The 72,089-nt window shown below is 35.3% G+C and overlaps 1 long non-coding RNA gene across 1 annotated transcript; it reads left to right on the top strand.

Annotated features, from left to right (window-relative positions):
• The first annotated feature begins 34,557 nt into the window (after positions 1-34,557).
• Positions 34,558-68,685, top strand: LOC129031927 (uncharacterized). The gene is made up of 3 exons (XR_008501151.1): positions 34,558-34,837; positions 61,108-61,294; positions 66,437-68,685. It is a non-coding gene; the product is annotated as an uncharacterized LOC129031927 (long non-coding RNA).
• Positions 68,686-72,089: the final 3,404 nt, after the last annotated feature.

Here is a 72,089-nt window from a genome sequence, read left to right as displayed (position 1 = left end):
TCCAGCAGAATACGCATTTTTGTTTTGCTTTTTAAATGTATTTCCTTCCCTAGTCCTAGAATCAGGCATTTACTTACAGATCTTTGGTTCTTTTTATTGGAGAATGATACCAGAAGCCAAGATCTGAGAACTAGGTGTGTTTGTCGTTACAGAGGAATCATTGCTTCCAGTCCCTCCCTGCTGACAGAACAAAGATGTATACGTGTGTATCCTAACTCATGAAATTACACATAGCTATACATATTTTTACATATAAATATCTTTATCTAAATTATGCAAAACGTGTCCATATTGATGTTTCTAACATGAATCCATTACAATATATTTCATTCTAGCCTCTGCCCCTTACTTACGTGTAACCTCCAACTCCAACAGTGAGACAACTGACTCCCTCCACCCCGCCCCGTCCATTTACCTGATTGTTCCATTCCAGTACACATGTGTAGTGGTATTACTTTATAGCAAGTGACTTCATCAACTACTACAGTACAGTAGCTATGTATGTTTTTCTTTTTCTTTTCTTTCTTTTTTTTTTCCCCCTTAGGCTTACAGGCTCTATTCACTTCCAAAGTTACTCAAATCACCACTTCCTCAGTGAAATTCCATTACACATTTGTAATATCGTTAGATTGTTTTGTCACATTTTGCATTTCATCATGGAATCCTCTGACTTTTAAAATATTGCTTACATTAATTTTTACTCATTGTACTGTAAGTTTCTCTGGGTTTTGAAAAATGCTTAACCAATGGACAATTACAAGATTATACAGGATAGTTTCACCATCCATACAGAATAGTCTCACCAAAATTACCACCGAAGTATTTTATGAGCTACCCACTATTCTATAGCTGTAGCAGCTTCTGCTGCAGATCAGTTGGCCTCTGCTGTGACTGTCTGGATTTCCCTGCCATTCCAGATTCCAGGATGGCAGTTTGTCCTGAAACTTCACTTTTCTCATTTTTCCAAGAAAAATTACTGGTTTGGGGTTTGTGCAGCTTTATCTTTTTGTAAGGAGGGAATGAAGATGAATAAGCTCGTTACATGTTGAAACAAAAACCAGAATTTTTCAGGGAGTTTTTAGATATTTAAGTATAAATATTCAGAGTTAGTAAAATATATGTTTGGATTTGGAACTTTATAAAGCTAGCTGGGTGACTGGTATGTTTGTGTGTCCTTTGTACACGGTAATTAAAACTAATGTCATGGATGAGATTGCCTTGGTTACGACTGTAGTCTATGAAAGGAATAGAAACTAGAATCAAGCCTGACAAGTCAGCCTTTAACAGCCACGTAGAAGATGAACCAGCAAAGTTGCTGGGGCATCAAGAGCATTAGAAGGAAATACAGACACTTTGATAACACCAAGAGTGTTTTCAGGAAGAAGCATTCAATACCATTGAAGATTTCTGTGACGAAAATCAGATGAGGACTAAAGGATATATTTATTTGATTAGTAGCATAGTACTGTTTGTAGCAATAGTAGAGACATGGCAGTAATGTCCGGAGCTAGGTAGTTTTAAATGGTTAATAAAACAGTGAGAAACTGAAAGCAATGAAATTGTTAAAATAGATAATATTTGAAAGATTCAAGACACTTTGTATATTTAAATTTGTTTAAAAGATGTAGTTTGGAAATAAAAGTATGATAATATGAAAGAAGAAGATTGTCAAAAATGTAAGTGCTGGGAAAACTATTTGTGAAATTAGGCCTTTGAAATTACAAATGATCGTGGAGAAATATTTATCTGAAAATAAACAAAAGTATTAACAGATATTATTTCTGGTTGGTGAAATTATCTGAATTTTTTTCTTGTTACTCTTTCATCCAAACTGGCACTCATTATATTCCAGTTTGTAGCTAGAAGGGAAAAAATAATAAAAACACCAACAGCAACAAAAAGAATATTTAACAGTGAACACTCATCTCTTGCTTTTCTCTGGTTTAAGATGACATGAGTAAGAGTCCCAGTCCCAACCTTAATGTACTTTATATATTAGAAGAGGAAAAGGTAAAATGCCTAGAGAATCTCAGTAAACGGGGATAAACACTAAGGGAGGTTTACATATGAGGCTTTGAAAACACTATAATTCAAATAAAATAATTTGGGGCATAATTTAAAGTTTCTGTTTACTCCAATAGAGTAGCATCATTTATTTTGGTAGTTTTTTTTTTTTTTTTTTTTTTTTTTTTTTAGTGAAACTCCTTATTTAGTTTCCTGTACATGGAATGAGACAGCACATTGACCACTGATTTGCTCCTCACACATCTTGAGCTTCCTACTGACTGATAAGAGGACCAATGAGAATCTAAACACTCTAAAGGAACTACTGTAATTGTTATTTATTTTTTTAAATTTGTTTTGATTTTTAATTTTTGTGTGTACATAGTAGGTATATATATATGTATGTATTTATGGGTTACATGATATATATTGATGTGAGCATGCAATGATAATAATTGTATTATGAAAAATGGGGTATCCCTCACCCTAAACACTTTTCCTCTGTATTACAAACAATCCAATTATATTCTTTTGGCTATTTTAAAATGTACAATTAAATTATTTTTTACTATAGTGACTCTGTTGTGCTAGCAAATGCTATGTTTTACTCACATTTTCTAACTATTTTTTTGTACCCATTAACCATTTCTACATCTCCCCAGCCTCCCTCCTCCACTACTCTTCCCAGTCCCTGGTAACCATCCTTCAACTCTCTGCTCCATGAGTTCAATTATTTTAATTTTTAGCTTCTCAAATAAGTGAGAACATGTGAAGTTTGTCATTTGTTTCCTGGCTTATTTCACTTAATATAATAACCTCCAGTTTCACCTATGTTGTTGCAAATTACAGAATCTCATTCTTTTTTATGGCTGAATAGTATTCCATTGTGTATATGTACCACATTTTCTTTATCCATTCATCTGTTGATGAACAATCAAGTTGCTTACAAATTCCAGCTATTGTAAATAGTGCTGCAATAAAGATAGAAGTGCAGATATCTCTACAATACACTGATTTTCTTTCTTTTGGGTGTATACCAGGAAGTGGGATTGCTAGATCATATGTTAGCTTTACTTTTAGTTTTTTGAGGAACCTTTAAACTGTTCTCCATAGTGAATGTACTAATTTACATTTCTACCAAGAGTTTATGAGGGTTCACTTTTCTTCACATCCTTACTTGCCTTTGCTATTGCCTGACTTTAGATAAAAGTCATTCTAACTGGGGTGCAATGATATCTCATTGTGGTTTTGATTTGTATTTCTCTGATGATCAATGATGTTGAGCATCTTTCTATATACCTGTTTGCCTTTAGTATGTGTTCTTTTGAGGAATGTCTATTGAGGTGTTTTGCCCACTTTTAAACCAGATTATTAGATTTTACCCACAAAGTTGTCTGAGCTCCTTATTTATTCTGAATTAATCTCTTGTCATGTGGATAGTTTGCAAATATTTGTTCCCATTCTGTGGGTTGTCTCTTCATTTGTTGACTGTTTCCTTTGCTGTGCAGAACCTTTTATCTTGATGTCATCTCACTATTCATTTTTGCTTTTGTCTCTTGTACTTGTTGGGTATTACTCAGAAAATTTTTGCCCAGTCCAATATCCTGAAGAGATTCCCAAACGTTTTATTTTAGTAGTTTCATAGTATGAGGTCTTAGATTTAAGTATTTGACTTGATTCTTTTATATAGGGAGAGATACTGGTCTAGTTTTATTTTGTGTGCATATGGATATTCAGTTTCCCCAGCACCATTTATTGAAGACTGTCCTTTCCCCAGCATATGTTCTTGGCATGTTTGTCAAAAGTGAGTTCATTGTAGATGTGCGAATTTGTTTTTGAGTTCTCTATCCTCTTCCATTCTCCTATGAGTCTGTTTTTACGGCAGTACCATGCTGTTTTGATTAATACAGCTCTTTAGTATAATTTGAAGTAAGGTAATGTGATTCCTCCAGTTTAGTTATTTTTGCTTAGGAGAGGTTTGGCTATTATTCTAGGTCTTTGGTGGTTTCATATAAATTTTTTCTATTTCTGTGAAGCATGTCATTGGTATTTTCTTAGGGATTGCATTGAATCTACAGATTGCTTTGGGTAGTATGGACAGTTTAACAGTATTTTTTCAGAGCATTAAACATGGCTATCGTGTGTGTGTGTGTGTGTGTGTGTGTGTGTGTGTCTGTGTGTCTTCTTCAATTTATTTCACGAATGTTTTATAATCTTTTAGAAATCTTTCACTTCTTTGGTTACCTTAGTTCCCAGATATTTCATTTTATTTGCAGCTATTGTAAGTGGGATTACGTTCTTGATTTCTTTTTCAGATTGCTGTTGGCATATAGAAATACTACTGATTTTTTATGCTGATTTTGCATCTTGCAACTTTACTGGATGTGCTTATCAGTTCTAATAGCTTTTTGGAGGAGTCTGTAGTTTTTTCCAAATATAAGATCATATCATCTGCAAACAAGGATAGTTTGACTTCTTCCTTTCCAATCTGGATGCCCTTTGTTTCTTTCTGTTCTCTGATTGCTGTATCTGGGATTCCCAGCACTATGTTGAATAACAGTGGTGACAGTGGTCATCTTTGTAATTTTCCCAATATTAGAGGAAAGGCTTTCAGTTTTTCACCATTCAGTATGGTACTAGCTATGATTCTGTCATATATGGCTTTTATTAGGTTATGTTTCTTCTATCCCCAGTTTTTTTTAGAGTTTTTACCATGAAGAGATGTTGAATTTTATCAAATGCTTTTTCAGCATCAATGGAAATGATCATGTGTTTTTGTCCTTCATTCTGTTGATAGGATATATCATATTTTTGATTTGCATTTGTTGAACAGTCCTTGCATGACAAGGATAAATCCCACCTGGTCACAATGAACTATCTTTTAAATTTGTTTTTGAATTTAGTTTGCTTTTATTTTGTTGATGATTTTTGCATCTATATATACCCATTATATCGTCTGATAGTTTTCTTTGTCTGGTTTTGAAATCAGGGTAATATAGTCCTCTTAGAATGAATTTGGAATTACTCCCTCCTCTAGTTTTCAAAGTAGTTTGAGTAGGGTAAGCATTATTTCTTCTTTAAAAGTTTCATCAAATTCAGCAGTGAAGGCATTAGGTCTTGGGCTTTTCTTTGTTAACAGACTTGTTATTACGGCTCCCATCTCATTACTTGTTATTAGTCTGTTCATATTTTAGATTTCTTTATGGTTCAAACTTGAGAGTTGTTTTTTTCTAGAAATTTATTCATTTATTCTGGATTTTCCAATATATTGGCATATAGTTGCTCATAGTAGCCACTAATGAACCTCTGAATTTCTGTAGTATTAGTTGTAATGTCTCTTCTTTCATCTCTGATTTTATGTATTTGGGTATTCTCTTTTTTTTTTCATAAGTCTGAAAAAAGTCAATAGTCAATTGTATTTATCTTTCCAAAAGATAAACTTTATGTTTCATTAATTTTTTGTATTTGTATTGTTATTTTAATTAATAAACGAAATTAATTTTATTTATTTATGCGCTGATCTTTCTTAATTTTTGTCTTCCATGAATTTGGGGTTTGGTTTTCTCTTGCTTTCCTAGTTAAGATGTATCATTATGTTCTTTATTTGAAGTTTTTTTAAATTTTATGTAGGCATTCATAGCTATAAAATTTCTCTTAGTACTGGTTTTACTGTATCCTATAGGGTTTGGTATGTTGTATTTCCATTTTCATTTGTTTCAGAAAATTTTTTAATTTCCTTTTTAATTTCTTTATTTACCCTCTGGTTATTCAGGAGCATATTGTTTAATTTCCATTTGTTTATATAGTTTCCAAAATCCTGTTGTTACTCATTTCTAGTGTTATTCCATTGTGCTCGTAGAAGATGCTTGGCATTCTTTCAACTTTTTTGAATTATTTAAGATACCTAATACATGATTAAACCCAGAGAATGATCCACGTACTTAGAAAAAGAATGTGTATTCTGCAGCTGTTGAACAACATGTTCTTTAAATATCTGTTAGATTCATTTGGTTTATAGAGCAGATTAAGTCTAGTCTTTCTTTGTTGATTTTCCATCTGAAAGATCTGTTCAATGCTGAAAGTAACATGTTGAAATCTCTAGCTATCCTATCATTGTGTCTCCCTGGCAAGAGTACTTCCAAGCTACTGCCTATATTCCTTTCAAGCCCAAGGGCTTTTCAGTCAGCTTGCAGTGAATGCTGCCTGGACTGGGCACTGGGCTCACCCTTCAGGAAACTGGGTTCCCTGTGGCTCAGGGTAGGTCCAGAAATGCCGTCCAAGAGTTAAAGCCTGAATCAGGAACCCAAGAGGCCCACTTATTTCTTTACCCCACCCTCACCATGGCTGAGCTGGCACCTAAGATGCAAGATGAGGTCCCCTTTATTTTCCTTCTGTTTTTCTCAAGCAGAGGGAGTTTCTCACTATAGCCACCACAGTTGGGAATGTGCTGAGTCTCACTTAAAGCCATCAAGTCTGAGTCTCATCCAAAACCCACATTGTATTACCTGGCTATTGCTGCTGGTTATTCAGGGCTCAAGTGCTTTTTAGTCAGTAGCCGATGGGTCCTGCCAAGCCTAGGTCATTCCCTTCAAGCCAGAAAGTTTCCTCTGGCCCAGGATGTATCTACTAGAAATTTCATTCAGAAGCTATGGCCTAGAAAGAGAGTTCTCATGACTCTGACCAGTGCCCTATCCTGCTGTGGCTGAGCTAGTATTCAAGATGCAAAACAAAGTCCTCCCCACTCTTCCCTCTCCTTTGCTCAAGCAGAAAGAGGGGTCTCTTTTGGAGCCACAAGCTGTGCATCTGAGGAGGGATGGCATAAACACTCCCTTTGCTTCCTTGGCTGTTATCTCAGTAGGTCATGTGCCCCTCAAGTCCACTGTCTCCCAGCCCAATTCAGCACTAGGAGTCACCTAGGTGCTGTAGTCTTTGTGGCCTAGACTGCCCTTTAAACTTACTTAGAGGCCCAGAGTGCTTTAGCCCACGGTGGCAAGGCTTGCTGGAGCTCAGATTCTGACCACTGGGATGTGCGAGCCCCGTCTCTTGGAACTTTTTCTGAGTTCAGCAAAACAGGGCTGGAATCAGCTGATGCCTCCCCACAAAGGGAGTATTTAGGGCTGGTTTAAATATTCCTTTCCTTGGCAGGTATCAGCTGAATTCAGCCAGGTTTTGCTTTCTGCTGTGACAGGGCAGCATTGAGTTCAATGCAAAGTTTCACAATTGCTGCCCTCGCTCTCTCACAAAAGCACAGATGCTCCCTGCCATGCAACCCTTGCCAGGGGATATGGAGGAGGGATGGCATCAGTGATTCAAGACTCTTTCCTACCTTCTACAGTGCCTCTTTCAGCGATGTGAGGTTAAAACCAGGTACTGTGAGTGCTCACTTCATTTTTGTTTCTTATAAAAGTGCCTTTTTTGGTTAGATAGTGATTAAATTGATGTCCTCATTGGGGGGGAAGGTAGGTCGAACTTTCTATTTGTCCATTTTACTCCACCGCCATAATGAATTTTTATGAACTGAGTTTATGGCAGTAGAAATGCTGATTTTATTCATAGTTCTTTACCTACATTGCCGTTCAGTCATAAGTTCTGCCTGCCTGTTCTTTTTCTCTTTCTACTCATGTTCTCTTTCTTCCTCAAAACACAAAATTATGACACCATGAGATGAGTATTTTTTTCCCTTTTACTCACAGGCAAAAGCATAAATAAACACATTTTTGTCATATAAAATAATTTTGGTATACATGACTTTAATAAAAATGTTTGCTACTCTTCCTTTGACATTTGATTTAATTTAAATATTCACTAAGAGGTAAATGGTATGTAACAGTCAAACAAATGATAATATCCAGAAATGTGGTTTTTCCCTTATTTTTAGACATATTTATGCCTATACAGAGTATATTTTTCACTTTTAAATTATTATCCAACATATTTACATATGTATTCCAGTTACATTTTAATTGGTAGCAGTTAGTATTGAAATGTAGACAAATGGTTTTCAAACACAAATATTGCCCACTGGCAACAAAGAAAGTGCTATGTTCAAGGTGGCCCTGTTGACATATTTGTATGTGAATGTATGAATAGACTGATGATTAAACTCCTTTCAGTTTGACCTCTTATTTCCAAAATAAACTTGAAATAAAAAATTCTTTGCAAATTGCTTAGAAATTTTTACCCCAGCATTGTTTATCACCATTTCTTTCATGTGATATTAACACCAAATTGAACTCAATCTCAGGCCCTATGGGAATTATCACACATATTGTGATTAAAAAGTTACAATCAATGTGATTTTAATACATCATCAAAGGAGGCCTGAATCCCAGGATTCAAACCATCGCAGTTTCATCCCCAAAATAACTGCAAACAGAATGAGTCTGCAGCAGGAAGCTCAAACAACTTTATTTATCAGTACCATCTCCGTTTAATTCACTGTTAAGTGTCTTTGTTAAATAACATTGCCTCTCTGGTGCTCATCATGATCTTGGATGATTAAAAAGCATTTGGATAATATCTGTAATAAAATTAAGCTCACTGAGCTATGTATACTACTGAGTTCTGGGGACCAAATGAGACAAAAGTTTCCAACTGTCAAATTAAGTAGAGTAAGTTAAAGGAAATTAAAATGAAACTTCCCCAGAGATGCAATAGTTGCATTCTATTGTCATTTTCTTTTCTTTATTTTATCTTTGAAGACAGATGTTGACAGCAGTTTGTGAATAAGCATTGAAAGTTGTCTTTGGAATAGAAATGTAGAGTACAAACACAAATCAATGTGCAGTTTTTGTTCTTATGAATTTCATCAAAAATCAATTCCCAAGCTAACTGAACTAGAGTCAACTTAATATTTTTCTTTGTTTCTGTATTTCTTTTAGCTTCAAAACAAGCAATATTTACCATGTAGGTGTTTACATTGTTGAAATTATAGTATTTAATAAATATGTTATAACCCCCCTCTTTGTTGTTGTTGTTTTATTTTTATTTTTTGAGACAGAGTCTTGCGCTGTCGCCCAGGCTGGAGTGCAGCAGCGCGATCTCAGCTCACTGCAAGCTCCACCTCCCAAGTTCATGCCATTCTCCTGCCTCAGCCTCCCGAGTAGCTGGGATTACAGGTGTTTGCCACCACATCTGGCTAATTTTTGTTTTTTAAGTAGAGAAGCGGTTTTGCCATGTTGGTCAGGCTGGTCTTCAACTCCTGACCTCAGGTGATCTGCCTGCCTCAGCCTCCCAAAGTGCTGGGATTACAGGAGTGAGCCACTGTGCCCAGCCTTTTTTGAAAGAGTAGGTATTAATTTCACTGCATGGTGTTCAGAAGGGAACATGCTTGTTTAGCCTAGAAATTCTCTAAAATCATCTTCCTAGGACTTTAGTTGAAGGACCAGAGTTTAAAACAAGTAAAGTATTTTATTCTTCTTCAGAAATGTAAGAATAAGATGCCAGATAAATTGTATACTTCTACTACTAATAATAGTAATAATAACAAAGAAAGACTTAAAGCAATTTCAGCAAAATTTTCCTTGCTTTACAATGTCACATTGCCCTAGAACCTGAAGATGAGGAAGAGCAGGGTCCTGAAGCAAAGTATCTTAAGATTTATGAGGGGACTCATTTCAGAGATGGCCATTTGCTTGGAGACTGGGCATGTGGGGCTATTGTATGGCAAACACAAATTATGTCATGGCAAGAGCACAAACTTGAAGTCAGACCTGTTTGATATATTAATTATTTGTTAATTTTCAAAGCACCGAAGGACAGATCCAAACCCCAGCATGACTTTAGACTATCTTTCTGTGGAAAAAAAATGCTTAAACTCTCTGAGCATTTTTTTTTTCATTTGTGAAAAACAAGTGGGAAAATAATTCTACCCAAGGGAGTTATTTGAAGAGTAATGAACTAATTGAATAAATAAATAATAAAAATTAAATAAAAAACCACACAAACACAAAGAAGAGTAATGAACTAATGATCTTAAGACCCCTAGGATATTCCCTGAGTAGGCTCATAGCAGATATCATAGCAGATCATTTTCATCATCTCCTTTTTCTATATTTTTTCTTTCATTTTAAATTGCATTCATCATGTTCCAATGAAGATTAAATTTTCGTCCTTACAGATCTTCTGGATCAAACAAATCAAAATGTGTATGTGATACTGCTTTACAGTGTAACATTCTATGTTGTAAAGAATTTTGAAGCAATCCTATTATTAAATAATGCAGGTGGAGAAACGATCTAAATCAACTCAAAGATATTGCCGGGTTTGGGTCATAATTCTTTAGCACAGATTATGATGTGTGTTTGGCAAATGTCTGCATATTTTATTTATTTTTTTATCTCCACTCATTCTCCTATCATCAGAACCCACAGTCCATCTGCCTCTGCCATTGAGGAGCCTAAGGCAATAGCTACAGCAATTACCTCTCGTCTCATTATTGCCTTCTGCAGTGCCACTTGGGGGACTATTTTCATGTTGGCATTGGCAGAATAGACTTTTGCTTACCAAAATTTACCCAAGATATTTTCCTTATTTGTATTCCCAAGTGTCATTGCTTTTATTTTTGCCTTTAAAAAAAATGCCGGTATTTCTGGAAAAAATATAAATTAAACTGATAATAATTTTTTCTTAGCATAAATTCATCTATTCACAAAGAGAAGTTCATTTGAAATACATGACTTTTATGGGGAGAGGAGAGGTCTGTAACATGGAACCTGACATATATACATATGCATAACTCTTATTTAAATACCTAACATAGGGGCCGGGTGTAGTGGCTAATACCTATAATCACAGTAATTTGGAGGACTGAGGCAGGAGAATTCCTTGAGGCCAGAAGTTCAAGACCAGCCTGGGCAACATAACAAGAATCCATCTCTAAAAATAATTTAAAAATTAGCCGGGCGGGGTGGTGCATTCCTGTAGTCTCAGATGCAGTGCTGCAGTGGGAAGATCACTGAGCTCAGGAGCTCCAGGCTGCAGTGAGCCAAATTATAATTTCATCACTGCACTCCAGTCTGGGTGACTGAGCAAGACCCTATCTCTAAAAAACCTTTTTTTAATATATGATATAAAAGAATGTGTGTGTATACATATGTTGTGAATATATATGTAATATACAGTATATATTCAGCATAATATATTCTATCATTTATGTATCCACCTATTCATCACCTATCCAGGTGTCTCCCATTTATGTATCTTCATAATGAGTATGCAAGGAAAGAACTTGTTCTAGGTCACAAAGCAAGTGACCAGCAAAAGGTACATTCTACCCCGATTCTATTTATCTCCAAAACCTGGGATTGATACATGGTAATTCTATAATTTTTTTTCAGGAAACTTTTCCATAGTTTTTGCTTGACATATAAAACCTCAGTCTTTATAAGAAAGAGTATGAAATAAAGAGACATTTTAATATAATCAAGTGTGGGAATTTCCCTTCAAGTTTTAAAAGACAAGAAAGAACAAGAAAGCTGGCCACAGAAGTTTATTTCCACATGCTTGCTCTAATCTCACAACTCAAAAATAAATTTGCTTTCAGTGCCTTGGTACTGCATGATGAGCTACGTAAGACCAACTAGTTATTTTTATTGAATGTTTTCTTTAAATAAAATGTTAAGTTTGTACATCCAAGCTGTCTTTATTTGAGTCTCTTCAACAGTTTATAAGCCACAGAACTTTTTTTAACTTTTTCATTACAATAGAAAAATAATATTCAAGCAGCATTTAAAGAATACACAACTGGACAAATGCAACTGAAGAGTTTCCAATTATTTTCTATAAGATGATGATTCCAAGTGATGCACACTGTCAATATAAGGGCTTATGACAGTCACTAAATCTAGTTGTTTTATAAAAGATCTCACTAAAATTTCAACTACTTGTCAGAAAGTATTTTCCATCTAATCATGAAAATGCACTGACCATGGAAGAGAAAAGAAATGTGGAAATTCACAAATATTATTATCTGAAAGATGCCAACCAGGTCAACTCTACAGTTTTTGTGTTTTTTTTTAATTCTAGAGTTTGCCTTGTGTCTGCACTGCAGAGTACATAGAGATGCATAAGTAATATAAATTCACACTTGGGTTTTATAGACCTTTGTTTAAATCCTCTCAGTGTTCCATAAGTCTGTTTTTTTTATCAGTTCCTCTATATAGTATTGCAGTTATAATTCAGTGGAATAATCCTTACAGAGACCCTTGCACAGAATCTGATACTTAGTACTCAACAACATTTATTGGTGATAATGGTGATAACGATGATAAATGATAGAGGATAATAATGATGGCAACTACTTTGGAGGTGGCTGTAATCTAGGGCCAGATCCCAGTAAGATTACAATCCCTATATTTACAGGGACTCTAGTTTATTGTTTCTTAAAGAGGGATAATTCAAGGCAGATGTCTACCTTGAGTGTTTTAGATTAAATCCGGGACTGCAATTGGCCATAGATGGGAATCAGTAAAGACCCATCAGTTTTGACTGTAAAAATTGAACTGATTTTAATTTTCATTGCCCAAGTCAGATATGTGTTCAAATCAGGTTTAGAAACTCCATTTAAAATACTTCATACATGTAAAGCCTCATTCCAGGCATTATAAATAGAAATTAAAACAACAGCTATTGACTTTGAAGAGATTCTGCCTAGATCAACAAACTAAAAATTACAAGGAGGTGTTTTCAATTGTTCCACATGAGAACACTTAAAGGATAGAAATGATAAACAGTCCAACTTTGAATATGAGAAAAATCCAAACAGCCAATAAATATTTGAATTTGCTTTTACAAACTAATAAAATATGTTAGGAATTTGTGATATTTGCCATTTCTAGTACTGGCTATTCAAACTGTGAGTTTGACCTCCTTGACTCAACCAGTTTCAACTTCTTGACATCTTCCATTATTTAAAATACACTGAGCACATTTTTCATCCATTAAAAATTGTCTTAGAAAATAAAAATCATTGATTTGTTCCTTAAATACATTCTGATCTTCTTTTCTTTGTGGAATTATTATTCCAAATGGTTTTCATAATGTGGAAGATTCATGTAACGCTCAATCTGAGGAGAATTTTGGGTATCCGTATTGAGACTGGCGAATGGAATCAAACACAGCCTGACAACATGGAAAGAGAAAAGAAGGTACAACCTTAAGCCTCTGGAATATTAAGCATATTTTCATCTTATTTGGAATAAAATATAAGCCTAGCTCTTCTATTAGATAAATTTGTCTTCTTAATACTTGTAGCTTTCAGAAGATACAGAAATTTAATTTAAAATTATAATGGTAGAGTTTTATTGGCCATTTCAAAACAATCTCAAATTAGCTCCCTTAAACCACAATAGAACGTCAAGAACACTTCTCCTTAAACACCTTACTGTTCTATCCTTTGACACCAATAGTGTAATCACCCAATTATCCAATATCATAGTATTATCTAATGCCAGCCATCTCTGAAGGTTTTGGTATTCTTCACAAATCTGTTACTATGAACTGCCTCAGACTTAGGAACAAATCGTTTCATCCCATCTGGCATTGTTTTCCTCTACTGCAGAAAAAAATACAATTAACCTCATTCATATTGGTTTACCTGTAATGTTAAAAGCATTCTACATATTATAATTCTAAAACATGTGTTTAATTACTTAATTAGAGACTTGAGAACTGCAGTAGTTAATTAACAGGAAGGCAAAGAGAGAAAAAAGCATGAGAAGATGAGAAGGTTCAGTGAAATATTCCCACACTTGTGTGAAATTATTTTGCATAATCATTTTTTGTCAGGCAGTTTACTTACATGAGAGAGAACTGAGAATTTGACTGTAGTTAAAATAGGAACAAAAACAACTCCACCACTCCTAGAATTTTAAAGCATGTGTAAATGACTTGTGGTTTATCTGACATGATAACAGGTAAGATGTCTGGCCCTCCAGCCTTGTAGAAGGCAAGTTTCAAAGGTAGGATTTGAAAAAGGAATGATAATTCAACATAAAAATACAAAACAGTGTTTACAATTTAGTAAAGTTTTTTTTTAGTAGGTTTTTTTTGTATTATTATGCAGCTTGTAAGCAAATATTACTCTGTTCAGGACATATAGAGACACTTGCCACTCTGCACATGCTCAGAGCAACAAAGAATCAAAGTCACCTGGAGTTTATAGGAGATTCAGGCTCTTCAATGCCACTTAGAATTACTCAAGCCCACATTTTAATAAGCTAATTTGTTTACATATTAACAATTAAGAGCACTAGAGTGGACTTTGTATCTCCTTCCCAATTTATTTGTTTTTGGATTAAGATGTCACACATATTGCAAAATGGTTAACTAATTAACATTCCAGCACTATAGCATAATATTTATGACTTTTTTTTTGGTTTAGCAAATCAAAGTCACATTTATTTTTTAATTTGAGCAGGTATATGACTAGATTCCTTGTTAGGATCAGTGCTCAACATTTATGACATTTATTTTTCTTCCTAATAAGGGGCTATCCTTACTATCCAAACCAAACAAACTCATTTGTTTTATTTCACTGTAGAAGAGAAGAAATTAAATGGAATAAAATCTCTAAGTTGAGTGTTCATAAGCTAGATACTTCACAGTAAATGAAAAAGTATAACATCAGAGGGAAAAATATAAATTTTCATTTAAATTAACTCATTTATTTGTTTGTTTATTTGGAATGTTCTTAAATTTCTTATTATCTTTTTGGATTTTTTTTGTCCTCATATGAATTTTTTAGTAAATCTTTTAGCACAGGTTTGAGTCACATATCCTCATGCTTTATTTTTCAAAAGAATTACTAACATTCTTGAATGATAGTTTATGTGGATATATTTTCTGAATCAGTTTAAGAATACGTTCCCATTATCTATCAAATGCTTTGAAGTTATAGAAAGAGCAATTTAGTTATTCTTCTCTTTGGGGAAACATACCTTTCCTATTAAAAAAAAAGTTTTAGCTGGGCACGGTGTCTCAGGCCTGTAATCCCAGCAGTTTGGGAGTCCAAGGCAGGCAGATCACTTGAGGTCTGGAGTTCAAGATCAGCCTGGCCAACATGGAGAAACCCTGTCTCTACTAAAATTACAAATATTAGCCGGGCGTGGTGGCTCTTGCCTGCAATCCTAGCTACTCAGGAGGCTGAGCCAGGAGAATCGCTTGAACCCAGGAGGTGGGGGTTGCAGTAAGCCGAGATCATGCCACTTTACTCCAGCCTGGGCGACATTTGGGATGAGCCTATCCTGTTCCCCTCCTCTCCAGACCTGCAAGAGAACACACCGTTACTATATATAAGCACACAGCTAAAAATATCACAAGGCAAATATACACACATCTTATCAGAAAAATGAGTAAAGCAGCTAGGTGAGATCAACTGAAGACATCATTGGAGAAAACAAATCACTCTTAATGTTCACATAACCCCTTAGTTCTTCCATTGAGCTTTAATCATTTAAAGATGCACATTCTAAAAAGAAAAAAACACATTAGCAGATAGTAGTAATGAATGACCTAACAAAAGAGGTGACCAATATTGAAAGAATGACACAATAAAATTAAAGACCCACACAAGAGTGTCTGCAAAATATGAACTATAAGAGGAATAACCTAGACTGCCCCAGAATATAGAACATGTTTACTGGCTAAATATTAAAGCCAGTAAACAAACATTAAAGGGTTAATATCAATTATAAATAACATGTTACAGATTTCAGTGCTGTAGATTTATAGATTACAATTTGTTGATCAACAGTATATAAAATACATTTAATTTACTTAAAGTATTTTTTGTTTATCAATTCTTCAGTTGAAAAAAAATCCCCAGTAATGTTTTAGATATATGTATGTGTGTGTGGGTTTGTGCATGTGTGTATGCAGGTGAGTGTGTGTGTGTGTGTGTGTGTGTGTGTATGGGGGGGGTGGTCTGTGCAAACCATACCTTTTTCAGCAAAGATTATACTGAATAAAGGGGACATCAGTTTATATCAAATATTTCAATGTGTTATCTTGTCAGGGCTTATTATATCTTGTCCTTAGGCATGTTATGTTATGTAGTCACTAGGTTTAAGTCACGACATCCATATTTAGCAAATATGTGCATGCCATAATAAAGATGTTCAGTGAACCTAAGAGTAACATACAGTAGGAGCAGTTGGTAAGGAATGGATAAGAAAATTCATCATTCAAACTTGAGCAATAAAATTCTGAGACATTGGTGAAAATTAAACTAAACTGTTAGTACAATGTAGAAAGTTTTTAACTAAGATCTCTGCATAAAGTATCTATACTTAGATTAATATAAATTGGAAAATTATTTAACAAAGAGATATAAAACTGTAATTTTCTCTTAAAGATCACCTTTAACTGTTAGATAAATATCACCTCTGTCACAAGAAGCATATGAGTTTTCAAACTGATGAGGTATCGAGGAATTTGCAAATTTAAGAGAAGAAAGGTGTGATGTAATCGCCAACCTTAGTTAATGGAAAGCTACTACTTTTCTAGGCAGCAGCCTTAACACTGTGTTCTGTTATTAATGATAGAAAAGGGCCTTGGTATGTATTTTATTATTGAAGAACTACAGAAAACATGGAACTTAATTATTCAGCAGCCTTTGAGGCAACCTCCAATGTTAAGATAAAAATAAACTTCTATCCACTGCAAGTCTGAATCCAGCAAAATGAGGGAACAAATCATATCTTTATTTCATTTGTATGTTGCAAAATGTGCCTGGGAAAGGATCTAAGAAAGAGCATTATAGTCAGAACCCTGCTGTAGGGTGACTTTCAATGAAGAAACAAATTAGACTTTAATGTATCACATGACATTGTACTAAGGCTTAAAAGTTAGAGTGCCACTTAGGACTTGATTCCCTCACTGGGTCTCTCCCAAGGGAATTTGTTAAAACAGGTTCCAAATAGGAATGAATGCAAGGTACATACGAGCCAATCTTGCCTCAAGAATCCTAACAGGCAGAAGATTTCCAATTATTGTCTTTTTTCATTTCTTCAGCATAAGGAAGTCAATTTGTGAGATTACTCAGAACAGAAAATGGTGATTCTGCTACAGAACATTTGCAATAAAGATAGACCTCCGTAGGCACTTGAATACCTAGAATTTGGTTTCTTCTCAAGCCACAATGTACAGATGTAGTTAACATGATAGTTAACAAGACCTGAAAATCAGAGAAACTGACTTTTATTCCCTATTTGTTACTGGATACATATGTGGCTTTGGGCCACTGTTATCAAACAGAAATAAAATGTGAGCCACAAAGGCAAACTGCTATATAATTTTAAATTTTCTAATAAATATATATAAGAAGTAGAAAGAGTTGAAATTAATTTCAATACTATATTTGATTTAACTCAATTTATCCAAAATATTATTTATCATGTAATCTATGCAAAAATTTTGAGATATTTTACATCTTTTTACTAATCATCTGAAATGAAATATTTTTTTTTTTATTTACAGAGCCTCAGGTTTCTAACTAGCCACATTTTAATTGCTCAATAGCAATATGTGGCTACTATCTTCTGTAGTAAACAGCTTAGTTTCAGACAAATATTTTCAGGGGGTTTGTTGTGTCTTAGTCATAAACAACATTGAAAGAAATAACAGTATAGACATTTTCTCAAGTCATATGGTTGAATAATCAAAACAAGAGTAGGAGATAGTACTGAGAGAGAAAGAGAGAAAAAAAACACAATATTTGAATGAACAGAGTTATTCCCAGTATAAACTTGAGCTTATAATGTGGAAGTGAGGTAGAACAGATTTGGAATGGCAATTGATCGACGTTCCAATGTATTAAGAAGAAAATTTTAAAAAATCAAACAAACAAAAAACTGGAACACATAAAGTAGCAAGTGGCCATGATAGTGCAAAAATTATATTATGGAACAAAATGGAAGGCACTAGCAACATTTAACCTGTAGAGAAAAATGTAATTAGGAGAAGCAATAACTGTCTTTAAATAATGATTGGAAAGACAGTTGCAGATAAAAGTTGAGCTTTTTCTAGATAAACTGAAAAGACATAAGTGCAAGGTATAACTGACAGACCAAAAAGACGTAACTGAAAGATATAACTGACAGGCCAATTATGGTCATTTTATTTGTACATTAATTCAACAAGCACATATTGAACATCTAGTATGTACAACTCAACATGCAGACTGCTAGGGTGCAAATATGAATAATAAAAAAAGTAGACATAGTTTGAAAAAACATGAGATAGCTAAAGTAGATAATTCCTCATTGTAGAAGTTGTTCTAAAATGGACTGGATGGTGACTTGGTAAGTGTAGGGTTGTAGAGTTTCAAGTATCATAAAAACTTTATACATGAGTGCCACTGCTGGCAATGGTGGATTGATTTGTTTCAAACCAATCGTACTACCAAAAAGTACATGAAATATAGAAAATATTGTTTAACAAAACTTATTATTGAAGCTACCAGAGGACTTTGAAAATAGTGAAGATTTGCAGATCGGAATTCAGATGAAATTAGGGTAGTTTTAAAAAAGTGAATAAAACATATTTTACTGCTTTTCCCTTCAAGGCAACTGTCACAACTGGCTGAGAGGTTGAGAAGCAAAGAAGCACTTTAGACATACAGATAATTAATTAGAATCATAAATATTTTTAACGTGTCTATATAATAATAAAGATAAAGACAGAACCAAAGTGGCTATTCATTTCCTTTTGTCTGATTTTAATATAGTCACATCAACTTTCTTATGTTTACTGCTGGCATAGTGTTGCATTTTCATGTATTTATTTTTGATCTATGTATCTTTATATTTAAGATGCATAGGTTAGGAATATCTTATTATTAGGTCTTATTTTCAAAGAGTGACAATTTTAACCTATTAATTGGATTGGTCAATGCATTTACATTTAATATAATTACAGTTATGACAAATTATAAACTTACTATTTTGTGATTGGTTTTTTATTTATCCTGATGTCCTTGACTCTTATTTTCTTCCTTTCCTGCATTCTTTAATATTAATTGAGTACAATTCAGTATTCCAAATTATTTACTTTTATTGCAGTTTTATGTAAACATACTTTGGGGAGTTATTCTAGCTTTAAGAATGAATATTAATTCAATGAATCAATGTTAGGACTGTAAATTACAAGTCAACATTTCTATGTATATCCTTCCACCCTTTGTGCTATATGTATATGTGTGTGTATACATATATATATTTTTTCCTAAATATTATACCATATACCATAGGTGCCTAAAATCCATTATTTTTATTTTAAAGATTTAATTTTCTTTTTGCTTTTAAACATTAAGATATAAAAATGCATAAATAATAACATACATATTTACCATTCCATGTATCTTTATTCCTTTATGTAGTTCCAGATTTCCATCTGATACCATTTTCTTTGGAACTAGAAACTTCTTCGTGTGTGTGCATGTGTGTGTGTGTGCGCACGCTATATTTCCTGGTTATATTTATGTTTTTCTATTTATTTTTGGTTTTAAACATTTGATTATCATACCACTAAGTGTGTTTATTGTTGGAGATGACAGAGAGTTTTCTATCTGTGGTTTGATACCCTTTATTTTATTTAAGATAAAAGCAGCTATCAGGTATTATTTTTGTCAAATATATATTCTGAACGAATTTCTGTCTTTTACTACTCCACTTACTCATATTTTCAACTGCTTAGTACTGACCCAGAAAGCATTGATATTCTGCCCATTTTTTATCCACATTGCAATTCGTGTAGTTATTTTTTTCTTTTTTTTACACTCTCCAATCTGTTGTTAGTCCCATTTGGTAAATTTTTAATTGTAGGTATTTTGGTTTCAAAGCTATAATTTTTAGTTGGTTCTTCTCATATTTTCCATTTCTTTGCTGAAATCTCAATCTGTTCACTCATGGTATACACCTTTTCATTTATATCCTTAAACATTAATAAAATGATATTAAGGTTCTTATCTAAAAATTCCAGACCTTGTGACCTTTCTAGATTGGCTCCTATTCATTTTTTTAACTACTTGTGACTTTTCTGTAACCTCTTCACATAACTAATAACTTTTTGAAAATTTTATTCTAGACATTGTTATTCCATGAAATTTTGAATTTGATTGTCTTCCTTTAAAGGGTGTTAAAATTGATTTTGGCTGGCAATAATTTGTTGTGTGGCATACTCTGATTTACTATGGCTTCCTCTTAATAATTATTAGGTATAGTCATTCTTAAGATGAGACTTTTTATGAAATCTTAAATGCCTAAGATATTTGGTTAAGATCTCTCAACCCTGACTAAATATAACTTCAGTACTTTTAGCACTATTTATTCTTTATAATATCCCCATATCTCAGAGCCTCTCAGTATCTCCTTTATGTCAGGCCTCAGTGAAATTTGACCTTGCATGTGCATATTTTATATTTCATTATCCAAAAAATTACAGCTTTATTAGCATACAAAACCTCTAATTTCTATTTCTTCCACTGTGCAAGGTTACTGGTTGCTGCTTGTGCCCTATGTCTCTGGGCTATGTTATGGAACATTTCTTAAGGCATAAACTCTGAAACAATATGACATTCACTTTGTGTGATCATCTTTTCTTAGGAATACTCTCCTATACTGCCTTTTGACCAATGTCCAAAAACTGTTGTTTCATATATTTTGTACAGTATTAGAATTTTTTATACTAGAAGGTTAAGTCCAGTATCTCTTAATTTGTCTTGACCATACAACCAGAAATTATCTTTATACAACTTTAAATGTCTTTATGATCTATAGTCATAATCTTTTCCACTCTAAATACTTGTCATTTTTATTTATGCCTCTAAAATATAATCATTTTTCTTTTTCCGTCTAGTTACTGTTACTTTTTATTAAATGTAGGAGTGGACTCCAAAACCCCTCCTTACAAGTTTCCAGAATGAAGGCAAGTGGAACGAAGATAAAGAGAAAATAAGTCCCTCTACAGTTTATGATTCAAAATATTAGTTATATTTGTTATAGAGCAATATAAAATTCAAAAATATATCATAAATATAAATGAAGAAAAATTATGAGCCCTCTGATAGAACTTAATTGAACTGACTAAACGTTAATTACATTCCTTGTCTTATTGTTCTACTTTCTCTACTTCCTCATTTACATAAGCTTATTTGAGTTGACATTTTTTCAGCTTGGGCTCTTCATGCATCTATATCTTCATTATTCCTTTTTTCATTCAATTTTCAGCCACGAGTAGTGGTAGTTTCCTTCTTGGTGGCTTTCACGGCATATTGATCTCTAACAGTCTAACCTCAGCATTTCTGACTTCTTTCCCTCTCCAACTTTAAATTTTACTTTCAGATTTTCTTTTACCAGGTTTAGAAATTCTAGGAGAGAATTGTAAGTTTTACCAGTTTCTCAATGTTAGGCAAAAGTGACTCTGCATTAGTTATTAAGAGGATCAAAGGCAGTGACACAGGAGCTCACTTCTCTTTCTATGTAGATTTGTCCTATCAAAAAAAGAAAGGGAAGTAAATAAAATAAAATAAAATTATTAATCTCATGAATGTATGATTCTAGTTCATCAAGAGAAATTTTTATGTTGGATAGAATCAAAATCTTTCTGAAGGTAAATAAATTTATTATATTACTTCTCCCTTTCCTACATTATCTAGCCTTCAATCATAGAAATAAATTTAAAATAGCTTGTAAAATATACTTTTCACAGATCTATGATGACTGTTCCATGGCATTGATGCTTTACTACAAGGATATATATACATTGATGGATATTTTCAAGAGGGTTATCCTAAAATATGTATATTATAATTGTAAATTTTGTCACCTTACATCTCTAGTAAAAGATTATCCTCTTCAAACACTTGTAATAAGCTACTATATAACTGGATTCTCAAGAAAGACTTTATACACATTGGGCAGTGGTGGAGATGTGGAAGATGAACTTGTAGTATGGAATTTTCTAGATTTATGGTCTGACATGAGCTAGAAAGCTTCAAAGATGTTGTATCATCATTTTTTTTTATATTTCAACAACTAACAAGAAAATTAAGACTACTACATGGCAGTGTAGTGTTATTTAATGATATAAGACAATAAACTATACTGGATATCTCTTTTCCAATAATTTCTGAACTACTCTAATTTTTATCATTGTAAAATAAGATTTTCAACTTATGATATCTATTGGCATTCCATGTGTTTTGACAAGTTTATTTATACTAAGTCATATTCCTAATGCATTTCTTAAAGAATTGGATTTATTTTTTAATCTGCATTGGATAACATTCTCATTACTGGCATATTCTTGTTCACATTCTTAATCAAATTATTTATAGGTTCAAGTTAGCTGGACAAATTATTTTTTAATGTTGGTGTTATTAAATATCAACCTGAAAAACCATCCAATTGAACCGTGAGCTACAACCTTTCCACTCCACCTACCCAAATCTAGATAAGTGCATTAATAGTATCCAAAGGAGGGGCAAAGCAAGATAGCAGAATAGAATCATCCTCCCATGCAAGGAGACTATCTACACACCAAAAAGTACTTTTATAAGAGCCAAAAATCAGGTGGGCACACACAGTACCTGGTATTAACTTCATATTGTTCATATCACTAAAATAGACACTGAAGAGGTAGAAAAAACAGTTTTGAACTACTGATGCCACCCCTCCCCCCTCCCTTGATAGTGACAACATGGTGCAGAGAGTGATTCTGAATGCTGGGGTGAGGGAAAGCCAACAATTATGAGGCATTATTCTCAGGGCTGCCCTTGTTACAGCAGAAAGAAAACTGGACCAAACTCAGCTGACGCTTGCCCACAGAGGGAGCATTTAAACCAGCCCTAGCCAGAGGGCAAACACCATTCCCAGCAGTCAGAACTTGAGTTCTTGAAAGCCTTGCTACCATGTACTAATGTGCTCTGGGGCCCCAAATGAAGTTGAAAGGCAGTCTTGGCCACAAGGACTGCAAATCCTAGGCAAGTCCTAGTGCTAAACTGGTCCCAGAGCCAGTGGACTGGGGGCCACGTGACCTCTGGAGATACAAGCAGAAGCAGCTAAGGGAGTGCTGGCATCAACTCTCCCCTAACCCCAGGCTGCAGAGCTCATGGTCCCAAAAGAGGCCTCTTCCTTCTTCTTGAGGAGAGGAGATAGAAGAGTGGGAAGGACTTTACCTTGCTGCTTGGAGACCAACTCAGCTGTAGTAGGAATAGGGCACTGGTCAGAGCCATGGGAAACCACTATCCAGGCACTAGCTAAGAGACAACTTTTCTAGACTTATAGTGGGCTAGAGGGGAACCACATACTTTCAGTAGAAGAACCCAGTTTGGCAAGGCTTCATCACCTGCTAGCTGAAGATCCCTTGGTCCCTCAACAACAAGCAGTGATCCCAGGTACAACATCAAGAGCATTGGGTGAGACTATGAGATTTCCTGGCTTCAGGTGAGACTCAGCACATTCCCAACTGCAGTGGTTACAGTGAGAGGCTCCTGCTTCAGAAAAGTGGAGGGAAAAGTAAAGGGGAATTTGTCTTACACCTTATGGACCACCTCAGCCACAGGGGTGCAGAGCACCACGTGGGGTCTTTTGGTCTCCAATTCCAGGTCTTGACTCTTGGACAACATTTCTGGATGTGGCCTTTCCAGACGTGAGCCCTCTGCCCCGAAAGGTGAGACACAGAACAGGCAGCGTTCACTACAAGCTGACTGAAGAATCCTTGGGTCTCAAGGGAACATTGGTGGTAGTCAGGCTGTACTCTCCCATGGATCTTAACAGGCAGCAGTCAAGGAGTGAGGCTCCTCTGCCTGTGGAAAGTGGAGGAAAGACTGGGAAGGACTGCATCTTGTGGTTTGAATGCCAGCTCAGCTGCAGTACAATAGAGCACCAGGTAGACTTCTAAGGTTCATAACTCTAGTACCTGGCTCCCAGACAGCACCTCTTGACCTGCCTGGGGACTGTGGGAACTTGCTGCCCTGAAGCAAAGGACACAGGCCTGGCTGGCTTTGCCAAATCCTGATTACAGAGCTGCATGGTTTTGAGCAACATAGGTGGTAGCCAGAAAGTGGTTAGAGCAGGCCCTGAGCAAGACCCAGTACTGTGTTGGTCTGACCCTCTGCAGTCTTAGAGGTGGTAGCCACAGGGGTGCTTGTGTTAGTCCAACCCTAGCTCCAGGTAGCTTAGAACAGAGAGAGAGAGAGAGAGAGACCCCTCTTGTTTGAGAAAAAGTAAGGGAAGAAAACAAGTTTCTGGCTGGCAATCCAGATAATTCTTCCAGATCTTGTTGAAGACCATCAAGGCAGTTCATCTATGAGTATTCAAAAAGCACAGGCTTACTGGGCTTGGGGTCCCTGGTAAAGAAGATACAGCTTAGATCACAACACTTAAGTTTTTTGAATACATGAAAAGTCTTCCCAAGAATGATGGGTACTAAAAGGCCCAGACTGTGAAGACTACAATAAATACTCTTTAATGTCCATACACAGATGAACTTCTACAAGTATTAAGACCATCCAGGAAAACATAACCTTTCCAAATGAACTAAATAAGGAACCAGGTACCAATCCTGGAGAAACAGAGGTATGTGACTTTTCAGGTAGAGAATTCAAAATAGCTGTTTTGAGGAAACACAAAGAAATTCAAAGTAACACAAAGAAGAAATTCAGAATTCTATCAAATAAATATAAGAAAGACATTGAAATAATTTAAAAGAATTAAGCACAAATTCTAGAGCTAAAAAATGTAATTGGCATACTGAAGAATGCATTGGAGTCATCTAACAGCCAAATTGATCAAGAGGAAGAAATAATTAGTGAGCTTGAAGATGGGCTATTTGAAAATGCATAATCAGAGACCAGGCATAGTGGCTCATGCCTGTAATCCCAGCACTTGGGGAAGTCAAGGTGGGCAGATCGCTTGAGCCCAAGAGTTTGAGATCAGCCTGAGCATCATGGTGAGACCCTGTCTCTACTAAAATTACAAAAAAAAATAAAAATAAATAAGAGCTTGGCTTGGTGGCATGCACCTGTAATCCTAGCTATTCAGGAGGCTGAGGTGGGAGAATCACCTGAGCCAAGGAGGCCAAGGATACAATGAGCCATGATTATGCCACTGCACTCTAGCCTGAGCAATGTGAATGAGACATTGTCTCAGGAAACAAACAAACAAAAATAAAATAAATAGAAATACATGGTCAGAGGAGACCGAATGAAACACACTTACGAGATCTAGAAAATAGCCTCAAAAGGGTGAATCTAGGAGTTAACCTTAAAGAAGAGATAGAGAAAGAGATACAGAGGTGAGTTTATTCAAAGAAATAATAACTTTTCAAACACAGTAAAATATATCAATAACCAAAATAAGGAGGTTATAAAACACCAAGCAGAGTTAACTCAGGGAAGACTACTTCAAGGAATTTAATAATTAAACTTCCAAAAGTCCAGGATGAAGAAAGGATCCTGAAAACAGCAAGAGGAAAGGAATTAATTACATACAATGGAGCTCCAATATGTCTGACAGTAGACTTTTCAGTGGAAATCTTATAGGCCAGGAGATAGTGGCATGACATATTTAACGTGCTGAAGAATATAGACTAGTATATCTGGTAAAAAAAAAATATTCTTAGAAAAGAAGGAGAAATAAAAACTGCAGACAAAGGCTGAGGGATATCAACACCAGACCTTTCTTACAAGAAATGCTACAGGGAGTACTTACATTAGGAAAATGTAGAACATTAATTAGTAGTAAAATATCATGTTATGGTACAAACCTCACTGGTAATAGGAAGTACACAGAAAAACATAGAATATTACAGCACTGTAAATAGAGTATGTATACTACTCTTGCCTTGAATAGAAAGAATAAATGATGAAACAGTAAAAAATAACAACTGCAACCACCATTCAAGAGATGGATAGTACAATAAGATATAAACTAAATGTTAAAAAGTCAAGGGGACAAAATTAAGGCATACAGCCTTTATTAGGTTTATTTTTGCTTATTTGTTTGCTTGTGTTGTTTATGAAGCGTTTAGCTGGTATCAACTTAATGTAATGGGCTTTAAGACAGTATTTGCAAACCTCATGGTAATCTCAAACCAGAGAATATACAATGGATACACAAAAAAATAAAAAGCAAGATGATCGTTCATGTCAGCAGGGAAAACCACCTTTACTAAAATACAACCAGGAAGAAAAGAAAGAAGGAAGACAACACTACGAAACAAGCAGAAAACAAATATTAAAATGTCAGAAGTAAGTAATAGTTTATCAATAATAACATTGAGTGTAAATGGACTAAACTCTCTAATATGAAGACACACATCGACTGAAAATAAAGGGATGAAATAAGATATCCCATGCTCATAAAAGCTTAAAAAGAGGAAGAGTGGCTATACTCATGTTAGACAAAAGAGACTTCAAGACAAAAACTATAAGAAAAAAACAAAGAGGCTAGCAATACAATGATGAAGGTGTCAATTCAGTAAGTGGATATAACAATTTTAAAAATACTTACACCCAGCACTGGAGCACCAAGATATGTAAAGCAAATATTACTAGAGCTAAAGAGAGAGATTCTAGTACAATAATAGCTCAAGATTTCACTCCAGTTTCAGGAATGTATAGTTCTTCAAGACAGAAAATCAACAAAGAAACATCAGACTTAATCTGTACTATGTCTATAGTACAAATATATACAAATATATAATCTATACTATGTCTATAGTACAAATATAGTACAAATGGACCAAATAAATATTTATAGAACATTTCATCCAATGGCTGCAGAATACACATTTTTCTCCTCAGCACATGGATCATTTGCAAGGACAGACCACATATTATGTCACAAACAATTATTAAATCATTCATAGAAATTGAAATGCTATCAAGCATCTTCTCTGGCCACAATGGAATAAAACTAGAAATTAATAACAAGAGGTATTTTGGAAACTATACAAATACATGGAAATTAAACAATATGCTTTTGAGTAACCAGAGAGTCAATGAAGAAGTTAAAAAGGAAACTTAAATATTTTTTGAAACAAATGATAACAGAAAAAGAACATATCAAAACCTATGAGATACAGCAAAAGCAGTACTCAGAGGGAAGTTTATAACTGCAAGTGCCTACATTAAAAAAGATGGAAAACTTTAAAAAACAGCCTAATAATCCATCTTTGTATTTGTCCGTTCTCGTGCTGCTAATAAAGACATACCTTGAATTATAATAATCCCATGTTTCAAGATGAGGGGCCATCTCCTCAGAAATGGGATGGGTTTTTCATTTCTATCACATCATCAGACTGCAATTTTTCTCAGTTTTTATGCTCTGCTTCCCTTTCAAGCATAAGTTCCAATTCCAAATCTTATATTTGTGAATACATAAAACTTAATGCTTTTAACAGCATCCAAGTTACCTTTACTACTTAAAACTTTTTTCTGCCAGGTGCCCTAAATCATCTTCTTTCTCAAGTTCAAACTTGCACACATCTCTAGGGCTAGGGTAAAATGCCACCAGTCTTTTTGCTAAAATGTAGCAAGAGTCATTTTTATTCTAGTTCCCAAGAAGTTCTTCATCTGCATCTGAAACCACCTCAACCTTGACTTCATTGTCCATGTTACTATCACCATTTTGATCAAAGCCATTCAACAAGTCTCTAGGAAGTTCCAAACATTCCCACATTTTCTTGTCCTCTTCAGAGCCCTCCAAACTGTTCCAACTTCTACTTGTTACCCAGTTCCAAAGTCACTTCCACATTTTCAGGTATCATTACAGCAGCGCCCTATTCAACTGGTACCAATTTACTGTATTAGTCTGTTCTCATGCTGCTAATAAAGACATACCTGAGACTGGGTAACTTATAAAGAAAAGAGGTTTAATGGATTCACACTTCCACATGGCTGGGGAGGCCTCACAATATGGCAGAAGACAAAGGAGAAGCAAAAGCACATCTCACATGGCAGAAGGAAATACAATACATGGCATGCAGGAGAACTCCCATTTATAATATTATCAGATCTCAAGAAACTTATTTACTACCCTGAAAACAGTATGAGGGAAACCACCCTCATGATTCAATTATCTTCTCTTGGCCCCCCATCTTGAAATGTGGGATTATTATAATTCAAGCTGATATTTCGTTGGGGACACAGCCAAACCACATCGATTTTAAAGAACAGAAAAGCAAGAGTGAAACAAACTCATAATTAGTAGAAGAAAGAAATAATAAAGAGAAATAAATGAAACTGAAATAAGAAAACAATCCCAAAATCCATAAAACAAAGGGTCTTTTTTGAAAAGTTGAGCAAAATTAAAAACAAAACTTTAGCCAGAGTAAGAAAAGAGAGAAATAATTGAAATTAATAAAATCAGAGATAAAAAAGGAGAAATTACTACTGATACTGCAGAAATTCAAAAGATCGTCAGTGGCTACTATGAACACCTATATGCCAATAATTTGGAAAATCTGGAAGGCATGACCAATTCTAAGACACATAAAACCTACCAAGATCAAAGCATGAAGAAATCCAAAACCTGGAAAGACCAATAACAAGTAATAAGATCAAAGCTATAGTAAGTCTCCTAATGAAGAAAAGCAGAGAACCTGATGGCTTCACTGCTGAATTCTAACACACATTTAAGGAAGCACTAACACTAACTCTATTCAAACTATTCAGAAAAATAGAGGTGAAGGGAATAACCGTATGATCATTTCAATTTATGCTGAAAAACCCATTTCATAAAATTCAACATCCTTCATAACAAAAATCCTCAAAAAACTTGGTATAGAAATATGATACCTCAATCTGATAAAAACCACGTAGGGCAGGCCCACAGCTATTATCATACTGAATGGGGAAAAATTGAAAGCTTGTTTTCTAAGATTTGGAATATGAAAATGATGCCCACTGTCACCACTGTTATTCATTCAATATAAAATAAGAAGTCCCAGCTACAGCAATTGGACAAAAGAATGATACATAGGACATTCAAACTGGAAAGAAGTTAAATAATCCTTGTTTGCAGATGATAGTTTCTTATATTTGGAAAAACCTAAAGACTCCACACACACACACACAAAAAAAACTATTAGAACTGATATATTCAGTAAAGTTGCAGGATACAAAATCAACATACAAAAATCTGTAGCACATACATATGCTCACAATAAATAAACTGAAAACGAAATTAAAAAGTAATGCCATTAACAATAGGCACAAATAAAATAGTCATGAAATGATTCATGTATCTCTACATATATGAATAAGTGATATTATTTATTTATCTGGATATATATATTTATAATTATTTATTATGATAGCATATAATAAATATCTAATTATGGTTTTAACTTGCATGTGTTTAATAGGACTAATGATGTTTATTATTACACCTTTCTCAGATGCATAATTTCCAAATATTTTCTCCAATTATGTAGGTTGTCTTTAACTCAGGTGATAGCTTCTTTTGCTTTGCAGAAGCTTTTTAGTTTAGTTAAGTCACTATTGCCAATCATAATGGCTTTTTGGTAATTATTTTGGGGTCTTTGTCATGAAATCTTTGCCAGGCCTATGTCCAGAATGGTAGTTCCTAGGTTGTCTTTCAGGATTTTAATAGTATTAGGTTTTACATTTAAGTATTTAATTCATCCTGAGTTGATTTTTGTATATGGTGTAAGAAAGGGGTCCAAATTCAATTTTTGAACATGGCAGCCAGTTATCCCAGGACTATTTATTAAATAAGAATTCCCTTCCCCATCGCTTATTGTTTTCAACTTTGTCAAATATCAGTTGGTTGTATGTGTGTGGCTTTATTTCTGTGTTCTGTATTCTGTTCCATTGGTCTATGTGTCTGTTTTTGGAGAAGTACCATGCTGATTTGGTTACTGCAGCTTTGTGGTATAGTTTGAAGTTGGGAAACATGATGACACCAGCTTTTATCCTTTTGCTTAGGATTGCCTTAGCTGCTCAAGTTCTTTTTTGTTTTTATATGGATTTTAAAATAGTTTTTTCTAATTCTATGAAGAATGTCATTGGTTTGATAATAACATCATTGAATCTGTAAATTGCTTTGCAATATGAGCATATTAACAATATTGATCATTTTATCCATGAGTATGAAATGTTTTTCCATTTGTTTTTGTCATCGCAGATTTCTTTGAGCTCTGTTTTGTACTTCTTATTGTACTTTGTATTGTACTTCTTATTGTAGATTTTGTTTTTATCTGTTAGCTGTATTTATAAATATTTTACTCTTTTGTGGCTACCGTGAATGGAATTGCATTTTTTATATGGCTCTCACCTTGGACATTGTTGGGGTATAGAAATTCTACTGATGTTTATACATTGACTTTGCATCCTGAAACTTCACTGATGTTGTATATCAGAGGTAGGACATTTTTGGCAAAGACAATTGAGCTTTCTAGGTATAGAATTATATCATCTGCAAACACACATTGTTTGACTTCTTCTCTTCCAATTTTGGATCTCTCTCTCCTGATTTCTGTAGCTAGGACCTCCAGAGATATGTTAAATTGGGGTGGTGAGAGTGGGCATCCTTTCTTGTCTTTTTCTAGGTCTCGAGAAGAATGCTCTCAGCTTGTTACCATTCAGTATAATGTAGGCTGTGGATTGGTCATAGATGGCCCTTATTTCAAAGTATGTTTCCCTAATGCCTAGTTTTTTAGTGTTTTTAACATGAAGGGACATTTGATTTTATTAAAAGTCTCTTCTGCCTCTATTGTTACGGCCATGTTGTTTTTTTCTTTTGATTTTAGGTTTCTTTATGTGGTAAATCACAAATAATTATTTGTGTATATTGAGTCAACCTTGCATTTCAGACATAAAGCACCCTGATCATGATGGATAACTTTTTTAATGTAGAGTTGGATTCATTATATCAGTATTTTGTTGAAGGTTTTTGCCTCTATGTTTACCAGCAATATTGAACCAAAGTTTGTTGTTGTTGTTATGTCTCTGTCAGGTATTCATATCAGTTTAATGCTGGCTTCATAGAAAGAGTTAGGAAGAAGTATTTATTGCTCAATTTTTGGGAGTAGTATTTTGTTGAAGATTTTTGCATCTATGTTCACCATGTATATTGGTCTGCAGTTTTGTTGTTGTTGTTACCAAATCCAACAGCATATCAAAAACATAACCCACCATGATCAAGTGGGTTTTATACCAGGGATGCAGGGATGGTTGAAAATATGCAAGTCAATAAATGTGATACACCACATAAACAGAATTAAAAACAAAAATCACATGATCATCTCAAGAGATGGAGAAAAAGCATTTGACAGAATCCAGCAGCATGAAAACGGACTAATACAGAGGGCTGTATCTTTCCAGTAATTTTTCTATCTCTTCTAGGTTTTCTAGTTTATTTACATAAAGGTGTTCAAAGTAGCCTTGAATGGTCATTTGTATTTCTGTGGTCTCAGTAGTAATGTCTCCCATTTCATTTCTAATTGAGCTTATTTGGATTTCTTCTCTTCTTTTGTTGGTTAACCTTGCTAATGGTGCATTAATTTTATTTATCTTTTCAAAGTACCAGCATTTGTTTCATTTATCTTTTTGTTGTTGTTGTTTCAATTTCATTTAGTTCTGCTCTGATCTTATTTCCTTTATTTTGCTTGATTTGGGTTTTTATTGTTTCACTAATTCCTTTAAGTGTGACTTTAGATTGTCTATTTGTGCTCTTTCAGACTTTTTGATGTAGGCATTTAAGGGTATGAACTTTGTCCTCTTAGCACCACGTTCACTGTATCCCAGAAGTTTTTATACGTTGTGTCAGAATTATCATTCAGTTCAAAGAATTTTTATATTTCCATCTTGATTTTATTGTTGATCCATTCATTATTCAGGAGCAGGTTATTTAATTTCTGTGTATGTACATGGTTTTGAGATTTCCTTTTGGAGTTGATTTCCAGTTTTTTTCCACTGTGTTCTGAGAGAGTACTTCACATGATTTCAATTTTCTTAAACTTATTGAAACGTGTTTTGTGGCCTGTGCTATAATCTATCTTGAAGAAAGTTCCATGTGCTGATGAATAGAATGCATATTCCATGGTTGTGGATGGAATGTTCTGTATATATCTGTTATACTTGAAGGAATAAAAAAAGAAAACTTCCCCTGGTGTAGTTTAAATCCATTGTTTCTTTGTTGACTTTCTGTCTTGATGACCTGTCTAGTGCTGTCAATGGAGTATTCAAGTCCCCCAATATTATTGTGTTGCTGTCTATCTCATTCCTTATGTCTAGCAGTACTTGCTTTATAAATTTGGGAGCTCCAGTGTTAGGTGCATATATATTTAGGATTGTCATATTTTCCTGTTGGACCAAGGCCTTTATCATTATATAATGTCCCCCTCTGTCTTTTTTAAGTGCTGTTGCTTTAAAGTTTGTTTTGTCTTATGTAAGGATAGCTTCTTCTACTCACTTTTGGTGTCCATTTGCATGGAGTTTTTTTTTTCTTCCCTTTACCTTAAGTTTTATATGAGTGATTATGTGTTAGGTAAGTCTCTGAACGGCAGTGGATACTTGGTTGGTACACTCTTATCCATTCTGCCATTCTGTATCTTTTAAGTGGAACACTTAGGCCATTTACATTCAATGTTAGTATTGAGATGTGTGGTACTATTCCATTCATTGTGCTATTTATTGCCTGTATACTTTGTTTTTTCTTTTTACTGTATTTTCTTTTATATATTCTTTGAGATTTGTGCTTTTAAAGACGTTCAGTTTTTACATGTTTCTAGGATTTGTTTCAAGATTTAGAGCTCCTTTTAGCAGTTCTTGTAGTGCTGGCTTGGTAGTGGGGAATTCTCTCAGCATTTGTTAATCTGAAAAAGACTATCTTTCCATCATTTATGAAGCTTAGTTTGGCTGGATACAAAATTCTTGGCTAATAATTGTTTTGTTTATGGAGGCTGAAGATAGGACCCCAATCCCTTCTAGCTTGTAGGGTTTCTCCTGAGAAATCTGCTGTCAATCTGGTAGGTTTTCTTTTATAGTTTGCCTGGCACTTTTGCCTCCTAGCTCTTAAGATTCTTTTCTTCACCTCGACTTTGGATAACTTGATGACAGTGTGCCTAGGTGATGATCATTTTGTAATGAATTTCAGAGGTGTTCTTTGTGCTTCTTTTATTTGGATGCCTAGGTCTCTAGCAAGACTGGGGAAGGGGAAATTTTCCTTTTTATTCCTTCAAGTATGTTTTCCAAACTTTTAGATTTATCTTCTTCCTCAGGAACACCAATTATTCTTAGGTTTGGTTATTTAACACTATCTTAAACTTCTTGGAGGCTTTGTTCATTTTTTTAAGTTGTTTTTTCTTTGTCTTTGTTGGATTGGGTTAATTTGAAAACCTTGCCTTTGAGCTCTGAAATTCTTTCTTCTGCTTGTTTGATTCTATTGAGGAGACTTTCCAGTACATTTTATATTTCTCTGTGTCCTTTATTTACTGAAGTTGTGATTGTTTTTTATTTATGCTATTTCACTGAAGATTTCTCCCCTCATATTTTGTATCTTTTTTTGATTTATTAAATTGGACTTCACCTCCCTCTGGTATCTCCTTGATTAGCTTAATAATTGACCTTCTAAACTCTTCTTCAGGGAATCACATATTTCTTCTTGTTTTGGATCCATTGCTGGTGAGCTAGTGTGCTTTTGGGGGGTATTAACAAATCTTGATTTGTCCTTACCAGAATTTTTTTTTTTCTCTCTCACTTAGGTAGGCTGTGTCAGAGGGATGAACAGGGGCTCAAGGCTGTTGTTCCAATTCTTTTGTCCCACGGGGTGTTCCCTTGATGTAGTACTCTTCTCCTTTTCTTAGGAATGTGGCCTCCTGAAAGCTAAACTCTAATGATTGCTATTTCTCTTCTGGAGCTAGCCACCCAGCAGGGCTACCAGGTCCTGGGCTGGTGCTGAGGCTTGTCTGCACAGAGTCTTGTAATGTGAACTGTCTTCAGGTCTCTCTACCATGGGTAACAGCACCTCCTCTGGTGAAGGTGGTACGAAAGTGAAATGGACTCTGTGAGAGTTCTTAGTTTTGCTTGTTTAATTCACTATTTTTGTGTTAGTTGGCCTCCTGTCAGAAGGTGGTGCTTTCAAGAGATCATCAGCTGTAGTAGCCTAAGGAGGATCAGTTGGTGGGTGGGGCTCTAGAACTCCCAAAAGAATATGTCCTTTGTCTTCAGATACCAGAGTGGGTAGGAAAGGACCATCAGCTGGGGGCAGGCCTAGGCATGTCTGAGCTCAGACTATTCTTGGATCGGGCTTGCTATGGCTGCTGTGGGGAATAGGGGTTTGGTTTGCAGGTCAATGGAGTTATGTTCCCAGAAGGATTATGGTTGCCTCTGCTGTGTCATGCAGGTTGCCAGGAAAGTGGGGGAAAGCTAGCAGTTACAGGGCTCACCCGGCTACCACACAACCCAAAAGGCCAGTTTCACTTCCACTGTGTTCCACGCAACAGCAGCACTTAGTTTGTTTCCAGGAAGTGGGTTGAGAACTTGCCCCAGGCTACCAGCCCTGGCTGAAAAAGCAAGCAGGACTTTCCTACCTCCCCAGCTGTTGAGTCTGCACAGCAGATTCATGCCCTCTCCCAAGTTCTAGCCAGAAGACTTTGCACTTTGTTAGAATTATTACCACATTCATCTGGAGGTTTCTTTCTCCCCGTGGTCTTTTCTCAGTTCTTCTGGCAGTCCTCCACTAGGATCCCGCATGAGACAAGTCAGAAACGGCTTCCCCAGGGACCCAGAAAACCCACAGGGCTTTTCCAGCTTCTTCCTGTAATCCTGTATTTCGTTGAGCTTTCTAAATTGACTCAGCTCCAGGTAAGGTCAAATCCTTCTCCTGTGATCTAAACCTTCACTCACTCACCCTTTCCCTTTTTGGAGAGGTTCTTCTGGCTCCATGCTGAGGCCAGACAAGCTGGTGCCCAGCTTCACTCCTCTCTGTTCTCTGTGTCCCCATGCTGCCATGATGGATCCTGCTGTGGTGCCTCAAATGATCAGCCTGCATTGTCAGTGTTCACTAGCTCTTTGTTTCCTCTCCATGAGAGAAGCACACATTCATTGCTTCTAGTTTTCATCTTGTTGCCATACAATTTTTATTTATTGCTGTTTTCATTTTAAAAATTAGTTATTTTCACCTTTAAAGTCTTTAGATTTTCATATGTATTTTTCTCCATGTCTTTCTTTCTGATTATTTTTATTATTAATTTGTCGTTGTTTGATTTTGTTATCGGGATAAGTACAGCCTCATAAAATGTTCCCTTTTCTTCCATTTTCTGAAATAAATTGTTTAAATTTGTTATTAATTCAGTTTTAACACTTGGTAGAATTGTCCAGTGAAAGCATTTCAGCCTGAAGATTTGTTTATTAAAAGATTTTAAGTTATAAACTCAATTTTATTGTTTTAGTTGAATTTTGGTAGCTTGTGATTTTCAATTTACTGAGAATAAATTAATTTGAGGTATTCTTTCATCTTTTTCTAATGAATGCAAAATCTGTACTGAAATTTCCTGTTTCATTTGTGATATTCCTGATTCGTGTCTTCTTTACATCCCTGTCTCTCTTACTACAGGTTTATTAATTGTAGTAAATTTTTCAAAGTGCCAAGTTTTGTTTTAATTACTTTATAAATGTTTCTCATTTTTGTTTTATTGATTTTATTGTTCCTTCCAATTGCTTTTGGTTTCATTTGCTTATTTATTAAAATTTCCCTATACAGGACTTAGATTATTTATTTAAGACCTTTCCTTTTTTTAATATAAGGATTTATGTCTATAATTTTTTCTCTCATTACAGATATTGATATGTTGCATATACATTTCATTTAGCTCTAATTGTTACTTTTTTATTTTCTTTTAAACTTGGTCTTTGAACCATGAAGTATTTCTGAGTGTACTGTTTAATTTATAAGTATTTTAGACAATTTCTCATTATCTTTGTGAAACTATTTTTTTTTAGTTTCATTCTATTATGGTCCAAGAACTTACTCTGTATCATATTAATTATTTTAAATGTGTTGATGCTACTTTTATGTACCACAATATGGTCTAACTTGGTCGATATTTAATGTATTCTTGAAATTATGTATTTTTCTATTTTCAGGAATAGAAAACTCCTGAATGGAGTTTTTTATGTCTTAATTAAATACCATTTGTTGATTATGTTAGTGAGATCTTTTATATGCTTGCTGATACCTGCCTAATAATTCTTTAAAGAGAGATGTTTTTGTCCCCAGTTATAATTGTGTATACTCCTACTTTTCCTTTCATTCTATTTGTTCTATTTCTTTAAAACAAATGTTTATATTTTGAGGCTACACTGTTGAGGGCACACATATCCAGGATCATTATATCTTCTAGGAGAATTGATGCTTCTATCATTATATAAGGTCCCTCTTTGCCTCTAGTAATTATCTTATTCTAAATTCTGTTTTATCAGATACTAACATAGACAATGTTGCATTACAAAATTAAAGTTAGCATGATATACCTTTTCTCATCTTTTTACTTTCAACCTATCTCTTTTGTTGAATTTGAACTATTTGTTATAAACAGCATATATTTGGAGCTGTGTTTTTTAATCACTCTGCCAATCTCTTTCCTTAATATGTGTATTTAGACCATTCACATTTAACGTAATTTTTGATGTTGTAAAGATTATATCTTATTTTTATCTTGTGTACTAGTATTCCTGTTGCTTTCCTTTCTCATTTTTATGAGTTACTTAAACGTTTTTCTTTAAAATTTTATCTTTATTGAGTTGCAGGGCTTTTGAGTTTGCCACTTTTATGATTTCTCAGAATTAACTCTAATTTTTACCAAATACTTATGTGACATCACTGTTTACTTTGATTGCAGTATGAAAGCCTAAGTACTCTCTAGATCTGTTTTCCATTCAGAATTTTAAATATTATTGTCTTGATTATAATTTGTAAATTTTATTTCAATTATCACATATAAATTAGAAAATTTATTAGGAGAAGGATAGTCTTAGATAGGTACTAACATTTCTACTTTCTGTTTTTCTTGCTTCTCTGCTGATGCTCCAAGATTTCTTCTTTTATGATTTTCATTGTGTTTGAAGAACTTCCTTCAGTCATTCTTTAATTGTTTGTCTGCTTGTGACAGAAAATTGTGGTTATACTTTATCTGACATTGCCTTTACACTTTATCTGACATTTCCTCTATTTCTGACAATGTCAGATATACTTTATCTGACATTGCTTCTATTTCTTCCTTATTTTTTAAAGGTTCAACAGATTTGCTATATATATATGGTATATATATATGCTACATATATACGGTGTATATATATATGCTACATATATACGGTGTATATATATATATGCTACATATATACGGTGTATATATATATATGCTACATATATACGGTGTATATATATATGCTACATAGATACGGTGTATATATATATGCTACATAGATACGGTGTATATATATATGCTACATAGATACGGTGTATATATATATGCTACATAGATACGGTGTATATATATATGCTACATAGATACGGTGTATATATATATGCTACATAGATATGGTGTGTATATATATGCTACATAGATATGGTGTGTATATATATGCTACATAGATATGGTGTGTATATATATGCTATCTAGATATGGTGTGTATATATATGCTATCTAGATATGGTGTATATATATGCTATCTAGATATGGTGTATATATATGCTATCTATATATATGGTATATATATGCTATATATATGGTATCTATATATATGCTATATATATGGTGTATATATATATGCTATATATATGGTGTGTATATACGCTATATATATATGGTGTGTATATACGCTATATATATGGTGTATATATGCTATATATATATGGTGTATATATATGGTATATATATATGCTGTATATATATGGTATATATATATGCTGTATATATATGGTATATATATATGCTGTATATATATGGTGTATATATATATGCTAATTATATATGGTGTGTATATATATGCTATATATATGGTGTATATATATGCTATATATATGGCGTATATATATGCTATATATATATATGGTGTATATATATGCTATATATATATGGTGTGTATATATATGCTATATATATATGGTGTATATATATGCTATATATATGGTGTATATATGTATGCTATATATATATGGTGTATATATATGCTATATATATATGGTATATATGTATATGCTACATATATATGGTATATATATGCTACATATATGTGGCGTATGTCTATATGCCACATATATGTGGCGTATGTCTATATGCCACATGTATGTGGCGTATGTCTATATGCCACATGTATGTGGCGTATGTCTATATGCCACATGTATGTGGCGTATGTCTATATGCCACATGTATGTGGCGTATGTCTATATGCCACATGTATGTGGTGTATGTCTATATGCTACATGTATGTGGTGTATGTCTATATGCTATATGTATGTGGTGTATGTCTATATGCTATATATGTGGTGTATGTCTATATGCTATATGTATATGGTGTATGTCTATATGCTATATGTATATGGTGTATGTCTATATGCTATATGTATATGGTGTATATCTATATGCTATATGTATATGGTGTATATCTATATGCTATATATATGGTGTATATCTATATGCTATATATATGGTGTATATATATGCTATATATATATGGTGTATATATATGCTGTATATATATGGTGTATATGTATGCTGTATATGCTATATATATGGTGTATATATATGGTATATGTATATGCTATATATATGGTGTATGTATATGCTATATAAATAGTGTATATATATGCTATATATATGTGGTGTATATATATGCTATATATATGTGGTGTATATATATGCTATATATATGTGGTGTATATATATGCTATATATATGTGGTGTATATATATGCTATATATATGTGGTGTATATGTATGCTATATATATGTGGTATATATATATGCTATATATATGGTATATATATATATGGCTATATATATATGTATATATGGCCCCAATATATGGTGTCTGTGTGTGTGTGTGTGTGTATATATATGGCTACATATGTATATATGGCCCCAATATATGGTGTCTGTGTGTGTGTGTGTGTGTATATATATGGCTACATATGTATATATGACCCCAATATATGGCTAATATATATATATATGTTTTATAATTCTTTATTTTTAGCACTGAAAAAAATATTATGCCACTTCCTTCTGGCCTCCATGGTTTCAGGTCATGAATGTCTTCAATGAAATTAGTACATACCAATAGCCAATGCATCAGTTGCCTCTGGCTGATTCAAAGATTTCTCCTTTGTTTACAGTTTTCAAAATTCTAATTTTGACATGTCTTAAAATAGATTTATCTCATTTTTTTCTATTTGAAAATTTTAAAGCTTTCTAAATTTGTATTTTTATGTTTGTCCCAAACTTTAGGGAGCTTTCAGCCATATTTCTACAAATAATGTGCCATTTCCGCTTTATCCTCTGCTTATGAGACTCCAATAATCTGAAGTTTGGATACTTTATAATTATACACAAGTCTTTGATCATCTTTTGTCTATTTTCTCTCTATTGTTCAGATTGAATAAATTCTATAAGCCCACCCTCAAGTTCACGGATTCTATCTTCTGCCATTTTATTCTATCATTGAGCACATTCAGCAAATTTATGTTATTTAATTTTTTAGTTCTACAGCTTCATTTCATTTTCTTTATAACTTTCATGTCTTGTTGAGATGTTATTTGTCTGTTTGTTTAAAGATAATTTTTTAATTTTCTGCTGAATTAATTTTTAGGATGTTGATTTAAAATCATTTGAAAATTTAAATATCTAGTTCATTTTTATTTATGTCATATAATTGTCTTTTCATATTCATATGATAATTTGTCTTGTTCATTGTATGACAGGTGGTTGTCTATTCTGTACTGAGTGTTTTGTCTCTTGTTTTCAGAAACCTCACTTTCTTTTTAGTTTTTTCTAAATTTTATCACACAATCACCGTGCAGATTTTGAACACAGGTTCTGATGTATTTTTTGGGCTGGTATTTCTATGACATTCTAATTTTTAGAATATTTTTAATGCAATTTGGTCTACTTATTTTACCTCATGCTGCTGCAGCTCTTACTGCTCCCTACTGATGCTGCTTGAGGAAAATAACGGAACTTCTCTGGTTGTGCTGCCTCATGTCTGTAATGGGTGGAGGGAGTGTCAAGGCCTCTCTCAGAGAAACACTGAGTCATTTATTGGATTTTTTTTTTATTGGGATCACCACTTTTGGGATCACCATTTTTGAGATCACCTGGCTTCCTGGTGTCACTTTGTATACTAAGAGAGTTTTGAGACTGCAGTGACAGAGTTTCCCTGACCTGAACTGGACATTTGTCATGGTGACATTTCCCTTGTCTATGTTTTTCAGTTTTGTGGTTTCTCTGTATGGAAGTGAGTCTCAGGCACAGCAGGAGAGAAGAGCACTTTTTCTGGACACTTATTGTCAGTGAGATTTCCCATAGAACAGGTCATCATTGATCTTTTTATTAATGTAGATGGAACCCCCGTTAAATGAAAATATGTGCATACCTGGGTGGTTTTGTGTTGTTGAGAATCAGCAAATCTGGGCCAGGGTCACATTTTTCTGTTATGTGTGGAATCATAAGATTCATTAGTGCTCTATTTTTTCTTAAGTTTCTAGAGTCCCTAACCAGTTTGCCTTTATTTTTTTCTGCTTAGCATTCTCCTTTGCTTGTATATTACCTTATACAGAAAGTATAGTTGATGAAGAGCAGGAAGAGATGAGCCTATGCCATCTTAACTGGTCTGGACATTCCTGTGAGGCATTGATAGTTAAGGTATATTTTCATTAATTTAGTAAAGACAATTTTAAGAAGGAATCATTTCTCCCCAAAACACTTGACATAAATTTTAACCCTGCTTTAAGAAGATTAGATAGCTACATAATCATATTCCTGTTTCCTTGTGTGAGGACTTACTAGATATTTAATTTTCTGTGAAAATATCATCACTTATTTAAAATTCACCAGTTTATTCATTCTTATCTTGAATTCACACACATTCCAATTACCTGAACACATTTTGATGTATTTTCCAAATTTAAGGACGTTCATTTCTTCCATTTTCATGAACCTTTATGGGTGATCAAAAAGAAAATATTTCTGTGGTCAGAAGAGATTCTGTTTAGGTTTTGTAGTTTGGTTTCTTTTTTTCTTTTAAAAGAAGGAATTCAGATGTTGGGGCTAAATACAAAGAACCATTTAATAGCCATATGCACACATTTTAATAATGATATAATAAATATAATTATAATATACTTATTTATTTAATGTAACCTAGGATACTAAATTTAAAGTTCAGCTGGAAAAAGAGTATTTGGAAGTAGAGGAAAAAATAATATAAAGACGATTATTATATAGAATTAGGAATATTGGACACTCAATATATTTATGTTCTGTCTTTTAGAATATTAATTAGGTGGGAATAGAGAACTAATAGAAGTGGGAAATCTTGAATGTTCAAATAATTTTACATATTTCTGCTCTAGAAATAGAATAAACAGACTTTATGTTGTAATGGCAGAAATTAAAGAGAAGAAGCCTGGTCTGACAAATTTTGGATTGAATATCTAAATCACTGAAAGACTTAAAGCATATCACTGATAGTTGAACTAAAAAAAAAACAAGAATAGCGTCTACTTATCATATCTTTAGGATTGATGGATTTAATAAAATAATCTTGAAAGATATTGTCCACCATTAAAGTGCAAATAAAAGACAAACAAAATAAGCACATCAAGAGGTTGAATGGACCAAATAGCATGACAAATAAAAACTTAATAAGACCTATTCAATAACCCAAAATTAGAAAAAAAAGGAGGGGGGGATAATATGGGTGAAAGTTGTAGGTGCCAGGGCAAAATGACTTTTGTCGGGCCCAGACAAAATAGGGCCAGGAAAGCATGAAGAGAAGAAGCTGATACCTACATATCCGAGATAAGGACTGTTTCCAAGAACATTCCAAAACCCCACAAGAAATTCCTGTACATCCTTCATGCATGTCCTTTTCATGGCTTACATATTTCACACATATACTAATGTTTCTATGACAAGGTAGATATTCCTTAGACATTCCCTAGAACTGCAGTAATTCAGACAAGATATTGTCAAAAGATACTTGCCCAGTAACAGCATCTCCACCAATGAACTGATAGCCACTCTGGCTTTGGGTCTCTGGAACCGATGAACACTATTTCTAAGCAGCTTCTCTCTCCCTTTTTAAGTAGTGACCCTCTCCCTTTTTGCTGGGAAAAGCTTCCTTTTGCCCTTCCCTCACAGTGTGTCCTTGTGGCATCCTGGGTTATAATCTTCATTTCTCATTCCAAGTAAACTCAACATATTTGGAGAAAATTTTCTGTAATGGAGATACTTAAAGAACAATTTATTTGGTTTCTAAATCGCTCAAGTAGTAGGGAATTATTCTCTACCTCCTTGAAAACTAATGCATTATGTGGAATTCTTCTGCAGGAGAGGTTTGTATATTATCAACTCTATTCAATAGTTATTTGTGTTATTACAGACTCACTGATACTGAGTTAATTTTGTTGCTCAAATTGGCCCAGATTGGTGACTGAGAGCTCTTTCAGTGGATTCTGTGTCCTTCCACTCCCCCAATCATTGTTTGGTTTTGCATGCTTAGCACTTTCTTACTTTCTTACAGCCTAGACTTTTACATTTTCTGTCTCAGTCCTAGAGTCAGCCATTTATCCAAGAAACCCTGGTTCCTTTTTGTGGGATAAAGACGTTAGAAATCAGAATCTGAGTATAAAATATGCATGTTGTTACTGGAGAGCCATTCCTTCTAGTCCCTCTCAACTTATTGAGGAAATATATATATGTGTGTGTGTGTGTGTGTGTGTGCATGCGCGTGCATGTGTGTGTGTGTGTATTAGCCAGAACTTTGAAGATGTGATTAAGTTAGGAATCTTAAAATGAGATTAAGTTCCTTGTAAGAGGGAGGCTGGAGAGTCAGTGTCAGAGCAAAAGACATGAAGATGGAAGGAGAGGCTTAAGTGATGCAATTGCTGGCTTTGAAGATGGTAGACAGGACCAGGGCCATGGAATATAGGCAGCCCCTAGAAGCTGGAAAAACAAGAGGGTGAATTCTCCCCTAGAACCTGTAGAAGGAATGCAATCCTGCTAACACCTTGATTTTGAAGAACAAACCCTATTTTGAATTCTCACCTACAGAACTCTAAGACAATGATTTATTTTATTTCAAGCCACTGAGTTTTGTGGAACTTTGCTGTGGCAGCAGTAGAAACTTGATATACTGATTTTAGGAGAATTCACACTGAAGCTTTGCAACTCAAATCCATTGCTATGTGGATCATTGTATCCTACTACTCTTGCTCACTTATAATCTTCCATTCCAATTGTGAGAAATTTGGCTCCCGCTATCTGCCATCCATTTACTTGTTTACTTCTAGTATATATGATTTACAGTGGTTTCAGAATTGGTAACCTATACACCATGGGAAATGACTTTATCAAGAAGAGTACACTGATTATGTAGGTTTCCTTTGGATTTCAATCGTTCTGACTCTCCTTATTTCCAAGTTATTAGTCCAGCACCTCTGCTCCCCACCTTCAGTAAGTTGGTCACATGCATTTGTGACACAGATTATTTTGGCACATTTGCTTTACACCACTGAATCCTCTGAATTCCTGATTTTGTAAGTTTAAATACTTCATTTTGTGATGTAAAGTTGCATGCATGAAATTTAAAAATTTGTGTCATGTTTCTATTATTAGAGTATCATATAGAGTAGTTACGCCATCCTAAATAATCCTCTGCACTTCATTTATTTAACACCCCAACCACTAATCTCTGACAACTTCTCATTTGTCAACTATTTTTATAGAATATAGCTTTGAAGCTTTGAAGATATGCATCTATCAATTTGCAGTAGGCACTTAAAATTCATCTATGTCAGTGTGTAGTTTGATAGCTCACTTTTTTTTTTTTTTTTTTTTTTTGACAGAGTTTCACTCTTGTTGCCCAGACTGCAGTGCAGTGGTCTGATCTCAGCTCACCCCAACCTCCGCCTCCCAGGTTCAAGCGATTCTCCTGCCTCAGCCTCCTGAGTGGCTGGGATTACAGGCATGCACCACCACGCCCAGCTAATTTTGTATTTTTTAGTAGAGACAGGGTTCCTGCATGTTGGTCAAGCTGGTCTTAAACTCACAACCTCAGGTGATCCTCCCGCCTTGGCCTCCCTAAGTTCTGGGATGACAGGCATGGAGCCACCCAGCCGGACAGCTCACTTCCCTTTTTAGCTGTGCTGCAGTTTGATTATCCACTCACCTATTGAGAGTGGATTTGGTAGCTTCCAGATTTTGAAACTCATAAATACAAGCCAGGCGCGGTGGCTCACGCCTGTAATCCCAGCACTTTGGGAGGCTGAGGCAGGCGGATCACGAGGTCAGGAAATCAAGACCACCCTGGCTAACATGGTGAAACTCTGTCTCTACTAAAAATACAAAAAAATCAGCCAGGCGTGGTGGTGGGCGCCTGTAGTCTCAGCCACTAGGAGAGGCTGAGGCAGGAGAATGGCGTGAACCCGGGAGGTGGAGCTTGCAGTGAGCCGAGATCGCGCCACTGCACTCCAGCCTGGGAGACAGAGCGAGACTCCGTCTCAAAAAAAAAAAAAAAAAAAGAAAGAAAGAAAATCACAAATACAGATGCTATGAATGTTTGCACATGCATGTTTTTGAGTGGGCATGGGTTTCAAACTAGTTGGGTAAATAACAAGAAGGGTGATTGCAGTATTAAGTGGTAAAACTGTTTAGCTTTGAAAGAAAGTGCCAAACTACCATCCAAAGTTGTTATACCGTTTTGCATTGCACAAGCAATGAGTGAGACAGCCTGTGATTTACATTCCCGTTAGCACTGGGCATTGTCAGTTTTAAGGAATGTATCCATTCTAAAAATATTAGTGGTAACTCATTATTATTTTATTTTGTATTTCCCTAATGACAGATAATGCAGAAGATCTTTTGCTTTGGTTTATTTGCATCCACTTATCTTTTCATTGCATTTTCCACATCTTGCCCATTTTAAAACTGGGTTGTATTCTGGTTGTTGAGATTTGAAGGTTGTTTATAAGATAGGTGTTTTGCAAATATTTTCTCCCAGTGTGGCTTACATTTGCCTGCTCTTAGAAATGTTCCTTGTGGAGAAGTTTTAATCTTAATAAAATTCAACTTGTCATTTTAAAAAATTGAACATGCTTTTGGTGTTGGATCTAAAAACTCACAGCCAAACCAAAAGTCAAAGATTTTTGTTAATGTTATCTTTTAGAAGTTTCATAGTTTTGTATTTCAGATCTACAATCCGTTTCCTACGCTCTGTATCTAGTGTACTCTAATTCATAGAGCCAGAAGTAGAATGGTGGTTGGCGGCCACTGCTGGAATGGACTAAATGGTAGTTACTGTTTAGTGGGCACAGAGTTCCAGCTTTGCAAGAAGAATGGAGTTTTAGAGAAGGATGGTGGTAATGATTGAACAACAAATTGAAAATACTTAATACCCCTGAAGTGTACACTTGAAAATGGTTAAGATGGGTTGGTTTCAAGTCTTTGCTATTGTAAATAGTGCTACAGTAAACATATGTCTTTATAGTAAAATGATTTATAATCCTTTGGGTATATACCCAGTAATGGGATTGCTGGTTCAAATGGTATTTCAAATGCTGGGTCAAATGGTATTTCTCATTCTAGATCTTTGAGGAATCTCCACACTGTCTTCCACAATGGTTGAACTAATTTGCACTGCCACCAACAGTGTAAAAGCGTTCCTATTTTTCCACAGCCTCGCCAGCATTTCCTGTTTCCTGACTTTTTAATAATAGCGTTTCTGACTGGCATGAGATGGTATAAAGAAAACGTGGCATATGTACACCATGGAAAACTATGAAGCCATAAAAAAGAATGAGTTCATGTCCTTTGCAGGGACATAAATGAAGCTGGAAGCCATCATTCTCAGCAAACTAACACAAGAACAGAAAACCAAACACCGCATGTTCTCACTCATAAGTGGGAGTTGAAAAATGAGAACACATGGACACAGGGAGGGGATGGTCACACACCAGGGCCTGCCAGAGGGTAGGGGGGCAAGGGGAGGGAGAGCATTAGGACAAATACCTAATGTATGTGGGGCTAAAAACCTATATGGTGGGTTGATAGATGCAGCAAACCACCATGACACATGTATACCTATGTAACAAACCTGCACGTTCTGCACATATATCCCAGAACTTAAAATTTAAAAAAAAAGGGTTAAGATGGTAAATTTTACGTCATGTCTATTTTGCCACAATAAAAAAATGTATACTTTCTCAAGTATTAAATTTAGATTTTTGACCTGTTTTGAGTTGATTTTTATACTTGATGTAAGATATGATTCAACTTCAACTTTTTGCATGTTGATAGCCAGTTGTTCTGGTACCATTTGTTGTGAAGAATATTCTTTCTCCATTGAGTGGACTTGGCACACTTGTAAAAAATTAGGCTGGATGCAATGGCTCATGCCTGTAATTCCAGCATTTCAGAAGACTGAGGCGAGAAGATCACTTGAGCCCAGGAGTTTGAGACTATCCAGTGCAAGATCACAAGACCTCATCTCTATAAAATAATTTTTAAAAATTATTGGGTCATGGCAGCACCTGCCTGTAGTTCCAGCTACTCAGGAGGCTGAGGTGGGAGGATCTCCAGAGACCAGGAGTTCAACATTTCAGTGAGCTGCAATGTCACTTCACACTCCAACCTGGGCAATAGAGAAGACCCCCATCTCTTTAAAAAAATCAATTGACCATGGATGTATGGGTATATTTTGGGTTTCCCAATTCTGTCTTATTGATCTGTATGTGTTATCTTTGTGCCAGTTTGAAACTAGGACGTGTGAATCTACTTATTTTGTGTTTATCTTTGAAAGATTGTTTTGGTTATACTTGGTACATTGCAACATATGGATTTTAGATACAGCTTTTCAATTTCTATGAAAAGACAGCTGAGATTTTGATCAATTGCATTGCATCTGTATCAATTTGTGAAGTATTGACATCTTAATAATGTTAAGTATTCTAATACATGAATATGGGATATTTTTCCAATTTATTTAGATCTTCATTTATTTCAATAATGATTTGTAGTTTTCAGTACATACATTTATTTTTCTTTAGATACATTTATTCCTAAATATTTCAGTTCTTTTGATACTATTATTAATTGAATTATTTTCTTTTTTAAAATAATTATGACTGGCCAGGTGCAGTGGCTCATGCTTGTAATCCCAGCATTCTGGAAGGCCGAGATGGGCGGATCACTTGAGGTCAGGAGTTTGAAAACAGCCTGACCAATGTGGCAAAACCCCATCTCTACTAAAAATACAAAAATTAGCTGGATGTGGTGGTATGTGTCTATAATTCCCGAGTAAGAGGCTGAGGCACAAGAATCACTTATACCTGGGAGGTGGAGGTTGCATTCGGCTGAGACCACACCACTACATTCCAGCCTGGGTGACTCTGTCTCAAAAAATATATTAATAATAATAACAATATTTGTTTTAGATTGAGGTATTACATGTGTAGTTTGTTTGATGTTAAAATTTAGGACATGAATTATCTCATCACCAAGGTAGTAAGCATAGTACTCAGTAGGTAGTTTTTTGGCTCTTGCCCCCCTCATTTCCCCCTCTAGTAGTCCCCCATGTCTATTGTCCCCATCTTTTTCATACCCAATGTTTAGGTCCCACTTAGAAGTGAGAACATATAATATTTGGTTTCTTCTGTTTCTTTGTAAATTTCCTTAGGATAATGGCCTCTAGCTCTCTCCATGTTGCTGCAAAGGACATGATTTCATTCTTTCAGATGACTGTGTAGTAGGCTACGGTGCATACATACAACATTTTCTCTATTCAGTTTATTGCTGATGGACACCTGCATTGATTCTGTGTCTTTGCTATTGTGAACACCACTTCCATGAACATAGTGATAGGATTGCTAAGTCAAATGGCAGTTCTGAGTTATTTGATAAATTTCCCAACTTTTTTTGCAGTGGTTGAACTAATTTACATTCCCACCAGTAGGGTATAAGTATTCCCTTTTCTCTGCAGTTTCATCAGCATCTGTTATTATTATTATTATTATTTTTCTTTTTAATAAAAGCCATTCTGGGAGGGACCAATATGGCCAAGTAGGAACAGCTCCGGTCTGCAGCTCCCAGTGAGGCCAATGCAAAAGGCGGGTGATTTCTGCATTTCCAACAGAGGTACCCGATTCATCTCAATGGGACTGGTTAGGCAGTGGGTGCAACCCACAGAGAGTGAGCAGAAGCGAGGTGGGTGTTACTTCACCTATGAAGTGCAAGGAGCTGTAGCACCTCCCTCCCCCAGCCAAGGGAAGCTGTGAGGGACTGTGCTACCCGGCCTGGGTACTATGCTTTTCCCACGGTTTTGCAATCTGCAGATTAGGAGATTCCCTCATGTGCCTACACAACCAAGGCCCTGGGTTTCAAGCACAAAAGTGGGTGGCTGTTTGGGCAGACACCGAACTAGCTACATGGTTTTTTTTGGTACCCCAGTGGTACCTGGAACCCCAGCGAGACAGAACCGTTCACTCCCCTGGAAAGGGGACTGAAGACAGGGAGCCAAGTAGTTTTTGTTCAGTGGGTCCCACTCCCATGGAGCCCAGCAAGCTAAGAACCGCTGGCTTGAAAATCTCACTGCCAGCACAGCAATGTGAAGTCAACCAGAGATAATCAAGCTTGGTGGGTGGAGGGACATCTGCCATTACTGAGGCTTTAGTAGGCAGTTTTCTCCTGACAGTGCTAAGGGGGCTAGGAGGTTTGGACTGGGTGGAATTCATCACAGTGTGGCAAAGCAGCTGTGGCCAGACTGCTGCTCTAGATTCCTCCTCACTGGGCAGGGTATTTCTGAAGGAAAGACAGCAGCCCCAGTAATGGGCTTACAGATAAAACTCTCATCTCCCTGGGACAGAACACCTGGGGGAAGGGGCAGATGTGGGCACAGCTTCAATGCATTTAATCTTTCCTGCGTACTAGCTCTGAAGAGTGCAGCTGATCCAGACAAACAGGATTCTGCCAGCATAGCACACAAGCTCTGCTAAGGGACAAACTGCCTCCTCAAGTGGGTCCCTGATCCCTGTGCCTCCTAACTGGGAGAGAACTCCCAAAAGGGGTGGACAGACATGTCATACAGGACAGCATCAGCTGGCATCACGTTGGTGGCCCTCTAGGATGAAGCTTTCAGAGAAAGGAGCAGGTAGCAATCTTTGTAGCCTCCAGTAAACTGCAGCAGACCTGCAGAAGAGGAGTCTGCTTGGTAGAAGAAAAACTAACATACAGAAAGGAACAACATCAGCATCAGCAAAAAGAGATCCCCACACAAAAACCCCAAACAAAGATCATCAGCCTCAAAGATCAAAGGTAGAAAAATCCACAAAGATGAGGAATAATCAGTGAAAAAATACTGAAAATTCCAAAAAACAGACTGCCTCTTCTCCTCCAAATGATCGCAACTCCTCTCCAGCAAGGGCACAAAACTGGAGGGAGAATGAGATTGACAAATTGACAGAAGTAGGCTTCAGAAGGTGGATAATAACAAACTCCTCTGAGCTAAAGGAGCATGTTCTAACCCAATGCAAGGAAGTTAAGAACCTTGATAAAAGGCTAGAGGACCTACTAACTAGAATAACCAGTTTAGAGAAGAACATAAATGACCTGATGTAGCTGAAAAACACAGCACAAGAACTTCGTGAAGCATACACAAGTATTAACAGCCAAATCGATCAAGTGAAAGAAAGGATGTCAGTGATCGAAGATCATCTTACTGAAATAAGGCATGAAGACAAGATTAGAGAAAAAATAATAAAAAGGAATGAACAAAACCTCCCGGAAATATAAGACTATGTGAAAAGACCAAACCCACAATTGATTGGTGTACCCGAAAGTGATAGGGAGAATGGAACCAAATTGGAAAACACACTTTAGGATATTATCCAAGAGAACTTCCCAACATAGCAAGACAGGCTAACATTCAAATTCAGGAAATACAGAGAAAACCACTAAGATACTCCTTGAGAAGAGCAACCCCAACACACATAATTGTCAGATTCTCCAAGGTTGAAATGAAGGAAAAATGTTAAGGACAGCCATAGAGAAAGGTTATTTTACCTACAAAGGGAAGCCCATCAGACTAACAGTAGATCTCTCTGCAGAAACCTTACAAGCCAGAAGAGAGAGGGGGTCAATATTCAACATTCTTGAAGAAAAGAATTTTCAACCCAGAATTTCATATCCAGCCAAACTAAGCTTTATGAGTGAAGGAGAAATAAAATCCTTTACAGACAAGTAAATGCTGAGAGATTTTGTCACCATCAGGCCTGCCTTACAAGGGCTCCTGAAGGAAGCACTAAATATGTAAAGGAAAAAACAGTACTAGCTACTGCATAAGCACACCAAAATATGAAGACCAATGACACTATGAAGAAACTGCATCAACTAATGTGCAAAATAACCATCTAGCATCGTAATGACAGGATCAAATTTACACATAACAATATTAACCTCAAATGTAAATGGGCTCCCAATTAAAAGACACAGACTGACAAATTGGGTAAAGAGTCAAGACCCATGGGTGTGCTGTGTTCAGGAAACGCATCTTACATGCAAAAACACACATAGGCTCAAAATAAAGGGATGGAGGAATATCTACCAAGCAAAAGGAAAGCATAAAAAGCGGGAGTTACCATCTCACACCAGTTAGAATGGCAATCATTAAAAAGTCAGGAAACAACAGGTGCTGGAGAGGATGTGGAGAAATAGGAACACTTTTACACTGTTGGTGGGACTGTAAACTAGTTCAACCCTTGTGGAAGTCAGTGTGGCGATTCCTCAGGGATCTAGAACTAGAAATTCCATTCGACCCAGCCATCCCATTACTGGGTATATACCCAAAGGACTATAAATCATGCTGCTATAAAGACACATGCACACGTATGTTTATTGCGGCACTATTCACAATAGCAAAGACTTGGAACCAACCCAAATGTCCAACAATGATAGACTGGATTAAGAAAATGTGGCACATATACACCATGGAATACTATGCAGCCATAAAAAATGATGAGTTCACGTCCTTTGTAGGGACATGGATGAAATTGGAAATCATCATTCTCAGTAAACTATCGCAAGAACAAAAAACCAAACACCGCATATTCTCACTCATAGGTGAGAATTGAACAATGAGAACACATGGACACAGGAAGGGGAACATCACACTCTGGGGACTGTTGTGGGGTGGGGGGAGGGGGGAGGGATAGCATTGGGAGATATACCTAATGCTAGATGATGAGTTGGTGGGTGCAGCGCACCAGCATGGCACATGTATACATATGTAACTTACCTGCACATTGTGCACATGTACCATAAAACCTAAAGTATAATAATAATAATAATAATAATAGTAATAAAAAAAAAGCAGGAGTTGCAATCCTAATCTTTGATAAAACAGACTTTCAACCAACAAAGATCAAAAAAGACAAGGGCATTACATAATGGTAAAGGAATCAATGCAACAAGAGGAGGTAACTATCCTAAATATATATGCACCCAACACAGGAGCATCCAGATTCATAAAACAAGTTCTTAGCGACCTACAAAGAGACTTAGACTCCCACACAATAGTAGTGGAGACTTTAACACCTTCCTGTCAATATTAGATGGATCAATGAGACAGAAAATTAACAAGGATATTCAGGACTAAAACTTAGCCCAGGACCAAGCAGACCTAACAGACATCTACAGAACTCTATACCCCAAATCAACAGAATATACATTCTTCTCAGCACCACATAGCACTTATTCTAAAATTGACCACATAATTGGAAGTAAAACACTCCTCAGAAAATGCAAAAGAATGGAAATCATAACAAACTGTCTCTCAAACCACAGTGCAATCAAATTAGAACTCAGGATTAAGAAACTCACTCAAGGTTGGGCATGGTGGTTCACACCTGTAATCCCAGCACTTTGGGAGGCCAAGGCAGGTGGATGACGAGGTCAGGAGATTGAGACCATCCTGGCTAATGTGGAGAAACCCCGTCTCTACTAAACATACAAAAAATCAGGTGGGCGTGATGGTGGATGCCTGTAGTCCCAGCTACTCCGGAGGCTGAGGCAGGAGAATGGTGTGAACCCAGGAGGTGGAGCTTGCAGTGAGCTGACATCATGCCGCTGCTCTCCAGCCTGGGCAACAGAGCAAGACTCTCAACAAAAGAAAAAGAAAAAGAAAAAAAAATATGTATATATAACTAGAAAGAGCCCAGTTTCATGCACAAACCCACACACACATACATATATCTAAAACGTTACTGGGGATTTTTTTCAACTGAAGAACTGATAAAAAATACTTTCAGTAAATTAAATGTATTTTATATACTGTTGATCAACAAATTGTAATCTATAAATCTACAGCACTGAAATCTGTAACATGTTATTTATAATGATATTAACCCTTTAATGTTTGTTTACTGGCTTTAATATTTAGCCAGCAAACATGTTTTATATTCTGGACCAGTCTAGGTTATTCCCCTTATAGTTCATATTTTGCAGACACTCTTGTGTGGGTCTTTAATTTTATTGTGTCATTCTTTCAATATTGGTCACCTCTTTTGTCAGGTCATTGATTACTACTATCTGCTAATGTGTTTTTTCTTTTTAGAATGTGCATCTTTAAATGATTAAAGCTCAATGGAAGATCTAAGGAGTTATGTGAACATTAAGAGTGATTTGTTTTCTCCAATGATGTATTCAGTAGATCTCACCTACCTGCTTTATTCATTTTTCTGATATGATGTGTGTATATTTGCCTTGTGGTATTTTTAGCTGTGTGCTTATATATAGTGATGGTGTATTCTCTTGCAGGTCTGGAGAGGAGGGGAACAGGATAGGGTCATTCCAAATGTCTTTTAATGGAAACAATCTCTTACACCGTTCAAGAATGAAGTCAAAGGTGCAAAGCAACACAGAATATCCTCTATCCTCATTGTCCTTCTTCAACTAATCTCAATATAAGCAGGCACCAACACAAACATAGTAAACAGTATTGCTTTTAATTAGTAGTTTCTAGGGTGCAAAACAGGATACAATTATAACTAGTAGACTTGTACTATTTCTGAGCTTCTAATGACTGTAACATGACAATTTTAACTAATATGGAATTCTTTTGAAAAAGAGGCAATAGGATAACCTGAAATAATCAAATTAATGTGTTTACAATGAGTATAGATTAGTAAAACACTTCAAAAATAGACATATTTATAAAATAACATATTTAGGAAAATAATGTAATAGACATCCAGATATTTTCGGTGGCTCAGCACTTTGGGAGGCCAAGGCAGGCAGATCACGAGGTCAGGAGATCAAGATCATCCTGGCTAACACGGTGAAACCCCGTCTCTACTAAAAATACAAAAAATTAGCCAGGCTTGGTGGCGGGTGCCTGTAGTCCCAGACACTCTGGAGGCTGAGGCAGGAGAATGTCATGAACCCAGGAGGTGGAGCTTGCAGTGAGCCAAGATTGCACCACTGCACTCCAGCCTGGGTGACAGAGTGAGACCCTGTCTCAAAAAAAAAAAAAAACTCACTGAAAGCCACACAGCTACATGGAAACTGAACCACCTGCTCCTGAGTGACTACAGGGTAAATAACAAAATTAAGGCAGAAATAAAGAAGTTTTTTGAAACCGATGAGAACAAAGACACCACTTACCAGAATCTCTATGACACAGCTAAAGCAATGTTAAGAGGAAAATTTATAGCCATAAATGCCCACATCAGAAAGCTTGAAAGATCTGAAATCAATACCCGAACATCACAATTAAAAGAACTAGAGAAGCAAGAGCAAACAAATTCAAAAGCTAGAAGACTACAAGAAGTAACTAAGATCAGAGCAGAACTGAAAGAGATGGAGACACAAAAAATCCTTCAAAATATCAGTGAATCCAGAATCTGGTTTTTTGAAAAGATTAACAAACTAGATAGACCACTAGCTAGACTAATAAAGAAGAAAAGAGAGTAGAATTAAAACACAATAAAAAGTGATAAAGAGGAGATCACCACTAATCCCACAGAAATACAAACTACCATCAGAGAATAATATAAACACCTTTATGCAAATAAACTAGAAAATCTAGAAGAAATAGGTAAATTCCTGAACACATACACTCTCCCAAGACTAAACCAGGAAGAAGTCGAATCCCCGAATAGATCAATAACAAGTTTTGAAATTGAGGCAGTAATTAATATCCTACCAACCAAAAAAAAAAAAAAAAAAAAAAAAAACCCAGGACCAGACGATTCAGTCGAATTCTCTCAGACGGATTCACAGTCGAATTCACCAGACATACAAAAAGGAGCAGGTACTGTTCCTTCTGAAATTATTCCAAACAATTAAAAAAAAAAAAAGAGAGACTCCTCCCTAACTCATTTTATGAGGCCAGCATCATCCTGATACCAAAATCTGGCAGAAACACAACATAAGAAAAAAAATAAAATTGCAAAAATACTCAATAAAATACTGGTACACCAAATCCAGCAGTATATCAAAAAACGTATCCACCACAATCAAGTCAGCTTCACCCCTGATTCAACATATGCAAATCAATAAATGTAATCCATCACATAAACAGTACCAATGACAAAAACCATATGATTATCTCAATAAATGCAGAAAAGGCCTTTGATAAATTTTAACAGCCCTTCATGCTGAAAACTTTCAATAAACTAGGTATTGATGGAGTATGTCTCAAAATAATAAGACCTATTTATGACAAATTCATAGCCAATATCATACTGAATGGGCAAAACCTAGAAGCATTTCCTTTGAAAACTAGCACAAGACAAGGATGGCCTCTCACCACTCCCATTCAACATAGTATTGGAAGTACTGGCCGGGGCAATCAGGCAAGAGAAAGAAATAAAGGATATCCAAATAGGAAGAGAGGAAGTCACATTGTCTCTGTTTGTAGATGACATGACTGTATATTTAGAAAGCCCGATCATCTCAGCCCAAAACATCCTTAAGCTGATAAGCAACTTCAGATAAAAAAAATATTTCCACCTTTATTAATGGTCTTGGCTAGATCTTCTAAATAACTTCTGAGGCTTTTACATCAGCTTTTGCTGCTTCACTTTGCACTTTTTTCCCCTGAATGGTATTGTATTGTGTGTGTGTATATATATATATATATATGTATACCACATTTTCTTTACTCATTCGTCTGTTGATGAACACTTAATTTTATTTTATTTTGTATTTTTATTATACTTTAAGTTCTGGGGTACATGTCACTTTGCACTTTTATGTTATGGATATGGCATCTTTTCTTAAACCACATGAACTAACTTTGCTATCTTCAAACATTTCTTTTATAGCTTCCTCACCTCTCTCTGCATTCATAGAATTGAAGAGAGTTAGAACCTGGCGCTCTGGGTTAGGCTTTGGTTTAAGGAATGTTGTAGCTGGTTTGATCTTCTATCCAGACCACTAAAACTTTCTTCATATTAGCAATAATGCTTGTTCATTTTCTTATTGTGTGTTTACTGGAATAGCAGATTTAATTTCCTTCAATACCTTTTCCTTTGCATTCACAACTTGGCTAACTGGCACAAAAGTCCTACCTTTCAGCCTATCTCAGCTTTTGACATATTTTCCTCACTGAGCTTAATTATTTCTAACTTTTGACTGAAAATGAGAGACATGCAATGATTCCATTTACTTGAAAATGCACAGACCTTTAGGGGTAAATTAATTTCTATATTTTTGTGTCTTGAGAAACAGGGAGGCCCAAGGAGGAGAAGAAAGATGGCAGAACAGTTAGTCCATGTAGCAGTGAGAACACACACAGAATTTTATTAGCTACTTTTGCCATTTTACATGGTGATAGTTCATGGAGACACAAAGCAATTACAATAGTAGCTTCAAAGATCACTGATTGCAGGTCACCATGACTGATATAATAATAATGAAAATATTTGAAATATTGCAAGAAATATCAAAACGTAACACAAACATGTGAAATGAGCATGTGCTGTTGGAAAGAGATAGGAACTCAGGGTTACTACACCCCTTCAATTTGTACAAAACACAATGTTTGTCAGGCATAATGAAGCAAAGCATGAGGTATGAAATGAAAATGAAAATGAAATGAGGTATGCCTGTACTTACATCTGTTATTTTACTTTTTGTTTCCCATATGTCTAATATCATTTTATTCATGTATTTCTCCTCACTGTTTCCTTTTGATTAAGTATATATATTCTATTATGCCCTTTAACTTGTTTAATAATTTCTTTCTTATTTTTTGAGTTATAATTTAATGATTTCTCTAGGATTTGTCAAATGCATCTGAACTTATCAGAATTAACTTCAGATTAATACTTGTCAAATTCCAGTGAAATAGAGAAATATTATCCTTACATAACTATTTCTTTTTCTCCTTTTAGTGAAATTATTATTATATATTATACCTATCACTATTACAAATTTAACAATACATTCTTATGCTTATGACTTTACCATTTGTAGTCATTTCCTCATCCAAATATAGCATTGCTCCCTTTCAACCTCTTTTGTGCAGTTCTGTTTGATATGTTATATGGCCCAAAAATACTTTGGATGCATATTGTTTTATACAATTCATTTTTAAACTAGTTAAGAAAAGAAAGGAGAAAAAAATTCCTTGATAACATTTTTTAAATAATTACCTTTGCCAGTGCTCTTCATTTGTTCATGTGGATTCCAATTATTTTCTTGTCTCACTTGTTTTCGGCTTGAATAACTTTCTTTAGTATTTCATGTGCGATACGTCTGTTAGCAATCAATTCTCTTAGTTCTTGTTTTTCTGGGAAAATATTTATTTCTTTTTCATTTTTGAAATATGCCTTTGATGAATTAATGATTCCTGGTGGACAGTTTTTTTCTTGAGCACTTTAATATGTTATCTCACTCCCTACTGGCCTCTACTATTTGTGCTTGGAATTAGCTGTTAATATTATTGATGTTCCTCTCTAAGTGACATGCCATTTTTTCTCCTGCTGCTTTGAAAATTTTTTTCCTTGTCTTTGATTTTTCGTATTTTACTATGAAGCATCTCTGTATGAATCTTTTTGTATCTGTCCTAATTGGAGTTCACAGAGTTTCCTGAATATATGTTTTTATTTTTTAATAAATTCAGTAAATTTTTAGCCATATAGTTTTCATTTTTTTCTATTTTATTTCTCTCTTCCTGCTATGCTCTATATGCAAATGTATAGATCAGTTAATAGTGTTACACATTTCACTGACTTTCTGTTCATTTTTATTTATTTTTTCTACTCTGTTCCTCAACTCACATAATATCCATAATCTCAATCAATGTGTCTTTGATTTGCTAATGATTTCTTTTTTTGACACTTCAAATATACTGCTGATACTTTCTAGCAATGCTTTTATTTTTTAATTCTAGTCATTGTACTTTTCAGCTCCAAAATTAGTATTTTATTCCCTTTACATTTTATTATTGTTGACATTCTTTACTTCTGTAACATTTCCATCATACATTTCTTTAATTCTTTAACTATGATTTCCTTTAGTTATATAACAATGCATATCATTGTTCCTTTGTATTCTTTTTTTTCTACAGAATATGGCATGTGGTCACTCTGAGAGGCAATTGAAGTTGTCTACTTTTTTTAACCAGTGTATACATCATATTTTCTTGTTTCTTTGCTTGCTTTATACTATTTTATTTGAAACTGGACATATGTAACAATGTATTGTAACAACCCCAGATATTGCCTTTGACCCCAGGAACTGGTTATGTTTATTCTATTGCTTATTGATTAGATGGTTTATTTTAGTAAAGTCTATCACCCCCCAGTAAACCTTTGATATTGCTCCTCAAGGAGGTGCAACTTTGGGTTGCTCTGAGATGACAGTAGTATTAAAAGAACTCTCTTCATCTCTTTTGCTAATTGCACCACTCATTGTCAGCTAATTGTCTCTTATTTTTAACAGCTCCCTGTGACACAAATTGAACTTCAAACTAATTCAATAAAATTAAATGTGATTTATTCAGTGGAATAGTTTTTGATTTCAGTATTTGATACTTTTATTTACCTTATTGAGGAGAAAGATCCTCCACTTTTCCTATTATCTCAATCTCTCCTGAAAACTATTCATTTTCTTCTGAAAACTAGTATAGGCCATGATATTATTAAATACACAAATCCCCTCTGAATGATCTTTCACCACAACCTCCACTACTCTTGAGAGTGTCCTTAGACTTGAACTTTCCTAGTTTCTGTTGTAAATAATGTCAGTTTTTTTTCTTTACTTAAGTGCTTGAAAAATATTTATTTTACCATCTGCTTATTTTCTTAGACAAAAATCTGTGAGCTAGAGCTCTAAAGATGGAAGTAGGGCAACAAAAATCTTCTCTGTTAGTAACACCTTCTCTCCAGGACCTCAGCAATTAGTGGTAGGGAAGTGGCAAGTTGAGATCCTCTGGGCCTTTTGTCCTGCCATGAAACCACTGTGTCATGGTCAAGGAAAGCGTTATCTGGGCTGCAGTTTTCTCAATATGCCACAATCACATAGAACCTCAGCTCCAAAAATGGGAATGGATAGAAGAAGGAAGCTCCTACTTCTTGACCACACAAATACCGAAGTCTTATCCTCAAAACCAAGTAACTTGAGATACAATAAGAAAGCCAAACTCTTTTACCTTCCAGAGCAAAACCCCTCTGACTGGGAGCTGGGACAGAGGGACTCCTGTGTTTATATGTGCTAAAGCCTAAAATGGAGTTGTCATCTTGCTCATCTGGGAGGCTGAGACATGGAAGGTTCTTGACTAAAATACCACAGACTCAGTTTTCTTAGCAAATTATTATAGATTATCTAGAACAGATATTTCTTCATTAACTGTGGGCCCTCAGAACAATTGTCAGAGATTTTTAACAGATTTTCTTTAAATAACTTTTATCAGTTTCACTGGGAAGCAGGTCAGTGGAGCTTCTCATGATTTCATGCTCAAATAACTCTCAAATTGTTTTCTGTATCAATTGATATAATCATATGGCTTTATTTATTTACTTTATTGATATGATGGATTACATTCATGGAGTTTTGAATGTTGCACAGACTTGAGCAGATGGAATGAGTTCCACTTGAACAGATAGAATAAGTCATAGTATATAATAATTTTATATATTGTATTTGATTTGATAATATTTTGTTAAGAATGTTGCACCTATGTTAATGACAGACATTGGTTTTAAGTTTTCCTTTCTTCTAATAAATGTATCTTACTTTAATGTTAGAATAATGCTGGCCTCATAGGATGAATAATGATGTGTTGCTTCTGTTTCTATTTTAGGGAAGGTTATGAATAATTGGTATGCATTTTTCTTAAATGTTTGACAGAATTCACTACAAAATTTCATTTTGATTTCAGTAATATTTCCTATGACTTTTATTCTTTTACATTGTTAGAGTGTATTTTGGGCCCAAAATGTTGTCTATCTTGTGAATGTTCTATTTAAGCTTGGGTAGAATGTGTATTTTGTTTATTTCTGGATGGATGTTGAATATTGTGGTGGTTGTAAATATCAGTTTGATTAAGTGGATTAACAGTGCTATTTAAGTTATCTATATTCTTATTAATTGTCTGTTTAATGTGTCAACTACTGAGAAAAGCATGCTAAAGTCCTCAATTATAATATTAGTTTTCCCTCTTTCTCCTAACAGTTCTATCCAGTTTTATCAGTGTTTTCCTTTTGGATTTTGACACCATCTTTTTAGGTGCATACACATTTAGGATTGCTATCTCTTCATGGAGAATTGACCTTCTATCATTATGCAATGCTCCTCTTTATCCTTGATAAGTTTCATTATTCTAAATTCTATGTGGTCTGGAATTGAAAACAGAAGCTAATTCTGTTTTCTTTTGGTTGGTGTTGGCAAGGTCTTTCAATAACCATATTTCACTTTTAATTTATCTCAGTTTTGATAGTTAAATTGGGTTATATTTATTTATTCTCTATTGTTTTTTTTAATGTAGACTCAAGTCTCTACAGACTAATTTTGCCATTTTTTTATACCTTAAATTTTTGTTGTTAAAAGGACACCCATTGCAGAAGGTGCTAAGAATTGAGACAAAGTTTTAGTTTGGGGCCAGGAGCGGTGGTTCATGCCTGTAATCCCAGAAGGCTGGCTGAGATGGGTGGATCTCCTGAGGTCAGGAGTTCAAGACCAATCCAGCCAACATGGTGAAACCCCGTCTCTACTAAAAATGCAAAACTTAGCTGCGTGTAGGGGTGTGTGCCTGTAGTCCCAGTTACTCAGGAGGCTGAGGCAGGAGAATCGCTTGAACTCAGGAGATGGTTGCAGTAAGCCGATGTCGTGCCATTCATTGCATTCCAGCCTGAGAGACAGAACAAAAAAAGAAAAAAAAATTAGTTTGAAGATTTTTGTAAACCATCTGGAATGGGCTGTGTTTCTGTTTTATGTAGCTGTAGGTATGAAATTGTTCAAATCTCTCTACTGTATTTGTTTATGCCTTCCCTCTTGACTTTGATCTTCTCTAAGTACTTCTCGGACAAAGTCTGAATCTTGAAGCTCTTTTAGCTGAAATTATCTTATTATACTGGGTCCCTTTAAGTGTGGTGGTAAGGTGTGGAAGAGCAGTGTTTTATAACATTTTGATTAAGTGTCAGTCGCTAACCCTTGTTGACTATGTTCCCTCCTACTTAGGTGAGATATAAAGCTAGAGGGGATGCAGTAGAAAGACTGTTCTTCCTCAACCGAGCTAATGTTCGCAGTCTTTTCTTCTAGAGTGAAGGTCTTTGTTATGGAAAAGGCTCCAAGTGTATTTTGCAATAATTGCTCCTTTTCCACCCTTACCAGAGCTAAAAGAGGATTTTTTTTTTTTCAGATTTTTATCATGAGAACCTGACGGCATTCCTGGAAGTAAAGTACATGAAAACTGACAGACTTCCCTAAGACTGCTACCCCTAATGCATGTTTAACTCTCATGCTAGTCTTCACTTAGTTCTTAGGAATGAATCAGAATGGCCATTCATCTGCTGCTACCAGTTTATGACCAGTGATTTCTGCTCCAAGTAAGCAGAGCTCAGATGCAATATCCCTCTAGAAATGCCTGTCACTTCAGATTCTGGGGTAACATTTCTCCTTTCAGGGTGATAATTTTTCTTTCAACCTAAGTCCTTTTGTGTTCTTTTAAAGTCTGCACATTAGCGACTAGAAGAACTTGGGTCTGAATATTTAGTTGTTCTTCCTCTTCCTCAACACAGAAATGTAGAGCAATGCTTGAAAGGAAACCTGTAGGCATAGAAGTGCTTTCTTTTGTATTCTGAATTTTATTTCTGCTCATATTTATGAGACTTCTTTAACTGTTTCCGAGAAAGTAGCAGTAATGGAATTTAATGCTCTTTATAGCTGATAGGATTTGTTGCTTAGCACTTCCATTTACATTTTTTTGCCCCAAACTGTAAGGTCTTCATATCAATCTCAACCTCCAGCAGGGAAAATGACAATCTTATCCATATGAAAAGAGATATCTGTGAATGAATGCATTTTCAGGAATTCTGTGAGAGGCATTAAATAAATCTACTCTAATAGCCTTCTATGACACTTGAACTACTTAACTAACACATATATTTTCTGAAGAGCAATAATTTGAGAAGCTTTTTATTCAAATAAAAAAGACATTATCTCCTTAGGCAGGGTCACCTATTATCTCAATATGGATTAGCAACTAATCTCAGAGAACAAACTTTTTGGGGACAAAAGAAAGCACCACGCCTGATAAGGTGCCATGGTATGACCTAAAAGGAAGATGAGAAGGCATTAAAGACAAGCTCATCCTAACTCATACCCTTGCTGACAGTGATTCTAGTCATGAGCCAGTCAAACTACCCAGCATTTCCATCTTTGACTGGAAGTGGAAACTTTTGCCTGCTGATTCACATCCCTATTTAGTGTTCACATGCTAACCCATTTACTTATCTATTTAGCTCACTGCACAATTTTTTCTAGATCCAAATATTTTAAAGGATTTAGGGTGAATCAACAGAGTCACTGTTTTGTTTTTCACCAATGTTCCTCAAAATAAACCAAATATATATGAACATATGACTATTAAATAAACTTTAACACAGGGGTGACCAGTCTTTTGGGTTCCTTTGCCCATACTGGATACAGAAGAATTGCCTTGAACCACATATAAAATACACTAACACTAATGATAGCTGATGGGCTAAAAAAAAAAAATGCGAAAAAATTTCATAGTGTTTTAAGAAAGTTTACGAATTTGTTTTGCACCACATTCAAAGCCGTCCTGGGCCACATGCAGTTTATAGGCTGTGGGTTGAACAAGCTTGTTTTAACACATAGAATAGATTGAAGAAAATTTTGTTTCAAATTAGCATACAATCTCATCACCCAGCATCAGAATAAAACAGTTTTTCGTGGTTTGTTCTTCCTAGTTAATATCCTACTGCATACAGAGTGTTCTGACTTTTCTTGTGTCATTATGTTTTATACAATATTCACTTATGACTTTGCTGTATGGATAACCTTTCTAATGTATGCATACCACTCAATTAAGTTAAATTAACATCATTTTTATTACCATCTTGTTGAAATTTTAGTTTGTTTTCAGTAATTCTCTCTTAAAGACCACAGAAAAAAAATGACATTTGTGTGATATTACAGTTTTCATGACAATTTCAACTTGACATATTTCTTCAAATGGAACCACTGTATAAACAAGAAAGGACATATTTATATTGTCTGGTGAATTTTGTCTAATTGCCTTTCCAAAATTATCAATAATTTTGTCCTTTGTTCCCCCATTATAACAGTGTAATTATGGTTAAGCAAATTTGGGGAAATCATTTTTGACTCTTTTTTCACTCCAGAGGAAGAAAAATTAGTTTTTAAAATTTTTATATGCATTGTTCCTACTATTTTTATTTATACAATTGTAAATTATTTATTTCTTCTCTTTCTGCTTTTTAAAAACACCAAGTAGATTTGAAGATTTTCTTTGCATCTCTGACATTAACAATAAAGCATATACTGGGCAATGGTGAGGCCATTACCAAGAAATCCTCACCAGAAATTAGGGCAGTGGAATTCATTGAGAAAACTTAGAGAATGGTATAATCACAGGTGTGTTGGTCCCCTTTGCCCATTTCTTCCTAGGCTGGTTTCCAGAGTTCTAGGAGCATTTCAGGGCAGACTGAAGGGGAGAAACCAGAAGCCCTGGGCAATGGAGCTTCTAATGTGTACATTCATGAACAGACCAGCCCTTTCCATGCTGTGTGAGTGGGTGCTGGGGTACAATGGCAGTATAATGTGGTAGAAACATGGCTACAGTCCTATCCTTCTAGCTCAGCTTTATTGCTGATTTAAGCAGTAGTTTGTAACTAGTTTCCATGTACATTTGTAGGAAACCAACTCCTTTGTGGGGGTAAAACATGCAGGAGATAATAAAAAGTTAGCCTTTATCTTCCCTGTACTCCAATTTTAACTATGATATCTATTGATTGAATTACTTGTGGTAAATAGCTTGATCTCTCTCTTTTTCAGTTTCTTTATCTCAATGATACTGACATAAAAATTTTGAATATTTACACATAAGAATGATTTAATGAAGCTTAATTGAAAATGTTTATGTATGAAGTTATAGAAATTTTTCAGAAAATAATGATGATGTCTCTTTTCAGTCCATTACTAGAATCATGGTGAAATGTAACATTACAACAGTTTGGATGTTCTAATATAGCTATAACCTCTGAAAATGGATCCTATGAGGATAAGCACCCAGTGACTATGCCATTTAACTAAGGTTACTTCCTTAGATATTGGTGATTGATCCAGGCCAACTGAATTCTCTCATGTTAGGATTTGGAATGCAAAATAAATGAAGACAGATCCTGAAAATCACTGATGTTATTAAATTGTATTACTCTGTTTTCATGCTGCCAATAGAGACATGCCCAAGATTGGGCAATTTACAAAAGAAAAGGGTTTAATGGACTTACAGGTCCTAGTGGCTGGGGAGGCCTCATAATCACGGTGGAAGATAAAGAGGGGCAAGTCACGTCTTACATGGATGGCAGCAGGCAAAGAGAGGGCTTGTGCAGGGAAACTCCCCCTTAGAAAACCATCAGATCTCATGAGACTTATTCACTATCATGAGAACAGCATGGGAAACACCTGCCCCATGATTCAATAACCTCCCACCAAGCCCCTCCCACAACATGTGGGAATTCAAAATAAGATTTGGGTGGAGACATAGTCAAAACATATCATAAATAATAGGTAAAATCTTAACAAAGACCTTTACACTCATACTCCTGCTGCTATTGCCTTCTAGATGCTTGCATTGCTTTTTTACTTAGTCATGCTTGTTCATCTCCTCCTTTAAAACCAACAGTTATTCTCCTTGTAGTCCATTATATTTTCCTTTTGTAACAAAGCTGGCATGGGTCAGAATCAGAGTCAGAGTCACTTGCATACAAAAGGAGAATCATTCTAGTGGTATAATTACTCATGCGTATTTTTACTCATCTTATAGTAATATTGAGCCCCTTAGTGACAGGTAGGGGTAAACAAGTCCACATTGCTCACTTTTGTCCTGTTTCCTTTGACAAATCCTGATTTATTGAATGCCTACTAATTAAAAGACTCTTGTGCCAAAATTTTAGTTTTAGTACTTTTTCCTTTTACATTTTTACAACTTTTTAATTTAAGAATTATCGTTACCTTAGCCAGGTCATGGTGGCTCACACCTGTAATACCAGCACTTTGGGAGGTGGGTTGATCACTTGAGGTCAGGAGTTTGAGACCAGCCTGGCCAACATGGCAAAACCTTGTCTCTACTAAAAATACAAAAATTAGCTAGGTGTGGTGGTGCTTGTAGTCTCAGCTACTAGGGAGGCTGAGGCGGAAAAATTGCTTGAACTTGGGAGGTAGAGGTTGCAGTGAACTGAGATGGTGCCACTGCACTACAGCCTGGACAACAGAGCAAGACTCCATATCAAAAAAAAAAAAAAAGAAAAGAATTAGTGTTACCTTAGATGTGAAACTAGAATGTGCAAATATTAAATACTTTGTTACTGTTCAAACAAGTGTAATATTGCTGAGTAGCCTGCCTAATATCACAGTCAACTCTGTCTCTACTATAACTCCACTTTCCTTTTTTGAACTTCAATATAAATAACAACAGATGATGAGAACTTTATAAAAGCCCTTAGATTACAGATACTTTATTTTGGCTTTCCAAGGGTTAGGCTGCTGACAAGGGGGTGGGAATGATCTTAGGGGAGGTAACGAAGCTTTCTATCCTGTGATAGTAACACCGAGATAGAAAACAGCATGCAGAAATATGCTTAGGGAACATTCTGAGGCAACACACCTGTGAGGATTGAAGAAAGTAGGTGTGGGCAGAGGGAGGAGTAGAACAGCATCACATTCAAAATGAAAACATTAGCTGATTTTGTAGGAGTGCAGGAGCTGGGTGGAATTCATATATGCTCCACCTTGCATGAAGGAAAGATGTCTTTAAAACCCCACATATATCGGAAATTGGGTTAGGCTGCTGTTAAGAGGGCAGGAACGATCTTATCTTTGCTAAGATTCCCTACATCCTGAAAATACTTAGAAAGTTAATGAAGTTTTTCAGGAAATAACAGTGTCTCTTTTCAGACCATTACTAGAATCATGGTGAAATGTACTCTAACGTTACAACAATTTTGATGTTTTAATGTAGCTGTAATCTCTAAAAATGGATCCTATGAAGATAGAAATTTGGAGTGGGCTCTTGCATTCCTGTGAAACAGCTTATATTTTCATTTTGAATGTGATACTGTTCTGCTTGTCACTCTGCCCACTCCTACTTTCTATCTTCATAAGATAGAAAGTTTTGCTACCTTCCCTAAGATCATTCCTGCCCCCTTGTCAGCAGCCTAACCCAATGTCTGATAGAAGTGGGGAAATAAAGAATTCTCCGGGCGTCACAGCATGGCCTTCACTACAATTCATGTCTTGTGCCACTTGGATTCAATTCTTTGCATTATAAATTTAAGAAACACTTCCTGCAGAATTCTGCCTGGGGTGTTTTCCTGGGAAATCTTACAAACAGACAAAATTAATTGGACATGTTATAGACCTTGTTATGGGTTGAATTGTGTCCCCTCACCAACAAATTCACATGTTCAACTTCTTGTCCACAGTATCTCAGAGTGGAACTACATTGGAAATAAAGTCACTAAAGAGATGATTGTGTTAATATGAGATTCTTAGGATGGGATCCTACTTCAACATGACTGGTGGCATTGTAATAAGAAAACATCTGGACACATAAAGGGACAGCAGGGATGAGTGCACACAGAGAAACAGCCATGTGAGGACATATCCGGAAGGTGACCGTCTATAAGCCAAAGAAATATGCCTCAGGAATAACCAAACCCATCAACACCTTGATCTAGAACTTCTAGTCTCAAGAACTGTGAGAAATAAATTTCTGCTGTTTGAACTATCCATTGTGTGTTAGTTTCTTATGGCAGCCTGAGCAAACTATAACAGAACTCTTAGCTTTTTCTCATGTCTCAGTTGCACTTAATTGTCATTTTCTGCATCTCTACTGCAGATTCTAGATCACTTCATTCTCAGCCACCAACTATGCTGGAGTAGGTGGCATACATGGTAAAATACTTAGCATACTCAGACTAATATAAATTTTTCTACCACTCAATCTTGGTAACTTAGAGCAGTAACAAAAATTTCAAATGTTTAGACTCTGTTATTAAATTATAGTTCAAGCAGTTACTAAGTTTCATCGTATTTTCTTGTGATAAATCATTTAAAAGCAAAATTGAAAATCTACAATATAACTATTCACTCTAGATTAGTTAAACTAATCTAGAGAGACAAATGTCTGTGCTATTGTTAGAGGAAACAAAACTGTGAAACATAATATATTGGCACCCATGATAAATAATTCTTCACCCAATACTTGAGAAGTTTCACTGAATTCCATGAGAGGGAAAGAAAAAGTACAGATAAGTACATTTAAAGAAATTACATCTTAAAATTCTATTAAAAATGAATAATGTATGGGCTGATCGTGGTGGCTCAAGCCTGTAATCCCAGCACTTTGGGAGGCTGAGGCGGGCGGACACCTGAGGTCAAGAGTTCAAGACCAGCCTGACCAACATGGAGAAACCCCATCTCTACTAAAAATACAAAATTAGCCTGGCATGGTGGCACATGCTTGTAATCCCAGCTACTCGGTAGGCTGAGGCAGGAGAATCGTTTGAACCTGGGAGGCGGAGGTTGGGGTGAACTGAGATCATACCATTGCACTCCAGTCTGAAAAAAAAAGAAAGAAAGACTAATGTATGAAAAGACAATTACATGGATTGCCCTCTCCTCAGGATATCAGAATTCTAAAATCGACAATTTATTTTGATTTGTGTAATTATGAATAACCCCTTTTATCTTTGTTTAATCTAAGTTTTGTATTATTGTTTTAATAATAGAGTATTAATGTTTTGTATTCTTGAAGAGGAACTTAGATTCATATAGATGTAATTGTAGGAAGATTTTCTTTGCCTTTTGCAAAATGCCAATTTAAAAAGGGAGAATGAAAGAAGAGTTCAGAATCTATAAGTGTTTTTATTTACTACATGCATACACTCTGCTGTTGGATAAGAGTAAGCAACATTTAGGCTGGGGTCATCATTTAATATTTTATATGAATTTATCTGAGACCATAATGGGGCAAGAATATCTCTACTCTAAATAGCAGCCAAATGTTAGTTAATGCAGATAAGGACAAAACTAATAAATTCCCTTTTATTGTTGCATTAATTTATTTAACATGTATCTTATATATCCACATGCATTCCAAGAAATGGAGGACATTATGTTAAGTGAAATAAGCCAGGTACAGAAAGACAAATTTTCCATGTTCTTCCTCATATGTGGGAGCCAAACATTTAAAAAATTAAACTCATGGAGATAGAGAGTCAAATGATAGTAATCAGAGGCTGGGAAAAGTAACAAGGAGGGTGATATAAAGTGAGGATAGCTAATGGGTACAAAAATATAGTTACATAGAATGAGTAAGATGTAGTATTCAGTAGCACAACAGGGTGAATATAGTTAATAATAATCTATTGTATATTTTGAAATAACTAAAACAGTGGAATTGTAATGATCCTAACACAATAATGAATGCTTGAGATGTTGGCTATCCCAATGACTCTGATTTGATTATTACACATTGTATGCCTGTTTGAAGACATCATATGTACTTCATAAATGTATACAACTATAATGTACCCAAAATAATAAAAAGTAATTTATAAAAAGAACTGTGAACTTGAGATGCTGCAATAAATAAGGGAAATGTCACCGTGTTCAGTGAGGTTATAATTTAGTGTTGGATTCCATTTTTAAAAAAGCATGGTTTGTGTGATTGGCCCCTTGTGTTATTGGGGGTTTAAGCTAGCCTCAAGATGAACTAGTATTTGTATCGTAGACAGTAAAGTACGAATTGCCACAGTCTGCTGACAGGTATATTTCTCAGTTTTTTTTTTTCCATTGAATACCAACTCTAATTAGAATATTTAGCAGTTTACAAAAATAAGTTTAATTAAAAATACTGTGGTCTAAATAAGCCTTTTAATGTGAATATTTTTGAGCTTCTGTAACATAAATCTGCTTATCAGGTATTCATGTCTTACAACATTCAAACAACATTTTCCTACACAATATAAATTAGTGTCTGGAGTTATAAAGACAAAATGTCTGCTCCATTACCCCTCATATGAGGGTGAAAGTACTTTCCTTCCTGGCTGATAGAATATTAGACATGATGCATGGAAAGTTTTTTTCAAGTTCCTTTTCTTTTGGTATCTTTCCCTAGTTATATTCTTGACCTTATCCTCACTACGCACTCCCTTAGGTTACACTACCATATTTAGGTTAAACCACATGTGAGTTTTAACTTGTGTATATTTATGATGGTCAAAAGTCCCTATCTCAATCTCTGAGCTGAGCTTCAGATATAGATGTATCTTCTTGAGTATCCCACATACCTTGAAAATCAGCATGTGAAAGAAGTGAGCTTGTCATTTCCCACTTTGCCTTCCCAAATTTGTTCTTTCTTCTAGGCCCCCTTAATGACTCTCATCCAGTGGAAAAAATGTAGGCATTATTCTTGATACTAAGCTAAAATAATACATATACACAAGATGTATAATGAATAAAATTGCTCATAGACTCAGGCTCCACCCAGTCCTTTGGACAATCCTCTGCATTATCTGCTTCCAGAGGGTAATGAGGAAGAGAAAGTGTGGTGGAAACATAAACTTCTGGAAGGCCCCACATTTCTTCTGCTTAAAACCCATTTGCAAAACTAAACACATCTTCTATTCTTTCACAGCTACAGTTTAAACTATCAGAGTTGTTAGTTTTATTTTTTATTGTCTTTTGCACTCTTTGTTTTTCCACTTAAAAGTAAGCTGACATTAAAAATTGTATTACATTTCAGTCCACAGATATGCCTAACACAGTATTTAGAATATAAGATTTTAAAATCTTGCTGCATAAATATGCAGCTATTTTTCCATTTGTTTGTGGATTCTACAAGTATGATTTGAGTATCTACTATACAGAGAAAACACTAGGAGCTATATATTGGTGAGCAAGACACACTTTTTCCTCATGAGCTTATGCATTAAAGGATGGAAACAAGAAATAAACCAAAGAGCAAATATATGTCACATGATGAGGTTATAGATAAAGTAAGGAAAATGAAGAATGCCAAGGCAGGAAGGTTATTTTGTAAAAAGTTTTCAGAGAGGTTCTCATTGAAAACGTGGTGTTTGAATAAAGATTTCCTGAATGAAGAGAGGCAATGTACCATACAGGCATCCTAGGGAATATCACTCTGTAGCAAGAACAGCAAGGGTAAGGATCCTGAGGAAGACTCTTTGAATTAAGGCTACAATAAGAGCTGGTGCATTGGAGTAGAATGAATCAGATGGAAAGTATTGAAAACGAGGTCAGAGATACAGCAGGGGTCCTGTTCTTATAGATCTGTGGTCCAGAGTAAAAGCATATCACTTTAGAATGAGAGGAGAAAATATTAGTGTTTGAACAGAGGAAGAAGGTGAATTATGAGGCTACCGTAGTAAAAAAGGTGAGAGATGATGTGGCTTGAACCAGGGTTATGGCAGTGGAGGGGACAATATGGCCAGATTCTGGATATATTTTGAAAGAAAGCCTAGGAGCTTCATCACAGGACTGGAAACACACAGTGGTTGCAAGAAGTCAATGATGGCTCCCATAATTTAGGCCTGATAATGTAGTCATTAATATAGATCATCAAATATTTCTGATTGTTCTCAAACTAATGGATTTTCTTTCCTCTTCTTGATACATAGGAGATATGTATTCCATATCCTTTGCATTTGGGTATAGGCTCATACATTTATTTATCCACTGAAATATGAATAGACGGGATATGTGATCCTTTTTGGTGGCACTTTGGATTGCCAATATATAATTCATCAAATATTCTTTATCTGCCTGCCAAAACTGGCAATGTCACAGATACTGAATCCATCAGCATGGATTCTGAAGTAAGGAAAAAATGGGGCAGTTCCTTAGCCTACTTCAAAGTTGATGTAGCATGAAAGAGAAAAATGAACTTTGTTGTTCCAGTTCACTGAAATTCTGGAGGCTCTTTGTTACTGTGGCATAACCTAGATCATGTGTGACTAATAGGTAGAAATAGCATCTGGAAGGATGGGATCATATTTTACTGAGATTGAAATGACCAGGGTAGGAAGAACAATTAGAATTTTAGTTGGGCACATTGAATTGAATTGAAGTCCGTAGAAATTTAATTCTAAATGTTGCATAGGCAATGAATATAAGGCTGTATAGTTCAAGATAGAGGTCTTGGCTGGAAATAAAAGCTTAGAGTCCAGGAGAATCGAGTATTTGAAACAAGATTGTATGAGATGGTAAGAGTAGAGATTTTAAGACTAACTCTGAAGTATGTCAATATTTTAAAGTCGGAGAGATAAGGGGGAAAAATGAAGACTGAAAAAGAATTGCCAGTAATGTAGAGTGGATGGTATCTCTATAGTTTAGAAAAAAAATGTGAAAATTGAGGAAATTATCAAGTATGCTAAATGCTACTGAGAATTTAAATATGATTGAATTTGAAAATTTACCATTGGATTTAGCTATGCGGAGATCATTAGTCTCTGCTTCCAAGATGGTGCTTTAAGTGTTGTATCCTTTAGAGGGGAAAATCTTTGTATCCTCATGTATATAGTGTAGCAGGATGAGTCGCAGACAAAACTCCTCAGACACCAGATTAAAAAAGGAAGAGGTTTTTTTTTATTCAGCCGGGAGCATCAGCAGACTCGTGTCTTAAGAGCCAAGCTCTCTGAAAAAGAAATTCCTAGCCCTTTTGAGGGCTTACAACTCTAAGGGTTCTACATAGAAAAGTCATAATAGATCAAGCAAGCATGAGGAATGTGACTGGGGGCTACATACATCAGCTAACAGAACAAAAAAGTTTTACAGTGCTTTCTCATACAATGTCTGGAATTTACAGATAACACCAGCAGTTTTGGTCAGGGGTTAATATTATTATTTTAGCCACCAGGGCCAGGTGGTGGTGCCAAGGTCATCTAGCTATTTATCTTCCTTCTGTTTCTTTCCAACTTTTTGCTTTCTCCCTTTTCTCCTGTCTTATCAACTAGGGAAAAGGGGAGGTTGGGGAGAAACTGGGAAGGACAACAGGAGAAGTGGTGGCCTCATACCATATTTCCCCCCTTTGAGAATTTCCACTTTTTAGTG

The sequence above is a fragment of the Pongo pygmaeus genome, chromosome 11, assembly GCF_028885625.2.
Source record: "Pongo pygmaeus isolate AG05252 chromosome 11, NHGRI_mPonPyg2-v2.0_pri, whole genome shotgun sequence".
Classification (NCBI taxonomy): Eukaryota; Metazoa; Chordata; class Mammalia; order Primates; family Hominidae; genus Pongo; species Pongo pygmaeus.
This window is presented reverse-complemented; position numbering and strand designations above follow the sequence as displayed.